The following is a 66,310-nucleotide window of genomic DNA, read 5'->3' on the forward strand; positions in this document are numbered from 1 at the left end:
AGCCTTGCTCTAGGAATTCTCTGAACTTCCAAACAGCCAAAAGATGCCCTTTGCTAAACACCCTTATGGATGCAGTGACCACGGGCAAGTTGTTCAACCAGTTTTGGAGATAGTAATACTGGCTCATGGTTTGTTGTGACCTTTAAGTGATAAGTGCCTATCTGGAGTTCAAAACAGTGCCTGGCAGGTAGGAAGTGCTCAATACATTTTAGTTACAATTTCTTTGTTTCGAGGTAAGGGAGGAGGGAATTTAGAGCCTTGAGCGCTTCTGACCTCAACAGCCTCAGTGAAAACGAAGCCTAGTTTCTCTGCTGTGTTGGGGATTAGGTCTTGGAGAAAATGGGCAGGATCTTGAGAAGCCCCTGTCGGGCACGGAGGAGATACACTGGGCAGAGGAGGACCTGTGATCAGGGCTGGATGGCCCAATAGGAGGACTGAGCACCTGCCCAGGCTCCGGGCACTGACAAGGCATGGGCAAAATAAAAGGCAGAAAATCTAAAGAACCCCCTTCAACTTCAGCAGATAGGAATGTTTTGCATCATTTCACAGAAGTAAAATTGTATTTCAGAGTTGAGTGTTGTTTTATTTTGAATTCCACTGGGAGCGCTGTAAACTTCTTGGTGTTTAACGTCACTAAAGGTGTTCGTGAGGACTTGCTTGCTGTGTGACGGAGCTGACCAGGATGAGGAAATTTGGGGGTGCTATCCAGCAGTGTGATGAACACACCAGGCATGCAATTTGGTCCAAGACTGAGCAACTTATCATGTGTCCTTGACGTGTCATGCAACATCTACAAGGCTCAGTATTGAAATGATACATCATAGGAGAGGGGTTACAAGTCTATATTCTGGAGTTAGTCTCCTGGCTGTGTTAACTTATAAAAGTTACTTAAAGCTGGGCGCAGTGGCTCACGCCTGTAATCCCAGCAATTTGAAAGGTTGAGGTAGGCGGATCATTTGAGGCCAGCTGTTTGAGACCAACCTGGCCAACATGGCGAAACCCAATCTCTACTAAAAAATACAAAAATTATCCAGGTGTGGTGGGACATGCTTGTAATCCCAGCTATTCAGGAAGCTGAGGCAGGAGAGTTGCTTAAATTCTGAAGGCAGAAGTTGTAGTGAGCAGAGATCACACCACTGCACTCCAGCCTGGACAAAAGTGTGAGACTCTATCTCAAAACAAACAAAAAAAAAGTTAGTTAACCTCTCTGAACCTCAGTTTCTTCTGCTATAAAATGGGGATAATAATATTTCATAGGGTTGATGTCAGGATTAAATGAGTGTAATCACATAAGGCACTTCAAACAATACCTGATATTTGACTTCAATATAGATATCTGGTGTTATTATTGTACTAGAACAAAGTTCCCAACCTGGAGGTTCCAGGCATTTCCTCACTATAGCTCTTTTCAATATTTCATAAGCCTTCTTAGGAATCCCTGTTTGCAAAGGACTGCCCAGGGAGTACTGTGATGACTCAGAAAAATGGCCTTGACCAACATAAGGAGAAATTGAAAAAGATGATTTAATTGCTATAGAACATTTACATTTCAGTAGCTGCGTTTATATTTGTGTTGTATTTTGTTTATGTGTACTTACATGTATATGTGTAGATTTGTAATTTTATGTATTTTCTGCATATTCTATGTATGTTTATATGTATTTTGTGTGAGTACTTGAATGTGTATGTGTACATACATTGATTCTTGCATTAGTTTGCATGTAGACATGTAGAACATGTGTTTCTGTGTTGTTTAGTATCTGTGTACATGTGCATCTGTTCTCAGATCTCCAAATGCCATAGCCTGAGCTCCAGTCAGCTCAGTCCCTTTGTTCCTCTCAGGTCTCTACATCCTGTGACTCTGGAACATGACAGTTGTTTGGTGATTCTTCTATTCAGCTGGGAGATCTGGGCCAAGGCTAAGGGAAGTGCAGGGAGCATCGTGGCCAAGAAGCAGAGGCCACTAGGGGAAAAGAGGCCAGGAGATAAGAGATGAGGGGAATCTTAGTCAGAGAGCCAACTTGGCCCATAATTGCTGCCTGATATCTCCTGGGGCCCACCAAGACTAGAACAGACTGTAGCCTCACCCTTTGTAATGCCTCCCACATGGGTACAGCCTGGCCTGGCCAGTTCTGAAGACTGGACACCACCCACTCCCTCGAATCTGTGCAGTTGCCTTTGTAAGTCCTTGAAAAGCCACCCACTCCCTGCAGCCTAAATTCCACAGTAGAGAGAGTGGGGAACTATTCATACTAGTTATCAAGTTCCCAGGAAGGAATTCACACAGGCCAGGTATTTTTACCTTATCTCGTTTACTCCTCCCACTAACCTATTAGGTTAATAATATGACAAAAAGGTGAAAGAAATAAGAGTCATAATGTCACAGCCTTTAATGGACGTCTTTCACTTCCATGCATTTACACCATCTCCTTCCTTTCCCAGTGAGGCAGAAAAAGTGTCCAGGCAAGGGTAGGTGGCTCAGAGGAAGATAATATGAGGACCAAGTTTGCACAAAAGTGTGATGCAGCTTTTTTAGAATGGCCGGATTCCAGAGAAATCCTCTATGCCAGCATATCCCCAACTGTGTCCTGTTTCAAGCAGTGTTCCATGGAAAAAATAAATGCTAGTGAGAATATTTATCCTACAATTTATTCGAATATTAACAGTCACACACTAGCTATGAATGCCCCACACACTCAAGCCTCAGGAAATGCTGTAATTACTTGTTTATTTTAAGTGCAGCTTCAAGACACTACTTGCCAAAGTTAGTGAGATGTCCAGTGTCAGTTATTATTGGGATTTCATGCCGTCCTCCACTTGATCCCACTAGGACCCCATGGTTCTGGGAAATGGGGAAGGATCTGGTCCTTATTCGATGATGATGATCTTTATTTCCTTGCTCTTCATGGTTGGGATATTGCTGATGGACTCCATTGGCTGTTCATTGGATAGCTGTTTGTGTGTGTGTGTGTGTGTGTGTGTGTGTGTGTGTGTGTGTGTGTGTGTGTGTGTATGTGTGTTTCTTGAGACAGAGTTTCACTCTTGTTGCCCAAGCTGCAGTCCAATGGCACGATCTCAGCTCACTGCAACTTTCACCTCCTGGGTTCAAGCAATTCTCCTGCCTCAGCCTCCCGAGTAGCTGAGATTACAGGCGCATGTCACCAGGCCCAGCTAATATTTTGTATTTTTAGTAGAAATGGGATTTCACCATGTTAGCCAGGCTGGTCTCGAACTCCTGACCTCAGGTGATCTGCCCTCCTCAGCCTCCCAAAGTGCTGGGATTACAGGTATGAGCCACCACACCTGGCCCTTCAGATAGTTCTGGGCAGCTGGAAAATTGCTTTTCACCATGGCTATCTCCACCAACCACCAACACAGCCATCGAGACCTTTGCTGCTCCTCTCAGGACTATGGCCACAGTGGCTGTCTCCACAGTGACTGCCTTCCATGCAGGCAACCCCATCCAGCACCTGCTACCTTGGGGTGCTTCATCAAACTCCCTTGGAGCCAAACCCCCGTCTCCTCTCCCGGTTCTGAGGAAATTCAACACCCTTAGATGCTATGACACTCCTCTCTCTTGCCCTCGAAGCTAAAATTCTTCATCTCACTTCTCCTGAAACGATACAATTTTTTTTCTTCCAAAAGTTTTATACAAATTTTATTTTACTTTAAGTTCTGGGATACATGTGCAGAACATGCAGGTTTGTTACATAGGTATACATGTGCTATGGTGGTTTCCTGCACCCATCAACCTGTCATCTAGGTTTTAAGCCCCGCATGCATTAGGTATTTGTCCTAATACTCTCCCTCCCCTTGCCCCCCACTCCCCAACAAGCCCGGGTGTGTGATGTTCCCCTCGCTGTGTCCATGTGTTCCCATTGTTCAACTCCCACTTATGAGTGAGAACATGCAGTGTTTGGAAACCACGCAATTTAATTGCTCTCTTTGTGCCTAGTCCTCCCAAATAAAAAATGGTAAAGGTTATCTTCAGGGCAACCGATGACCTACACACACACACACACACACACACACAGTTTCAATTCCTCAGTAGAAAAGGAAGGCCAGGATTTAGAACACAAAGTCCTGACTTCCTTTCCAAAAACAGGATAGAAAAATATCTTTTCATTCTTTTTGCTGATGTCTGTTCAAACAAAATGAGGAAAAATTATGAGGTAATTGCTACACTAAATTCTTGATACATCACCCTGCCAAAATGTTTGTTTTAAAAAAACATTAAATATGTGTATATAGTTGATCTGATTAATACACAAGACTGAGCAACTTACCATGTGTCCTTGCTTTTTTTTTTTTTTTTTTTTTGAGATGCAGTCTCTCTCTGTTGCCCAGGCTGGAGTGCAGTGGTGTGATTTCCGCTCACTGAAACCTCCGCCTCCTGGGCTCAAGTGATTCTCCTGCTTCAGCCTCCTGAGTAGCTGGGATTAGAGGCGCTTGCCACCATGCCTAATTTTTTTGTATTTTTAGTAGAGATGGAGTTTCACCACGTTCACCAGGCTGGTCTCGAACTCTTGACCTCAAGTGATCTGCCCGCCTCAGCCTCCCAAAGTACTAGGATTACAGGTGTGAGCCACCATGCCCAACCGTGTCATTGCTTTTAAATGAGGATACTAGACAGGGAAGGAAAATGTTGCCTAATTTATGAAAGCACAACTTTCTCTCTCTCTCTCTCTCTTTTTTTTTTTTTTTTTTTTTTTTTTTTTTTTTTTTTTGAGATGAAGTCTCATTCTCTCACCCAGGCTAGAGTGCAGTGGCATGATCTCAGCTCACTGCAACCTCCGCCTCCTGGGTTCAAGCAATTCTCCTGCCTCAGCCTCTCAAGTAGCTGGGACTACAAGCACATGTCACCATGCCTGGCTAAGTTTCGTTTTTTGTTTTTGTTTTTATTTTAAGAGGAAGTCTCACTCTGTTGCCCAGGCTGGAGTGCAGTGGCATGATCTTGGCTCACTGCAAACTCCACCTCCCAGGTTCAAGTGATTCTCCTGCCTCAGCCTCCTGAGTAGCTGGGGTTACAGATGCGCACCACCATATTCAGCTAATTTTTGTATTTTTAGTAGAGACAGGGTTTCACCATGTTGGTCAGGCTGGTCCCGAACTCCTGACCTTGTGATCTGCCCGCCTCAGCCTCCCAAAGTGCTGGGATTACAGGGGTTAGCCACTGCGCCTGGCCTAATTTTTGTATTGTTTCAATAGAGACAGTATTTCACCATGTTGGCCAGGCTGGTCTCGGACTCCTGACCTCAAGTGATCTGCCCACTTCGGTCTCCCAAAATGCTGGGATTACGGACACGAGTTACCACGCCTGGCACAACTCTCAATCTACTCATTGATAATGAAATCATTGACTGGTGACCATCACAGTGATGGACGTGACCACCACGTATTTCTGTTGTGTCTCATCTTATATTTTTAATATATATTTTAGTATCATTCTGTGCTCACTTAATATTAAACACTCTTCTAATGTGAATAAACCTGAAAGAAAGAATTTTCTTGTGAGGCCATTTCTGCTGTCTATTTTAAGCTACTTATATATCTCATTTAGCCCATCAATTGCTCAACTCGTGGTCTGCGTCTTCATGGAGATTACAGTCTATCATGAAGATGAACACTAAGCAAAGATTAAGTACAGGTGTGGTGGGTGCTGCAAAGGTGATGTGCAGGATGCAGTTGGCAGGGCTGGGTCCAGGGTGAAGTGAGAAGTGCAACAGGTACCTAAAGGGTAACATTTAAGGAGGCATTTGCATGACCCTGAGAGTGAGTGCCTCCTTATGTGTCACACCCTAGGAACCTCCCTCTCCTCACCCTAGTCCTGGCCCTGGCTATCAGAAAAGCGAAGGTGGGGTGGGAAATATTCTGATGCAATATTCGGGGTAACATTCTCTGACAGTTGTCATTTACTGCATCTTTGGACACTCAGTATCTGAGTTCCTTTCCATTAGGGAAGCTAGTCTCTATTTTTGTGGTCTTGGTGGAAAGGAAGGCTGACCTTCAACTACAGAATGCCCTAAAGGCAAATATTCTCTTATGCCACCTTGAAAGTTAGCAGACAGGTGCATGACGCAGGCTCAGCCAAGTGGGCGCTCCAACAAAGGACTTGAATCTTAAAGGACTAAATCCAAACCACAGGGAAGGTGGAGGAAATACACAGTGGCAGCAGCAATGACAAGAGTCCAGGTGTGATACTGATGCCCAGTGCTCTGGCAGCAATGCTCGTGGTAAGATCTTGGCAGGCTATTTCTGCTGCCCACTCTGTCTCGGTCTTTTCAAGCCCGATTGTATAGACTTCTGGTCAGTTCTATGAGCTACATGATATCCTTCCAAGAAATTATCCTTTTTGCTTAAATTCCTCTCTAATGAACTCTTACATTACATCCAATAATAAATGTAAGGTGTTTCATCTTCAAATACGTTGAGGGAATGTTGCTATATTCAGTAAGGAACTCTTGTGAGATTGGGTGCCAGAACGTGGGACAATCTGACCTGGCACAGAGACTAGAGGAACAGCAGCAAAACTCAGGATAGAAGGCCTCAAATATGGGAAAGAGGAGGGAGACTGCTAATGAGGGACTGAGCTGAGATAGCAGTTCCAAAAAGAGTGAAGAGAGTAAGGTTTGCATCAAAACATTACAGGGGAAGAATCAGGGGGCCTCGATGGCTGACTTGATGTGAGAAGTCAAGAAATGAACATACAAAATCAGTCTCAAGACAGCATAGAGCTGCCATCAGATTCTCTCTCTTTCTGTTTTCTTTTTTCTTTTCTTTTCTTTTCTTTCTTTCTTTCTTTTTGAGACGGAGTCTCGCTCTGTTGTCCAGGCTAGAGTCCAGGAGCGACCTCAGCTCACTGCAACCTCCGCCTCCTGGGTTCACATGATTCTCCTGCCTCAGCCTCCCGAGTAGCTGGAACTACAAGTGACCACCACCACGCCCTGCTAATTTTTTGTATTTTTACTAGAGATGGGGTTTCACCATGTTGGCCAGGCTGGTGAACTTGAGAACTCCTGACCTCAAGTGATCCACGTGCCTCGGCCTCCTAAAGTGCAGGGATTACAGGTGTCAGCCACCACACCCACGCTGGCTTCAGATTCTTGAATGACTGTCCATACACAGACAGGTCTTTGTGTACTCAAAATATAGAACAAAGGCTTCATGTAAATGTAACCAGAATTTAGATAACTCCAGTTTGGGCGCAAACAGTATTTTCCACCCCTCCCTTCCCACCCACTCCCATTGCTAGATATGTTCTATAATGTACTCAAACCCCTGAATGTCCAGATTGAAGAAAGTCCTTTCTTCTTCAATCTAATGTTCATCATAACCTCAAAAAGAAGTGCTTGGATATCTTAGACTGCCCCCTTCCGTAAGGTCCCTTAAACTCACGCTGCACCACTCCTCAGACCATCCACATCAAGGAAAGAGGAGTTTTACTAAATCATGGAGAGTAAAACGTGGGTGGAAAAAGAAGGCTTGAGTTTCAGGTAATGGTAAAACACAAGAACTTGAAAAGGAAAACGTGTTTGAGTGGGAAAGCGATCATCCTTGGAGTGTAACTATTCATATAGGTAGCAAACACTGATTGTGTTCTGACAGTGTGCCAGGCACCATGGAATGGTGAGCAAAACCAACAAGGTCCCTGCAATCATAAAACCCAAATTCTCCTGGAAGAGAGACAGGAAACAAGTACATGAACAAAATAATTACTGATTTTTGAGAAGTGCTAGGACATACATTTGCATAGTGACATAAAGGACTTCATTAGATACAAAAACAGCCATATAAACATCAGAGTCTTCTTGGGAAGAGGGAACAGCATGTAGCAAGGCCCTGAGACAAGAAAAGAGCTTGTTGACATCAAGGAACAGAAAGGAAACCTGGGTGACCTAAGTATAAGGAGGAGGCCGGAGAAGTGAACAAGGCCTGGTAGGGCAGGGCCTCCCAGTCCATGGCAAGGAGTCTGGATTTTATTCTTAATGAAATGGAAAGCCATGGTTTAGTGCAAAACAGAGTAGTGACAGGATATCATTTACCTTTCTGGATTTAGGACTAGATCTGAAAAAAAATGAAAATAATTTACCATTTGGCTGCTATGTGGAAAATTAATTAGAGAAAACAGGAGACTATTGTAAAAGATCAGGTGAAAATGGCAGTGGCCTGAACTAGATGGAAAGAAATGGATAATTTTGATATGCATTTTGAAGGCAGAGCCACAGGACTTGCTGAGAAATTGAATGTAGGGAGGTGAAGTGAGGAATCACACATGACTTGTAGGTTTGGTGCATCTGGGCACATGTTGTTGCCATTTACTAAGAAGGGAAATAGCAGGGTACCAGCAAGGCCTGGTGAGGTGAGGTCCCCACTGGGAGTTCCATTCTGATATATTAGGTAACCAGATGGAGATGTCATTTAAGGGAGAATATATACCGGTTTAGACGTTAGAGAAAGTTTAGGGTAGGAGCTATGAATTTGAAAGTGATCAGCATATAGAGGATATTCAAAGTACCTAGTGAAAAAGAACAGAGAGAAAAGACAAAAGGAGCCTAGAAACAAGTCCTGACCTTTGGAAAGGGAAGGAGGAGCCAGGACAGAAGACTGAAAATGAACGGCCCAGGTGATCAGACGAAAACCAGGAGAGTCTGCTGTCTTAGAAGGCAAGAGAAGAAAGCATTTCAATGAGGATGTCATGGCCTCTATGTCAAACACCTCTTCAGGGGTCGACAAGAGGAAAACAGGGGTGCCTCTGTTGGATTTGGCAACACTGGAGATAGTTGGTAATCTTTACTAGAAAAGGTTCAGTGACACAGTCAAAACCAAATTGAACTGAGTTGAAAGGTGAATGAGAAAAAATTGATAAAGTGAAGGCAGGCGACATTCTGAGAAGTATTTTTTTTAAGCACTGCAAATAAATGAGGCATTGTCCAGAGAGGAATGTGGGACTCAGGGATTTTTTTTTTTAATCTGGGAGATACTTGAGCATCTTTGTATGATAGAAATGATCTGGAAGAGAAGGGTAGAATAAGGAGAATAAATGAATGTGAAATTCTTGAGTAGGGGAGAGGAGACAAATGTGGACAAGTAAAGGGGCTGGTTCCTCAGGAGTAGATATCATTCTTCCACTGTAAACAAAAGGAAGACAGGAGCTGTAGGACCCAATACCAGAGTGTGTAGACTTAGTAGAGAGAAGATGAAGGAGTTGCTTCTGATGGTTTCTATTTTCTTGAAATATGAGGCAAGGAGTGATATTTTAGTGGGGACAGGGAATGGTAGAAGATTGAGGAGAGAGGAAAAATCATGGGCTAGTTATTTCAAAGAATGAGAAATCAAGCTTCTTAGGGAAAAACAGGAGATTAGCTGGGCCGTGTTGAGTGACCTTTGAGGTTGAAGGCCCTGAATTTCCAGTGAAATCAGTGAGACTAGTTGGATTATTTTTTCTAAGAATAATCAGCTGCTGACCTATAGGTCAGGCACAGTGACTCATACCTGTAATCCCAACCTTTAAGGAGACCAAGGCAGGAGGATGATCACTTAAGGCCAGGAGTTCGAGACCAGCCTGGGCGACATAGCAAGACCCCCATCTCTACAAAAAAAAAAAAATTAACAACCAAGAGTGGTAGCACACACCTGTAGTCCCAGCTACTTGGGAAGCTGAGGCAGGAGAATCCCTTGAGTCCAGGAGGTTAAGGCTGTAATGAGCTATGATCATACCACTGCACTCCAGTCTGGGTAACAGAGTAAAATCTTGTCTCGAAAAATAAAGTTTACCTATAGAGAAGGCAAGTAGATGGTTATATTCTACCATGGTTGGGAGTTTGGCATTGATACCATGCAGAGTAGAGCAAGGGAGCTGAGTCTGCAAGAGAAACATTACAGGGCTAGGCTGGACAGAAATTGAGTCAGGAGGGTAAGACGATTAGTGAAAAAATGGCAGGGTACAGGGTTTTACTTCAACTTTAAGAGTCATTAACTCTGAGAAGTAGGAGTTGGTGGCAACGTAGTGAAGGAGGATTTAACTTTTTCCAGGCAAAGAATTGCTATGCAGAGCCAGAAGTAGAAAATTACAAAATGAGATCAACCTAGATTCTACTTACACTTATCAAGAACTGAATGTGCGCTAGATTCTGTGCTGGGCACTTTCCTGTCTGTTATCTCATTTAATTCTCATGACATCCCTATGCCTTGAGTAGGAAAGTTCTCCATTTTAGAGACGAGAAAATAGAGCACAGAGGGTTAAATGGCTTGCCTAGGGTCATGTAGCTGACCTGTGATTAAACAAGGATTTGACCCCAGATCTTCTGATCCTACATCAAACGCTCTTCCCTAGACAGCTTTGGTGACACTTAGACACTGACACTGAGGCTGAAGTTTGTCATCAGGAAGATGAACTGGGGATATGAGGCTGAAGCCAGGTCAGGGCTCCAATATGAAAGGGCTGAAGAGGAGGCGGGTGACTCCAAGTAGAACTTTTCAACTCAGGATAAAGAATCAAGTTCTTTTAGATTAGTCAGATAAGTAGCAAGAGTTGGGGATACTTGGGATCATGGGGCTGCATGTTGTAAAATTCCTGTTGTCTCAGTTCAGGATCAGTCCTGGAAAACGATTAGCCAGTTTAATGTCCCATGGCCACAACTAGGGGGAATGCAAAGAGATGGAGCAAGGATCCACAGATGGCCTGATACCAGCACTCTCCACCATGAGGAAGACTCACAAGAGGCATTGCCCTAGAGCCCCTGAGGGGCAGAACTGCAGGCGTGATCAAGGGAAAGTTACAGCCTTTGGCGTGGGAGTAGAGAGAATCCATGGGCCAAGAATGGGTTCTTGTGTTCATCATAGACTCTTGCTTGCCTCCTGGACTCTCCTGAAACACGCATAGATTGGGACCCACAGCCTGCCTCAGCCTAGACTCTAAAGCCATTGCTGTACAATACAATCACTACTAGCAACATTTAGCTATATAAATTTAAAGCTAGATTGAATCAAATTAAAACTTCAGGTCCACATTCACACTGGGCACATTTCAAGTGCTCAGTAGCCACATGTGGCTAGTAGCTACCATATTGAACAATACAGATAGGAAATATTTCCATCATGGCAGAATGTTCTATTGGCAGTGCTGGTCTAGAAGAAAACAGGAATCAAGTAGATATAATGAATATTCTTTAATTCATATCCTCTGGGACCAGCTATGGGTCAGCAGACTAGGAGCTAGTTGCAAGGTTTAGATTATTACCACCTACTGGTCCAGTCTGTTCTTCCTAGGATCCCATGATGCAGGATCCCATGATGTTGAGGCTCAAGGTTGGAAGAGAGGTGTCAGACTGCAGAAGTTGATTCCAGGCTTGTATTTGTGTCTGTTAATTTTGATCTTACAGGTACATACTTGGGATCCACACAGCACTTAGCCTCAGTTTTGCATAATATATAGTATACTTCACTTTTTTTACATGTTGTTCTGCACCTGCCTGACTTACCCCAACATTTCGTGACTGAAAACAAAAGGGAAGAAGAGAACAGGGTCAGTTTTGAAAGAAAGCAGAAGGGTGGGAAAGGGAGGGGCTAAAGCCCAGTAGAGGAGTAGGAGGGAAATGAGGAGGTCTGTGAGGGAAGAAGCTCTTACACAGGATCCCCTAAGTTTAAGGGAGATTATAGACCACTACACTTTCTTCCTTCACTCATGCCCCCTGTTAGAACCCCCAGAGTCCCCCCAACTCAGTGGCATGGGACCTACTGGGTAGCTTCCCCCCCTTGGCCAGCTCCTTGGGAGGGGGAAGAGGACCCCTCTCCCAAAGGTTTTATCTCCCCCATATTATAACGTACCCAGGTGCCCAGTAGCAATTAGCCACCTTTTCTTGTTGTTCTTCAGTATCCCCTCTGACCATATCAATGAAAGGTAACAGGAATATTAAATAAACTCATTTGAACATCTGTAAGGTTTCTAGGGCACCTGTAAAACTCCCAAGAACATCATACTGCCTTCTTCACAACATCCTGGGACTTTTCTCTGGCCCCAACCAGTTAAGGGAATTAGAAATAGCTACTCTGGGGAACCTACAACCTAGGGCAACCCAGATAATTTGAGGTTGCATAAAAAAGTGGAATCAGAATCCTCAAACAATCAGAAATTTGAGAACCATTTTCCTAGAGGCAACAAGAGATCAAAATTCAAATCCTTTCAAGAAAGATTTTTGAAAAAGTCCCCATTTTCTCTATACTCCATACCCAAGTCTCTCTCTTTACACTCTATCCCCTCCTCAGGTCATCATGTTCAGATTTTCCAGAGCTAACCAGAGATAAGGTTGGAGTGGTCAAGTACTGGGCACTGGGAAGATCATTTAGTACCAGAGAACTCAAACTTCCCCATGACTAGAGGGACTACCTAAAGGCCTCAGTGAGCTCTACTAGGCCTTTCTCCCAGCCCAACCTGTCAGAGCCCCCAGAGTTCTCTGAACATGCATCGGGTTCCCTGACTCCCATCCCCTTCTGGAGATCCTGTTTACCTGGGGTGACCTGGGCCAGGAGCAGGGTAACAGTCAAAAGCAGAAGAAGGAGCTTCATGAATGACGAGTGATCAGGGAGGGATAGGAGGCTTCTCAACTGGTAAAACAGAGGACTCCATTCTGGGCAGTCCAGACTGGTATTTATTGCCCTGAGGAGCATGGGCAGAGCCAAGATCAGCGAAGCAGAACGGGAACAGTCATTGAGATCAGACAGGTAGGCAAGGAAAATATCAACCACACTGACTGAGGAGGCTGGGAGAGCGGAAGGGAGGTTAACAAAGAGAAGACACAGCCTTGCCTTTGAAGAATTGTATAGTACAGCTGGAGAAGCAAGAAGGGGGAAAATAGTTTCATCACTAATTTGTTTTTCATTAATGAGAAAAAAAGAGAGAAAAAAAGAGGTAAGACAAAAAAGGAGTGATACTTCTGTGCGCCTTGGCTTCTTCCCAGCAGCAAGGGCATCTTAGGATGTCCCATATGATGATGATTCCTTATAATACCAAATAAAGGGCAGAGCAGGGGAAAATACCTTAATAGCTGCATGGCCATTACCACTGGAAACCAGAATGTCAGAATTAATGGAGTGGAATGAGCAGGAAAGCCATAGCCCTTACTTTTAACAGTACATGTTTAATAGGAACAAGTAACACCCTCATAGGTAGCAAAAGAAAAGCCATTTATTATTGTTGTGGTCTTTTTTATTTTTTATTTTTTATTTTTTTTTTTGAGACAGAGTCTTGTTCTGTCACCCAGGCTGGAGTGCAGTGGCACAATCATAGCTCACTGGAACCTCGAACTCCTTGTCTCAAGCAATTCTCCTGCCCCGGCCTCACAAAGTGCTAGGATTAAAGGCATGAACCATCATGCCCAACTTGGTCTTTCTTTAAAAAAATGGTAGATTGCCCCAGCATTTTGGGAGGCCGAGGTGGACGGATCACAAGGTCAGAAGATCGAGACCATCCTGGCTCTCTACAAAAAAATACAAAAAATTAGCCAGGCGTGGTGGCAGGCCACTGTAGTCCCAGCTACTCGGGAGGCTGAGGCAGGAGAATAGCTTGAATCCGGGAGGCGGAGGTCGCAGTGAACCAAGATTGTGCCACTGCACTCCAGCCTAGGCGATAGAGCGAGACTCTGTCTCAAAAAAGAAAGAAAGAAATGGTGGATTGCAATCTTGGCCCTTCTTCACCCCTACTTGAATTCACACATTTGTCAAGGTCTCATCCTAGAAGAACTCTATTTCGTTGTCTCTTCACTTTGGCCTTGGCATGTGCTTTTCTTTTGCTAGTGATATGTGAGCAGAAGTGACAGTGTGCCAGTTGTGAGCCTATGTTTTAAGAGATGATGAATGTTTTCATTTTCCCTTCTGTGCCTCTGCCATCACTATGAGAACATGGCCCAGTGGTCCAAGGAGGATGAGAGATATGTGGGGCGGAGCTACTCCAGGTGACTCACAGATCTACAGTGAGAAATATAGCTGCCCCAGTCACTCCAGCCTCAGCAAGGCAATCTAGCCAAATATAAAGGAGTGCTGTTTTAAGCCACTGAGGTTGGGAGTGGAATGTTACACAGTAATGGCTAACTTATACATAAAGCCAGCAGATAGATCAGGGAAGAGTCAAGTGCTTTTTAGGACAATAATGGTAAGGTCTATCTTTCTTCTTTTTTTTTTAAGACAGAGTCTCGCTGTGTTGCCCAGGCTGGAGTGCTGTGGCACCATCTCAGCTCATTGCAACCTCTGCCCCCCGGGTTCAAGCAATCCTCCTGCCTCAGCCCCCCGAGTAGCTAGGACTACAGACACGCGCCACCACACCCAGCTCATTTTTGTATTTTTAGTAGAGACGAGGTTTCACCATGTTGGCCATGGCTGGTGTCGAACTCCTGACCTCAGGTGATCCACCCACCTCGGCCTCCCAAAGTGCTGGGATTACAGGCATGAGCCACCGTACCTGGCCTAAGTCTATCATTTCAAAATGGACAGAAGCAAAGACAAACCAACAAGAGGAATATCTTCTTTCTAACATGGAAGAAAACAACAAGCCAGGAGCAGAGGCTCCTGCCTGTAATCTCCACAATTCGGGAGGCTAAGGTAGGAGGATTGCTTGAAGCCAAGAGTCTGAAACCAGCCTCAGCAACATAATGAGACTCCATCTCTACCAAAAAAAAAAAAAGTTTTGAATAGCCGGGCACGGTGGGGCAAAGCTGTAGTCCTACCTACTAGGGAGGCTGAGGCAAGAAAATCACTTGAGCCCAAGAGGTCGAAGCTACAATGAGCTAAAATTGCACCACCACATTCCAGCCAGGGCAACAGAGACTCTGTCTCCAAAAACAAAAAAAAAAAAAGACAAGATAATTTTTCTTGTTGTCTGAAGAAAAATTAATGCTCTGGACCAGAGGTCACCAGACTTTTTCTGTAAAGCCCAGATGGTAAATACTTTAGGATTTGCGGGCCACAGCTATCACAACTACTCAACCCTACAGTTATAGAACAAAAGTACCCACAGACAATATATAAGCAAATGAGTGTGGCTGTATTCCAATAAAACTTATTTATAGACACTCAAGTTTAAATTCTGTATGATTTTCACATCTCTAAATGAAATTTGATTGTTTTCAACTATATAAAAATGTACTGGCTGGGCATGGTGGCTCATGCCTGTAATTCCAGCACTTTGGGAGGCTGAGACAGGTGAATTACCTGAGGTCAGGAATTCGAGACCAGCCTGGCCAACATGGTGAAACGTCATCTCTACTAATTAGCCAGGTGTGGTGGTGAGCCACTGTAATCCCAGCAACTCAGGAGACTGAGGCGGGAGAATCGCTTGAACCTGGGAGACGGAGGTTGCAGTGAGCTGAGATCGTGCCACTGCACTCCAGCCTGGACAACAGGAGTGAAACTCTGTCTCAAAAAAAAAAAAAAAAAATTGTACCAAGGCAAACAGATCACTTGAGGCCAGGAGTTTGAGACCAGCCTGGATGACACAGCAAGGTCCCTCCTTTATTTAAAAAAAAAAAAATTGTTAAAAAAAAATTAAACAAAATTATTGCTGATTTTGTTGGTATCTCCACTTTGGAAAACTAGTTTAACAGTTTCTTTTAAAGTTAAACATACACTTATCACACAACCAAACAACTCTACTCCTACATATTTATCAAAGATAAATGTCCACTCCAAAACTTGAATTGTCATAGTAACTTTGTTGACCATCAGTGAAGACAACCCAAAAGTCCATTAATTAGTAAACAGACAAATTCTGGTATCTTCATGTAATAGAATACTATTCAGCAACAAAGAATTAACCACTGCTATGCAACATATGCATGAACCTAAAGAGCAGGCTGGGTGCGGTGGCACACGCCTATAATCCCAGCACTTTGAGAGGCCGAGGTGGGTGGATCACCTGAGGTCAGGAGTTCGAGACCAGCCTGGTCAACATGGTGAAACCCTGTCTCTACTAAAAATACAAAAATTGGCCGGGAGTGGTGGTGGGCACCTGTAATCCCAGCTACTCGGTATGCTGAGGCAGGAGAATTGCTTGAACCCAAGAGGCAGAGGTTGCAGTGAGCCTGAGCCAAGATCGTGCCACTGCACTCCAGCTTGGACAACAAGAGTGAAACTCTGTCTCAAAAAAATAATAATAAAAATAATAATAAACATTTTTTAAAAAGCATTAGCCTGAGTGAAAAAAAGCCAGACCAAAAAAGAACATACTGAACAAGCTTATTCACATGAAACTCTAGAAAACACAAATGTAATCTACAGTGACAAAAAAACAGATCAGTAGTTGTCTGGGGCTGGTGGGAGGAAGTGGGCATTGACTGAGATGGGGCATGAGGGAACTTTCAGGGTGATGAAAATGTTCTATAAGCAGATGTCAAAACTCATCAAAATTGACACATTATATTTTATATAAATTATACCTCAAAAAAGTTGACTTTAAAAAAAAAACCTGTGCTAGTTTTTAAAATAAGTAACAGAATCAGATAAATAACATAAAACCACTTAAAATATATACACATTTAATGTGGTACACATATACCACGGAATACTATGCAGCCATCAAAAAGAATGAAATCATGTCCTTTGCAGCAACATGGATGCAGCTGGAGGTCATTATCCTAAGACAACTGATGCAGAAACAGAAAACCAAATACCACATGCTCTCACTTACAAGTGGGAGACAAACCTTGGGTACATGTGAACATAAAGATGGGAACAATAGACACTGGGGACTACTAGAATCAGGAGAGAGGGAGGGAGGCAAGGGCTGAAAAACTACCTATTATATGCTATACTCACCACCTGGGTGACAAGACACATCATAGGAGTTAAATTAAACATCGTAGGAGTTGCCTATATGAGAGATGGATAGGAGTTGATTATGGGGATAAAAGTTAATAAATCAGTAAAATAAAATAAGACAAGGGCTTTGTATAAGGCCGACTATGATTAATCTGCCATAAAGGCATAGCCCTCTATAACAGAGGACTAAAATAAAGTGCTATATTGACAAAGGGCTTGCTTATAAATATCATTACTAAGGAATCAGCCCCCTGGACTGGAACCCATTTCCTCTCCTTCCAGAAGGGGCTGCAGAGAGGAAACCTGAGATGCCATTCAAGCAAACGGCACAACTTCCTCTACTCTTGAGAAAGGGGATTGTTTCTGGTTTGAAGGGTAGGATACTGGGCTGAGAGCCTTGAAAAACGAGAGAGAGAGAAGAGAGCAAATCATGGGAGCACCATCTTTACAGAAGTCTTAGTCTAGAAGGTACTTTCTTTATATATCTAAGGAATCCCCAGTGGCACAGAGTTTCACCTACACTGAATGGTTTTGAGATCTACTTCCCTTTCTTTAAAGAACTCCATCATAGCCCTCAAGTTTGTTCTTGCGAACACTGATAAGCAGAATAAGGCTGCCTAATAAAAGGATGACCTGAATCCATTATGTGCATGATTTATCAGAATTAATAGTAGTTTTCAGCAGTAGAGAAGACTCTCATAAAAGACCCTTTTCCTATCTGTCATAAAAGACTATGAGACAAAATGCCTTGATTGCTTTGCGAGCTAAAGAGGACTCCCCCACAGTTGAACTATACACATCTACAGTTCTGGAGTGTCCACCATTCTTAGATTCTGCTTAAGATTCCACATCTTCACTTCTACTGATATCCAACCATGTTGTCAAGACTACCATTCCAAGCTCTCCAAGGAAATAATCTGATTGGCTAAACATCATCTTATTCATTATCTAATAGAGATAAACCATTTTAAAAGGATAGAAAACTGTGGAACAACCTCCCTTACTGATATCTGCAAATTTCAGCTTTTCTTTGTTGCCACACATGAAGTCATATCATATGCTCTCAACAGATGGGGTGAATGCCTTTCAGTAAAAAAAGAAAAGGAAAAAAAATGTATGAAAGCAGAGCAAAAAAATAAGAAAGCGATAAAGATCTGAGGAGAGAATACGTGTTTTCCAAAGATTACAGAACTACAAATGAATCTGCAAATGGTCCATTAGGAAAATTATCTGAGGATGAAGAAAGGTAGAAGGCACTCATCAGAGAAAGGTTGATACTGATGAGTGGATTCTGCTGTGAAGTGTCCGGGAGCCTGCAGTCCACATACTAAAGGTGTATGCAGTAACCTGGACCTGAGTCCAATTCAGTGTACTCAACCCCTTTAATTAGGTTTCTGCAGTGCTGTGGTCCTTAATTCAACATCATTCCCCTCTTCTTGAGCCTCAAGTGGGTACCACTGCCATCTCTGGCTTAGTAGAAGATAGGGTGGTATCTGAAATTCAGAAAACTCTGAACCTGTTCCCTGCCTGGCCATTGACTCTTGCTTTGACCCATAAGTCATAAGTGACCCAAACTGAAGAATTTGCCCAGCATCCTTCTACTCCCTTATCAGATTTCTTCCATCCACTTCTGGTTAGTTCCTTGCTCCCAGCACTACAGCAGGGAAAGGAAATATATCTACATATCACTTCTTTGTAATCTTTAGGGGTAGGAAGCATTGGAGGGTAGTGGGCAAAGAAGATGAAACTTCAGGCCCAAATAAGGCTTGGAGATTTTCTGGGGTTCTATTATATTCCAACTCTCTGGCTCCTGGTGCTATGTGTAACTAGCAATGGTAATGGATATGTTGGGCTTTTTTCTTTGACTTATTCGAAATGATGTTTGACAATCTCTCACTAGGAGTAATGTGGGGAAGTGGAAAGAACACAAGCTTTGGAGCCAGACAAATCTGGGTTCAAATCCTCACTTTGCCACATATTAGCCACGTGACTTTGAACAAGTTAGTTAATGTCTCTGAACTTCAGTTTAATTATCTCTAGTATAGAGATGATACTACTGACAGCAGAGGTTTGCTGTGAAGATTAAATTAGGCGATACTTGTAAAGCTCACGGAATAGTGCCTGGCATAGACAAAAGCCTCTGATAACTGGTGGTTATTGTTATTTACTATGAATTCTCACCTTCCTTGACTTCTTGAAACATTTGGCTATTGACCTCTTTCCTCCTTGAAGCTCTACTGGCTTTTCATTGTCAACATAGTCAATGTTCAATACAAGGGACATTAGGATTGGCAGAGCACCAGAGATCTCTCTGCTCACCGTGATTTTCAAGTTTGAAAATTTCAAAACTTTGCATCTCAAGTCTAAGACCCAGAGGGCTCACCCAGAGTCGAGGCTCAAGAACAGCCCTCCTTTGTGTCCAGAGTGTATAAGATGTAACTCTGTTCAGGCACTGGTGAAAGATAACAGAGGAAACGCCTGGCTTTTTATCAGAACATGTTTCCAAGCTTATCCCTTTTCCCAGCTCTCCATGTCCCTCCAAGGATCTCTTCACTGGCCTCTTATCTTTACTGTTGCCAAACCTTTCCAGAAGCTGCTGTTTCCCTCAATCGTTCATTTGTCTTCTTGTCCAGTAACCAACCACTGCTGTTTTCATGTCAGATCAGCTTCTCATCTCTCCTCAGGGGCCTTCAACTACTCCACATCCAAAGCTACCCAGGCCATTTTAAGTCTCCTGTGGACTAAGGACTAAGGTGCTGGGAGGTGAGGCCAGAAATGTTCAAGAGGGTTTCTGTCCCTAACATGCTTACCACTTATTGAGGAAAATGGAAAACAAGTATTTTTAAATGAGCTTCATATCCCTCAAAAGCATACACAAGAAGTGTTTTCTAAATCAATCAAATCTTGATTAAGAACCGATTACATGCAGAGCACTCTCCTGAGCACCAGGAATTCAAAGCAGTAAGGATCCTGACCTCTTAACAGCCAGCTCTGTTAGGATAAACTAGTGTATGCCGCAGTAACGAAAAAAAGAAGAATCTTGGTAGCTTCCAAGAACAAAGGTCTGTTTGTCCATTCCCCATACATGCTGCATATCCACTGAAGGCTAGCTGGAGACACTGCCCCATATCTGAGTGTGGAGCCCAGGCTGACTGAGTAGCCACTCATTTGGTGCTGATCACTATGGCAGAGGAAAAGAGAGCTCTAGAGAGTCTTCAACTGGCCAGTATATGCCCTAGCCTTGGAAGTAAAATGTAACCACTTCATGACTCGCTGGCTACAACAGTGACATGGCTCCATCCAACCACAAGGGGGCCAAAAGTACAATCCTACAATGGGCTTAGAATGCAGAAAGCCAGAATTATCGAAACAATAAAAGACAATTGTGGGCAAGGCTGTGGAGAAAATGGAACCCTTGCACACGTTGTGTGGGAGTGTAAAATGGTGTGGCCACTATGGAAAATGGTATGGAGGATCTTCAAAAAATGAAAGATAGGCCAGGTGTGGTGGCTCACACCTGTAATTCCAACACTTTGGGAGGCTGAGGCAGGCAGATCACCTGAGGTCAGGAGTTCGAGACCAGCCTGACCAACATGGAGAAACTCCACCTCTACTAAAAATACAAAATTAGCCGGCCATGGTGGCACACACCTGTAATCCCAGCAACTCATGAGGCTGAGGCAGGAGAATTGCTTGAACCTGGGAGACGGAGGTTGCAGTGAGCTGAGATCACCCACTGCCCTCCAGCCTGGGCAACAAGAACGAAACTCCATCTCAAAGAAAAGAAAAAAAAGAAAGAAAGATAGAACTACTATATGACCCAGCCATTCCATTTCTGGACATATATCCAAATAAACTGAATCAGTATCTCAAAGAGATATCTGCATACCCACATTCATTGGCATTATTGACCATAGCCAAGATATGAAAGCAAGCTAAATATCCATTAAAAAATGAATGGATTAAAAAAAATGTGGTGTATACACACAGCAGAATACTATTCGGCCTTTAAAAATAAGGGAATTCTGCAATATGTGATGACATGAATGAGCCTTGAGGGCATTATGCTAAGTGAAATAAACCAGTCACCGAAAGACAAATGCCGCATTATTCCAGTTACATGAGGTGTCTAAAACAGTCAAACTTATATCAACAAAGAGTGGCATGATGATTGTTAGGAGCTGGGAAGTGAGGGAAATTAGGAATTACTAATCAATGAGCAGAAAGTTTCTGTTAAACAAGATGAATAAGTTCTAGATCCCAGGTGCAGTAGCTCATACCTGTAATCCCAGCACTTTGGGAGGCTGAGACAGGAGGATCCCTTGAGGCCAGGAGTTCAAACCAGCTTAAGCAACATAGCAAGACCTTGTTTCTATTAAAAATAAAAAATTAGCTGGGCATAGTGGCATGCATTTGTAGTCCCAGCTACTCAGGGAAAGTGGGGAGGTGGTGCTGAGATGGGAGAGGATCTCTTGAGTCTAAAACTTGGAGGCTGCAGTGAGCCGTGATTGTGCCACTGCACTCCAGCCTGGGTGACAGAGTGAGACCCTGTCTCGAAAAATTTTTTTAAATGTTTAAAGTTTTAGAAATCTGCTGTATTACATTGTACCTAGAGTCAATAATAATGAACACAAAAAAAATTGTTAAAACAGATCTCAACACGTTAAGTGTTCTTACTACAATAAAACAAAATCTTTGAAAAACTCAGAAAGCCAGAATATTTGAAGAACAGTTTTTTTGTTGTTGTTGTTGTTTTCTTGGAAACAGAGTCTCGCTCTATCCCCCAGGCTGGAGTGCAGTGGTACGATCTCAGCCCACTGTAACCTCCACCTCCCAGGTTCAAGCGATTCTCATGCCTCAGCCTCCTGAGTAGGTGGGATCACAGGCACCAGCCACCATGCCTGGCTAATTTTTTTTTTTTATTAGAGACAGAGTTTCACAATGAACAGTTTCACGATGAACAGTCTTAATGACTACCAAATATATCATCACAGTGGTCAGGCAGAATGGCCATATACATAAAAATACTGCAAAGTGGGCTATGTCTAATCAAAATAAATATATATATATATATTACAGTAGAACAGAGCATGGGAACAACCACCCAAGGGCCAGGGCATTCAGGGAGGGGTTCATGGAGGACCTTCCCCTTCCCCAAGGCTTGAAGGAGAATAGGTTTCAGAGAAATGGTGGAGAAGGAGAGGGTGTAAAAGAGTACTCCAGGCAAGGGAGCAGTGTGAACTGAGGAGTGGTGGCAGGAACACTTGCAAACCATCTGGAAATAACGAAGATACTGCCTTCCTGCAGCTGCCAGCTCCTGTACCATATAATGTGGGAAATTGCATAGAAATAAGATTTTTATAGTCTTTGAATGCAAATGTAAAATACTTAGACTTGGTTCTCAGGTCAAAATCAGGGAACTGAGGGAAGTTGAAAAGGCAGAGATCTGAGCCCTTCTTCCCACTTTTTTTTGTTTGTTTGTTTGTTTTTAGACAGAGTCTAAAGAGTGGCATGATGATTGTTAGGAGCTGGGGAGTGAGGGAAATTAGGAATTACTAACCAATGAGCAGAAAGTTTCTGTTAAACAAGATGAATAAGTTCTGGAGGCCAGGTGCAGTAGCTCACACCTGTAATCCCAGCACTTTGGGAGCACGATCTCGGCTCACTGCAACCTCCACCTCCAGGGTTCAAGCAATTCTCCTGCCTCAGCATCCCAAGTATCTGGGACTACAGGTGTGCGCCACCATGCCCAGTTAATTTTTGTGTTTTTAGTAGAGACGGGGTTCCACCGTGTTAGCCAGGCTGGTCTCGAACACCTGACCTCAAGTGATTCACCCACTTCGGCCTCCCAAAGGCCTATTATAGGCATGAGCCACTGCGCCCAGCATTCTTCCCACTTTAAACTGAGCAGCTCCATTTTTATCTGTTTGATACATTGAGTTTCATGTAAGTTTTTGGTTTTAAAAAGTTTTCTCCTTTAAAAATTTATTTGAAAAACCTTGGTTTTGGAAATACAGAGCCATTTTTTCTTTAAGATTTTGAGCATAGAGTCTCAGAATTCAGACCTTAGAAGTTGTTGCATCTGATATGTATGAAAAGCAAGAATGCCCTCTAAACAACCCTTGCCTTCTCTCTTAAAGCTCTTCCAGCAATGGAAAAATCAATACATGTCAAGATAATGCATTCCATCACTGGACCCCTCTAATTTTTAGGAGATTATGTCAATTAAGCCAGAATTTACCTTTCTGTAACATCTACCTATTATTCCTAATTCTGACCTTTAACAGTTCCAGAGAATAAGTCCAAAAACAATTCCATGTCAAATGCTTGAAGACAGCTATCATGGTCCTATTTGGTCTTTTTTTTTTCTAGGCTCATTATCCAAGTTTCCTCTCCCTACAAAGTAGAGCAGCATATTCTCTTATACTGGTGAGGCCTCTCAGTATACGCTGTTTATCTGAATCCTCTCCCTTTCTTAAAGCAGGGAGACTGATCTCAAGCAAAAACCTGAAAGGGGGTGTTTTAAGAAGGATAAGGCCAGTAGCTTGTGTATATAGGCCTCCCTTCACATTAGAAAAGAAAGAAGAAGGCCGGGTGCAGTGGCTCACACCTGTAATCCTAGCACTTTGGGAGACCGAAGCAGGCAGATCACTTGAGGTCAGGAGTTCAAGACCAGCCTGGGCAACATGGTGAAACACCGTCTGTACTAACAATATAAAAATTAGCCAGGCGTGGTGGTGCGTGCCTGTAATCTCAGGTACTCGGGATGCTGAGGCAGAAGAATTGCTTGAACCCGGGAGGTAGAGGTTGCAGTGAGCCAAGGTCACACCCTTGTACTCCAGCCTGGACAACACAGCCAGACTCTGTCTCAAAAAGAAAGAAAGAAGAAAAATGAGTAATGATAAAAACTTAGAAATTAAAAGTACAAAGATGAAATTTCCAGAAATTATAATAAAATGACAGAGATAAAATAAAAGCAGTAGAGAAAATATAAGAAAACCAGTGAATCAATCAAGGAGTCCAACATTTGAAAAATAAGCAGACCACAAATAGGGAACAGGAAAAACAAAGACCAGGAAATTATCAAAGAAATAAGTAAAGGAAGATTGTCCTAAAATTGAAAGACATGAGTTTGCAGGTTGGCAGGGCTCACCGAGTGCTCAGAAAAATTGATTTCAGTAATCCTACATGAAATTTAGGCACAACAGCCAGGGGCGGTGACTCATGCCTGTAATCCCAGCACTTTGGGAGGCTGAGGCGGGCCGATCACCTGAGGTCAGGAGTTCAAGACCAACCTGGCCAACATGGTGAGACCCCGTCTCTACTAAAAATACAAAAATTAGCCAGACTTGGTGGCAGATGTCTGTAATCCCAGCTACTCGGGAGGCTGAGGCAGGAGAATTGCTTAAATCCCAAAGAAGGAGGTTGCAGTGAGCCGAGATCATGCCATTGCACTACAGCCTGGGCGACAAGAGCAAAACTCCGTCTCAAAAAAAGGATAAGAATAAATTTAGGCACATCAATATGAAACGTCAAAACCCTAGAGAGAAGACCTTAAGAGCTTTCAGAGAGAAATAACAGGCCACAGACAAAGAGAAGAACCCTAATGGCTTCGGATTCTCCACAGTAAAGAGGTAGGAGGCAGGACTCAACTCTAGATAGAAGACTGGCTGAAACACCAAAAGCACCTTTTCATAAGACTCACCCACCAATGTCATGACAGTTTACCATTGCCATGGCAACACCCGGAAGTTACCACCCCTTTTCTAAAAATTCCTAGATAACCCATCCCTTAATTTGCATGGAATTAAAAATGGATATAAATATGACTGCAGAGGTGCCCCTGAGCTGCTACTCTCAACACACTGCCTGTGGGGTAGCCCTGTTCTGCAGGAGCCCACACCGAGCTGTAACGCTGCCACCACCTCCATAAAACTGGTTTCTTCTACCACCGCTCACTCTTGAATTCCTTCCTAAGAATTTGCCCAACATGGGTAACACTAGATATTGGAAAAGACAATGAGGCAATGCCTTCGAAAGTCTAAAGTAAAATAATTTCCAATTTGGAGTGACCAACCAAACCACTAACCAAGTATAAGGATAGTACATTGAAGTCAGACATTTTCAGGAAGCTCTCAGGAGGTGCTCTGTCCAAATAAGAGTAAATCAAGAAAGATCTAGGATCCAAAAAGCAAGGCATTGATCTCAGGAGAAAGTCGAAAAGAATCCACAGGATGACACAAATAGAGATCTAGGATAACATCAGGTCACCAGGTGTAACATCAACCAGTTCAGAGTGAAGCAGGTCTGAATGCCCAAGGAGAAAAGTCTCCAGGAAGACAAAATTGATAAAATACCTAAAGGTTCTGAACATATTCAGAGCAGATGGCAGACAGCTAAATCTTCATTTTCCATAGCAGAAATCCAATGGAAAGTGCTTAAAACTAAAACATTAAGAAGTAACCATATAAGCATATTGGTAAATAATGACGGAAGACATGGAAGTGAAATCCAAAGGAAAAAAACAAAAGATGTGAAAGTAGTTTTTTGAAAAGCAAGAAATGAGGAAAGGGAGACAGATGACTCCTATATTTTATTATAGTCTTATGTGATACTATTATATACTATTATAGTCTCTTATTCAAAGTCAATTTTTAAAACTATGTGGATGTATGGTTTTGATAAACATTTAAACTAAATATGAAAATTAAAATAACAAATACAGAGAGAAAGCAATGGAGTAAAAATTAGACCTGTGGATAAAGTTAATTTTCCTGCTTAACTGCTCAACTTCTGTAACAATCCCAGAAATTAAGACCCCTTTGTTTTTGTTTTTGTTTTGAGACGGAGTCTCGCTCTGTCACCCAGGCTGGAGTGCAGTGGCACAATCTTGGCTCACTGCAACCTCTGCCTTCCAGGTTTGCACCATTCTCCTGCCTCAGCCTCCCAAGTAGCTGGGACTACAGACGCCCGCCACCACGCCTGGCTAATTTTTTTTTTTTTTTTTTTTTTTTTTTTTTTTTAGTAGAGACGGGGTTTCACTGTGTTAGCCAGGATGGTCTCAATCTCCTGACCTCATGATCTGCCCACCTCAGCCTCCCAAAGTGCTGGGATTACAGACGTGAGCCACCGTGCCCAACCTAAGACCCCTTTGTAACACTATCCACTCCCAGATTTTCATTTAAGAAATTCAAATAAATACAATAGACATTTCCATTTATATCAGCAATGGTCTAGGAGCAAGGAGTTATTTGCAAGCTTATATCTTCTACCGTCTCCTTTGGGTCGTGTATACTAGTATTTAATTCCAGTACCTCCTCTTGTTAGTTATATGAGTATCATAGCATTAGGTAAATTACTTCACCAATCTGACCCTTGGTTTCCCCATTCATAAATAAAAGTGATGACAATAACTACTTATTGGATTGATTGAAAGGATTCAATGAGTAATGAACTATCTTAAAAAGATATTTAAAAACAGGCCAGGCATGGTGGCTCACGCCTGTAATCCCAGCACTTTGGATCACCTGAGGTCAGGAGTTTGAGACCAGCCTGAACAACATGGTGAAACCCTGTCTCTACTAAAAAAAAAAAGCAAAATAATTAGCGGGGCATGGTGGCGGGAGCCTGTAATCCCAGCTACTTGGGAGGCTGAGGCAGGAGAACCACTTGAACTTGGGAGGTGGAGGTTGCAGTGAGCCAAGATCATGCCATTGCATTCCAGCCTGGGTGATGAGCGAAACTCCGTCTCAAAAAAAAAAACAAAAAGATATTTAAAAGCAATCCCACTTACAATAGCATCAAAAAATAAGGAATTTAGTAAAGTTGCAGGATAGTAATAAAAACAGCATGGTACTGGCATAAAAACAGACACACAGACCAATGGGACTGAATAGAGAGTCCAGAGATAAATCCATGCATTTACAGTCAATTGATTTTCAACAATGGTGCCAAGAACACACAAAAGGGAAAGGATATCTCTTCAATAAATGATGTTGCAACAACTGGATATCCACATGCAGAAGAATGAAGTTAGACCCTTATCTCACACCATATACAAAAATCAACTCAAAATGGATATAAGACTTAAACATAAGACCTGAAACAGTGAAACTACTAGAAGAAAACAAGGAGAAAAATCTCCATGACATTCGTCTGAGCAATGATATTTTGGATATGATCCCAACAGCACAAGCAACAAAGGAAAAAATAGACAAATGGGATTACATCAAACTAAAAAGCTTCTGCACAGTCAAGGAAATCAACAGAGTGAGGAGACAACCTACAGAATGGAAGAAAATATTTGCAATTCAAACATCTGATAAGACGTTAATATCCAAAATATATAAGGAAACTCATATAACTCAACAATTAGAAAATAAATAACTTGATTTTAAAATAGGCAAAGGACCTGAATAGACATTTCTTAAAAGAAGACATATGAATGTCCCACCAGTATATGAAAAAAAATCATCAACATCACAAATCATCAGGGAAATGCAAATTAAAGCCACAGGATATCATTTTACACCTGTTAGAATGGCTATTATCAAAAAGATGATAGATAACAAGTGTTGGCGAGGATATGAAGAAAAAAGAACACTGGCATACTATTGGTAGGAATGTAAATTAGTGCAGCCATTAAGGAAAACCGTATGAAAGTTCCTCAAAAAAATAAAAATATAATTACTATATGAATCCTGGGTTGATATAGTTTGACTCTGTGTCGCCACCCAAATCTCATCTTGAATTGTAATCCCCACATGTCAAGGGAAGGACTTGGTGGGAGGTGACTGGATTGTGGGGGCAGTTTCCCCCATGCTGTTCTCGTGATAATGAGTGAGTTCGCACACGATCTGATGGTTTTTGAAAGTGTTTGGCAGTCCCCCGGTGACCTCTCTCTTAACTGCTGCCATGGAAGATGTGCCTTGCTTCCCCTTCACCTTCTGCCGTGATTGTAAGCTTCCTGAGGCCTCTCCAGCCATGCAGAACTGTGAGTCAATTAAACCTCTTTTGTTTATAAATTACCGAGTCTCAGGTATTTCTTTATAGCACAGTGAGAACAGACAAATACATGGGTAGATATCCAAAGGAAATGAATTCAGTATGTTGAAGGAATACCTGCACTCCCACGCTCATTGCAGTATTATTCATACTAGCCAAGATACGGAATCAACCTAAATGCCTGTTTATGGATGGATGGATAAAGAAAATATAGTATATTATACAATGAAGTATTATTCAGCCATAAAAAAAGAAAATCCTGCCATTTATGATAACACAGATGAACCTAGAGGACATTATCTTAAGGGAAATAAGCCAATTACCAAATGACAAATAATGCATGATCTCACTTATATGTAGAATCTAAAAACGTTGAATTTGCAGACACAGATAATAAAATGATGGTTTCCAGGGGCTGAGAGATGTGGGAAATGAGGAGATGTTAGTCAAAGGATACAAACTTTCCGTTATAAGATGAGTAAGTGCTGGAGATCAACTGTTACGCATGGTGATTGTCTGGGATCATTTGTGCTGCTGTAGCAAAATACCTGAGGCTGAATGACTTATAAAGAAGAGAAATTTATCTCTCACAATTCTGGAAACTGGGAAGCCCAAGATCACGGCTCGTGAGGGCCCAGTTTCTCTGGTTCCAAGATGGTTCCTTGTTGCATTATCTCCCAGAAGGTAGGAACGCTGCGTCCTCACATGGGGGAAAGGGACACACGGGGTGAAAAGGGGCAAACTCCTTCTGTCAAGCCCTTTTAAAAGCTCACCGAATTCCTTTCATGAGGGTGGAGCCCTCCTGACCCAATCACCTCCTAAAGATCATACCTCTTAATACTGTTGCATTGGGCATTGTGTTTCAACATGAATTTTGGAGGGAATAAAAATGTCCAAACCACACTAGTGACTACAGTTAACAATACTATACAGTATACTTGAGAGTTACTAAGACAGTAGATCTTAAGTGTTTCAACACACTGTAAAAAAAAAAAAAATTGGTAACCATGTGAGGTGATGGATGCATTAATTAACTTGACTGTGATAATCATTTCACAATGTATTTGCATATCAAATCATCATGTTGCATACCTTAAATATACATAATTTGTATTTATCAGTTATACCTCAATAAAACCACTTAAAAAATTAAGGAATAGATGAGATTTCCTTTTTCATAAAAAAGGAAAAGCTCTGCGTGTGGTGGCTCCCGCCTATAATCCCAGCACTTCGAGAGACGGAGGCAGGAGGAAAGGTTGAGGCCAGAAGTTTGAGACCAGTGTGGGCAACAAAGCAAGACTTCATCTCTACAAAGAAAACAAAATTAGCCAGGCATTAGTCCCAGCTATTCCGGAGGCTGAGTCAGGAGGACTGCTTGAGCCCAGGAGTTCAAGACTGCTGTGATTCATGATCATGCTACTACACTCCAGCCTGGGTGACAGACTGAGACTCCATCACTAAAACAAAAATAAATAAATAAAAAGGAAAGTAACCAAAATACCTAGCACATAGTAGGTCCAGTTTCCTCTCATGTATATACAACTTTACCCACACATTTTCTGCTTGAGCTTGATTAGGTATACTAAGAGACAAACACAGAAGTCAGCCAAAGATGTTTTAATAAAGCTCAGGAATCTACTGACATCAGAGTCAGGGCAAGTTTATCTTCATTTTCGTGGCCTCAGACTTTAAAGCACTAATTCTTTGTACGCTGTGGTAAATGTGGTTGGTCCTTGGGCTTCAAACAGCACAATTTACCACTCATGCAGAAAACATAGACCTTTTCGTTCTTCAGGCATTCGTCACGGCAGGAGCCACGAAAATTCCAACATTTTTCAATGCTGCCTACTGCAAAAAGAAAAAAGAAAGGACCTGATATCAGTTATGAGCAGAAATGGGTCCTGGATTGAAAAGACTAACAGAGGGCCAGACAGAAGAAGGGGGGCTGTAGAAGAAGGAGGCATTCCCTCTAGATATCTAGGGTGGTGTTATAGTCTATCACCATATTGAAACTCAGGAAATATCCAGTGAAACCCATGAGCCCTTTCTAAAGAATCTACTAGAAAAAGAGCTGTAGACAAGCAAATGAGAGGAGCATTGATACAGAACTAAATATTAAATATAAAGATACTTGTAGAACCAAAATGAGGATTTTAAAAGAGGGAGTGAAGTACGTAATGGCTATATGTTCTGACAATATAAATACAGTACAACATAAAAATAAGAGAATAATGGTGACAGCATATGCAGACATCTTAACTAGTTTGGGTAATCATGACATTATGGTAGGATTGATATTATTTTACTACGACTATTGTATATGTAATGAGAGATCAATCAAATGAGTAATCATGGGATATTCTAATTCTATCATCCTCTGTGACCTTGAGAACCAGAATTCTCAGTATAGAAAAGAAAATACTGATGTATATAAAAGTTGATTCTGAATTTGAGTTCTGAATTTGAATTGAAAATGCCAATATGAACTCACAAGTATTTTATATTTAAATAGATAAAATAAATAGATGATTGACAGATGGATAAATAGACTGAAATTTTTCCAGCTCTGGTCACTAAGAAAGTTTAGAAACAATGACTAACTAGTAGAAATTAGTATCCCTAGTACCCATGTTGTAATCTTAAAATACTATCTCCCCGTAAACTTTTTTTTAAAAAACAGGACTTCTTGGAGATATGGTGGATTCCAGTTATTGGGCAGTAAATTACAAGATGATCTTGAAACATTCTGTAGTACCAGATACCAAGAAAGCCATCAAAGACTGATAGGGATATATCTAAAAGACTAATGAGCCAAATTAAAGAGACTCTTATTGGCCAAGATTAGGACAATTTGTACTTCTATAGCGATAATAATTGTAATAGATTGAACTCATTGCTTAGAATCATCAGTTCAAAATAAATAATATTTAAGAAAACCTAATGGCTCAACCTCAGAGGCTGATAGAAAGCTAATTCATTATCTCTCAAACTGATTAAGCAAAGATAAACTCAAGCATTTATCCTGCCTTCCTCTCTGAACTCTCTAAACCCCGAGGTAACCAAATAGATGAGGGAAAATGCCTCTTTGATAAGGAATTCAGCTTATAAATGAAGGTTCTTCCCAACATATCTGTATGGTTCACCCCTCACTTCCTTCGAGTCTTCATTTGAATGTCACCTTCTCAGTGAGGCATTTCCTTAATACCCCTTTTTAAGCTCCAAACTCACATCCCCTGATACTTGCTATCCCCTGCTTACCCTGCTCATTCCCTCCTCCAATAGAATCATAAGCTCCAAGAAGATGGAGATTTTGTTTGTTTGTTTGGTTGGTTGGTTGGTTGGTTGATTCATTGCTCTATCTCCAGCACCTGTGCCTGGCACACGGAATCCACTCAACAATATTTACTGAACGAACGAGTTATTTAACTAAGCAATGACATGTCCACTATCCCCTAAATCCAGCTGCCATCCTGAGAAGAAGAAGGGGGCAGGATGAAAGCAGAAATGCTGAAAGACTGAACATTTTAAAGCAGAATGAGCTAATCTGAGAGGCTCTTTTAAATCAAAAAAGATGAATACAATTGTCTTCTGAAGTTACGTACATCCCTGTGCCCTAACTCTCACTTTTCCTACCAGCAGGATGGGAAACATTCAAACGAATTACAGAAAATTTAAAAAGCTACGTTTGTTTTACATCAAAATTTCAGGGTCTCCAATGTTGATCCCTCGACCTAATTTATTATTTTAAATTGAGAAAGGAATAAACTGAAACTCATAGGCACCAAGTAGATTGCTGGGGGCATTACAGAACTTGAAAATGGTGAGTCATGTTCTAAACCAGGATCTGGAGACTCTTTCCTCTTCCTCCAGACAATTAATATTTCACATTGCTCCCTGTCAGCCCATCCTCCCAGGCTCTGGTGTGCCCTGACCAAGACTCACTGTCTACTCCCAGACCCTCCCCTGAAGAGGTTTAGGTTACCTGCAGTGACTTGGAAGAAGAGCAGCAGCACAGCCAAAGTTACCAAAAAAGGCTTCATGACTTCAAGTAGCCCACAGAGTAGTCTCAGCTCTGGTGAAGTGGCAGGAAATGGAGGCGAGCTCAGGACTCTCTGCTGCCTCTAATCAGTTGGGAATTGTGTCACTCACACGTGCCATTAGCTGCCCACGGGTACAGTTCGCTCTAGGACAGCCTGTCTTTTTCATGCTCAGCCACCATCCCAACACCCCCGCACCCAGTGTGGCCCCCACACCCCGAGCTCACACACCTCCCTTTGTCCACCATCATCTTTTAGGGACCAGCAAGAATAAATCATACAACACCCAGAAGGATACTTTTTAAAATATATGTCAGCCCTTGTTATAACTCAGGTTAAAAATCCTCCAAGACTCCACATCACAACTAGAAAAAAAAAATCCAGTCTTTACTATGCCCTACAAAGTCCCATATTCTCCGGTTTAGAAATCCACCATTATCATGGTTCTCATGTAAATTAAGCAAGCTCCTTTTTTCAAATGCAATTCCCAGTTTGAGAGCTGAGGAGTAAAGAAGAAAGGACGATCATTCGTATCTTAGGAGAATGTGTCTATTGGATTATTTCCTATCTAAGAGAGGAAGCCCCAGTGCCTAAAATCCTCAGTTTCAGGAAGCATTTTGGCATGGAAGGTGAGAGAAGACAAGCTGAAATATTCAGCTCCTTGTCCTGGCTGTGCCAGTTAGTGGCTGTGTGACCTTGGGAGAGTCGCTTCCCCTCTCTGGGCTTTAATCTCACCAATGAGCAGATTGGGGCAGATGGGCTGTAGGGATCAACTCAATCCTCATATACTATGGTTCTTTAGGTGCTGAAAAGGCACAAAAAATGGAATGCCTAGAACACTAGGTTTTCATCCCCCACCTAGGCAACACTCATTGGGTTTACAACTTAAGATTCTCAGGGCTGCCCTCATCAGACTCCAATTCTCTTTACACACTGGGATCAGAGGCCTCTTTCCCCTGATACCTACACCCAATATGCTATATGGTCCTTGCAAAACACAGCCCTTCTTTGGGCCTGCTTCTTGTGTAGTCAAAGCACTAAACTTTGCTCTGGTTATCATAAAAGCTTATTATTCTCCCTAGAGCCCTTCAAGGGCATCACACCAGGCTGTTTTAGACATGAGAACCATTAGATACTGATGAAAGAGCAGGGAAGACCTTGTTCTGTCTGTGTACCTCTGGCACATCTCAGACATCACAACCTGTTCATGGTGGACCAAAACTCCTTAGGCATCAAAGGGCCAAATCTCATCAGGAATTAAAAACAATAACAACAAATTAAAGTGACATCAAGCTATCATTCTTCACCTATCAGATTGACAAGAAGCTCTTTTTTTATAATGATAATCCCAGAGTTTCATAGGATCAAGGACTTAGTTTCTCAACAAATGGCTATCCTTGTCTTTTCACTTTTGCCCAGAATACAATGTCCAGAACAAACGGTAGGGTTCATCTGTGGGATCCTGAATAGGAAGCCTCAGGATACCACAGGAAGAGTCTCAGGAGCTGGCTCTCCCATGTCTGTGGCAAAGGCCAGCCTACCTATCAGTGAGTCCTTTGGGTTTATTGTCATCTTAGGTGCTACAGGGGCTGTCACGCCTTCCCCCAGTTCATGTGTGGCCCCTGGCAGATCCTACCTTTGACAACACCAGCACTTTCAACTAGGATGTGGTGGAGACCCAGATAAAGGTACCCCAGCCTGGATATGCTTCTGGACAAAGTGTAGATGGTCCCTCAGTGCCATTCCCATCGGTAGCCCAGAATCTCTCCTTCCAGTTGGTTTCATAGAATCTTGACGCTGTCCAGACCACAAAGATATTCAGCCTTAGGGGTTCCTATGTTGTCCAGAGTATGATAGGGGCCTGCTTTGTTGCATCAGTCAACATTAACTCTTAATGTATCTTTTTCCAATATTTATTCAAGACTTAAAGATGCAACAGAAATGCCTTTTTCCCAATGACTTATTTGACTGTAGTTGGAGATGAGGTTAGATGGGATGGGACACCCAATACATTTTGTTTCTTTTTCACTGCTCAGAGGTAAACTCAGTGTCCAAAAAGAGGCAAGAGAATGCATTAAGAATCTGCCTGCCTAAATAGCCTATGGTAGATTTTTCTTTCCTCAGAAATAGGGAAAGAGCAAGGGTATAGGTGTTTCTATTTGAACAGAAACAACAACACTCTTGTTCATTGCATCGTGAGCATCTAAAGATATACTAATGCCTTTGTCATAATAAATTTGTTACCATGAAGTGTTAGTTTCCTAACACTGCCATAACAAAAGTATACTTGCCATAACAAATTTAATGGCTTAAAGTAATAAAAAAAAAATTATCTCACAGTTCTGGAGGTCAGAAGTCCAAAATCAAAGTGTTGGCAGTGTTGCTTCCTCTTTAGGGCACAGAGGGAAAAACTGTTCCATGCTTCTCTCCTAGTCCATGGTGATTGCTAATGATCATGGTGATTGCTAATGATCATTGGCTTGTAGCGGCGTAACTCCAGTCTCTGCTTCTGTGGTCATACAGCATTCTCCCTGTGTGTCTCTGTCCAAATTTCTCTTTTTTTTCCTTTTTTTTTGAGACAGGGTCTCACTCTGTTGCCCAGGCTGTAGTGCAGTGGTGAGATCTCAGCTCACTGCAACCTCCACCTCCAGAGTTCAAACAATTCTGTCTCAGCCTCCCAAGTAGCTGGGATTACAGGCACCTGCCACCACACCCGGCTAATTTTTGTATTTTTAGTAGAGACGGGGTTTCACGCTGTTGACCAGGCTGGTCTCAGACTCCTGACCTCAAATGATCCACCCGCCTCGGCCTCCCAAAGTGTTGGGATTACAGGCGTGAGCCACTACGCTCGGCTGAAATTTCTTTTTTCTTATAAGGACACCAGCCACTGGATTAGAGCTTCACCCTTATCCAGCATGACTTCATCTTAACTTCACTACATCTGCAAATATCCTATTTCCAGATAAGTCACATTCATAGGCACTTGGTGTTAGGACTAGAACATATATTTTGGGAAAGACACAATTCAACCCACAACAGATTTTTTTTTATTCTTATTATGAGTGAAACTGAACATGTTTTCATATGTTTAACGCCCTTTTTTACCTTTTTTTGTGGACTGTCTATTCGTATTTTTGTCTGTGTTTAAATAATTTTTAGTAATATCTTCTTCTTCATTTTATTTTTTGTTCCCTGTTTCTAGAATTCTTATTTTTCAGATATTGGGCTCTCTGGACTGATTCTCTAATTTTATATATTTTCTCTCCTGATTTCCATCCATTTGGCTTTTTTCCTTTAGCTTCTCAAAAATTTTTATCAAATTTGTCTTCCAGCTTTTCTATTAATCTTTATTTTCCATTTTCTGCTATTATATTTTTATTTCTAAGAGTTCTTATTTATTCCCTTACTTTTCCTTTTTATAGTATCCTATTCTTGTTTCATGGTGGTAGCATCATCTCTAAGTTCTCTTGAGGCTTTTAATAATGTTTTCCTCTCTGCATAATCTATTTCCTGTAACTTTTTGTTGATTGGATGGTTGATCTGTTTTACATAAGACGTTTGCCTCTCATCAATGATCATATGGCTAATGATCCTTAATTATGTACTTATATATAAAAGTGGGCCACTGCAAAGCTTATTAGAAACTCAATGAATGATTTTGTTCTGTTTGGTTTTGGTATCTAATTTTCATAATAGATACTTTAGTAGCAATATTTGTGGTTCCTTTGTTTGTTTGTTTTGTTTTGCTTTGCTTTTTGAGACAGAGTCTCACTGTCACCCAGGCTGGAGTACAGTGGTACAATCTTGGCTCACTGCAACCTCCATCTCCCAGGTTCAAGTGATTCTCCTGCCTCAGCCTCTTGAGTAGCTGAAATTATAGTTGTCCGCCATTATGCCCGGCTAATTTTTGTATTTTTAGTAGCGACAGAGTTTTGCCATTGTGGCCAGGCTGGTCTCAAACTCCTTGCCTCAAGTAATCTGCTGGCCTCGGCCTCCCAAAATGCTGGAATTACAGGCATAAGTCACTGCACCTGGCAGATATTTTAATTTTTAAGAATGAGAGATTAAAATGCTGATTAAGCACATGAATGGGGCTTACCAATTGTGACATTGACAGTAGGGTGATTTGACTGGGTCATTTAGTGGAGAAATGCCGGTGTCAGTTTTTTTAGACTCTTTTCTACTTCTCTACTAATCTCCTGCTGGGAATTCTGAGAGTTAAGTGGAGAATGAAGCCTGGGGGCTAAATAGTTTCTCAGCAACCAATATACATGCTTCAGCTAATCCTCCCATTTTCTGCTTACTAAGTTTATCTTCAGTTATGCTTGGAATCCGCAAGTTCAGAGGGCCTGTTTCACCCTTGCTATAGAAAAGCTTGAAGTCTTTTTTTCAGGATTGGGGTAGTATAGTATTAAGTACAGAGTGATGGCTGGCTGCATGAAAAGGAGAAGGAATAGAGTATCTAAGGATTTGATTCTTAAATACTATTTCAACCAAACCTCCTTATTTTAACTCCTCCACATTTCCCCCTATTTCCAGATGTTTATGGTGCCACTAGATTCTGAGCTCTTATTTATTTTGTGGTTTAAATTGGGTTGGTCCTTTGTTTTCCCCACTTCCAGCTTTAATTCAGTTTTCTTTAGACTGCTTACTCATTTCCAGCTCATCCAGCTGCCTTCTAGCTTCTAAATTGTTGTGTCCTCTATTATCTCCTCATATTTATTGGTTTATGACTTTTAAAAAAATGTTGCTATAGTTGCTGTCGCTTAAGTGAGGTTTGGGGAGTGAATAACTAAAAATATTTGTATTCAATCCACTGTTTTTACCCAAAAGTCAATGATGTGCTTTTATAAATTGTATTTTATTTTAATTTCTGATGTTTAAAAATGCTATTGGCCGGGCACGGTGGCTCACGCCTGTAATCCCAGCACTTTGGGAGGCCGAGGTGGGTGGATCACCAGGTCAGGAGATCGAGACCATCCTGGCTAACACGACGAAACCCCGACGAAACCCCGTCTCTACTAAAAATACAAAAAAAAAAAAAATTAGCCGGGCGTGGTGGCAGGCGCCTGTAGTCCCAGCTACTCAGGAGGCTGAGGCAGGAGAATGGCATGAACCCAGGAGGCAGAGCTTGCAGTGAACCGAGATCAGGCCACTGCACTCCAGCCTGGGAGACAGAGCAAGACTCCATCTCAAATAAATAAATAAATAAATAAATAAATAAATAAATAAATAAAGCTATTAACGACTGAACTCAGTGGCTCATGCCTGTAATCCCAGCACTTTGGGAGGCCGAGAAAAATTAGCCGGGCGTGGTGGTGGTGGGCACCTGTAATCCCAGCTATTCAGGAGGCTGAGGCAGGAGAATCACTTGAACCTGGGAGGCAAAGGTTGCAGTGAGCCAAGATCACAGCACTGCACTCCAGCCTAGGCGACAGAGTGGAACTCTGTCTCAAGAAAAATTAAATTAAATTAAATTAAAATTTTAAATGCTATTAACATTGTTTTTTATTTTTAACCAGAAAGTATTAATTTGGCAAATTATATTAACTGATTTTCTAATTTTTTTCTTTTTTTTAATTTATTTTTTATTATTATTATACTTTAAGTTCTAGGGTACATGTGCATAACGTGCAGGTTTGTTACATATGTATACTTGTGCCATGTTGCTGTGCTGCACCCATCAACTCGTCAGCACTCATCAACTCGTCATTTACATCAGGTATAACTCCCAATGCAATCCCTCCCCCCTCCTCCCTCCCCATGATAGGCCCCGGTGTGTGATGTTCCCCTTCCCGAGTCCAAGTGATCTCATTGTTCAGTTCCCACCTATGAGTGAGAACATGTGGTGTTTGGTTTTCTGTTCTTGTGATAGTTTGCTAAGAATGATGGTTTCCAGCTGCATCCATGTCCCTACAAAGGACACAAACTCATCCTTTTTTATGGCTGCATAGTATTCCATGGTGTATATGTGCCACATTTTCTTAATCCAGTCTGTCACTGATGGACATTTGGGTTGATTCCAAGTCTTTGCTATTGTGAATAGTGCCACAATAAACATACGTGTGCATGTGTCTTTATAGCAGCATGATTTATAATCCTTTGGGTATATATTTTCAACTGAGGTACTGGGTTCATCTCACTAGGCAGTGCCGGACAATCGGTGCTGGTCAGCTGCTGCAGCCCGACCAGCGAGAGCTGAAGCAGGGCGAGGCATCGCCTCACCTGGGAAGTGCAAGGGGAAAGGGAATCCCTTTTCCTAGCCAGGGGAACTGAGACACAGAACTGATTTTCTAATTTTAAATCCAACTTGCATTCCTAGGATAAACCCAACTTAGTCACAAAGTATTGACATTTTACATATTTCTGGACTTGCTGTGCCAGTGTTCCATCTAAGATTTCCACATCTATGTTTCTAAGAGAGATTGGCTTTCCTAATTCTGTACTATCCAGGTTTTAGTCAGGTTATGCTGGCCTCATAAAATGAGTGGGGAAATACTCCTTTTCTTTTTTTTTTTTTAAGCATTATTTATACAAATGTATGTTATTGTTTTAAACAGAACAAAATAAGAGGCAGAAAATATTTGCATATAACAAATCCTAGCTTATAAATGTAGTTTTTTAGCAGTGATGTCTCTAATCATCATTCGGGGATTTTTTTTTTTTTTTCCCTTCACTCTGTCTTGAGCACTGATATTGGAGAAGAGCATATCTGGCAAAAAGTGTATACCAGTGTCTCAAACCACTGGAAGGACCGGGAGAGCAAATATGATTTTTCTTAGGGGAAATACTCCTTTTCATCTTCTCTGGGAAAATTTGTGTGAACTGGAATTTTTGTTATTATTATTTATTATTTGTCCCACGAACGTTTGGTAGAACTTGTGGGTAAGCTATCTGGGACTGGGACTTTCACTCTTGACCAAGATGGAGTGACAGGGACTATATTGATCTTTCCACCTGAAACAACTAAACAATCAGGCAGAAAATATAAATTGATACTTTCTAAAACATTAGACATTGAGGAATGGAGGACAGTGTTTCTTGAGATATGATAAATAAACAATGCAAGCCCTGTGAGTGCCCCACCTTATTGCCTTGAGAGAAACTTCAGACCATAAAACAGGAAGACAGAAAAAGTAACGTTTTTGTGTTTCTTTTTTTCTCCTTTCTTAATCTTATATTTGAAATTTTTTTCTCATTCCACTTTTCCCTTCTGCTATTTTAAAAGTTATGCCTTCTATTTATATACCTAATGGTGTGTTTTTCAAATCTTTTTGACCATGACACAATATATTTTACATAGTGATCAAGATATGTATGATGATATATATATGACATAGAAATCATAATATATTAGATATACATATATTGAATTATTATTATTGAATTCAATTATCAATTGATTGAATCAAAACTTCTTTTTTTTTTTTTTTTTTTTTTGAGACGGAGTCTGGCTCTGTTGCCCAGGCTGGAGTGCAGTGGCCGGATCTCAGCTCACTGCAAGCCCCGCCTCCCGGGTTCACGCCATTCTCCTGCCTCAGCCTCCCGAGTAGCTGGGAGTACAGGCACCCGCCACCTCGCCCGGCTAATTTTTTTTTGTATTTTAGTAGAGACGGGGTTTCACCGTGCTAGCCAGGATGGTCTCGATCTCCTGAACTCGTGATCCGCCCGTCTCGGCCTCCCAAAGTGCTGGGATTACAGGCTTGAGCCACCGCGCCCGGCTTGAATCAAAACTTCTATGAGACAGTAGTTGCTTTTACTGAAAGCAATATCCTCTTGTCTATTTTATCCTACTCTATCCTGTTTATCACTTTCTAAAATGATTTCATAACTGCCATGAAAAGACTCTAGGAGTCTTTCCCCTTATCCCTGCCTCCTGTTACTTACACATTTGAGATCTCCTTCCCTTGAGTGTAGGTAGGACCTGTGACTTGCTGTTAACCAACAGAATACAGGTGGTAAAGGGGATGGAATGTAATATCTGTGATTACATTGCATAAGATTATAATCTATCTTGCTAGAAGTCCCTCTCCCTTGCTGACATTGATGAAGCAAGTGACCATGTTAGGGAGGCACACATGACAAGAAACAGAGGACACTCCCAGCCAATATCTGGCAAGAAACTGAGACCCTGGGTCTTACAACCTATAATGACTTGCAGGCTGCCAACAACCACATGAGCATAGAAACATATCCTTCCCCAGTTGAGTCTCAGATGAGATTGCAGCCCTCAACAACACCTTGACTGCAGTCTTGTGAGACCCTAAAATAGAAGACTTGGCTAACTGGGTGACTTCTGACCCACAGAAACTGTGAAATAATAAATATATGTTATTTTAAGTGGCTACACTTATGAAAATTTGGAATAATACAATGATTCTTTAATTGGTTGTCACTCCTCATTTGTTTAAAAAAAAAAAAAGCTCTCTTTATGGGTATGTTAAATACTTTAGCACACATAATTAACTTGCCATTGTTTAAAGTTAATGACTTGAAATGGGCTGAGTAATATGTCTGAGTAAGTTTCTAATGTACCTAACCTCCCACAGATAACAACTATAAACTCTCAATAAAATACAAAACAAATTACTTGAAGGAACTGTTCACAGAACAAAAGCAGACAGATTCAAAAAGGGAGCTGACACTTGAAAGGAGGTAGCATGGGGTAAGTCTGCCACTTTTTTCAGCTTTTAGTCTCAGAGCAGGCCACAGTTGGCACCATATAAGACAGCTAAAACTCACAGAAAACCTTCAGTCTTTATGGCCTAAAAAACAGAGGACAGAGTTTGAAACCACCACAGACATTGCAAAGTAAGGGGGGAATCCCAAAAAGAGTCAGAAAAAGGGAACCACAATTTCTGTGTATAAACTTTGACCAAATCTCTGGCTGACCCCTGAATCTCATAAACACAGAGCAGACCTCATGCAGTCCAGCTAAGAATAAAAGACCCGAACTAAAGTTTGAGCTGCTACCCAAGAGACAGAGTTTGCAGTTGCAGTCCAACCAAATTAACTGAATGCCAAAAATGTAAGCATTCTTTGAGGAAATATGAGAGAATTCAAAGTTTCCATAACATGGCTTTCATAATATCTAAGTTACAATCCAAAATTACTCAGTATACAAAGAAAGAGAAAAAGGTGACCCATTCTCAAGAGAAAAACAACCAAGATCAACCTCAAGATGACTCAAAGGTTAGAATTAGCAGACCAGGATTTTAAAATAGCTATTATAACCTTGCTGTTTGACATAAATAAAAACGTGTTCACAGTGAATCTCAGCAGAGAAACAAACTATTTTAAAAACAGGCCAGAGCAGTGGTTCATGCCTGTGATCCCAGCACTTTGGGAGGCTGAGGTCAAGAGTTCGAGACCAGCCTCCCAACATAGCAAAACCGCATCTCTACTAAAAATACAAAAATTAGCTGGGCATGGTGGCTTACTCCTATAATCCCAGCTGCTCAGGAGGCTGAGGCAGGAGAATCACTTGAACCTAGGAGGCAGAGGTTGCAGAGAGCCCAGATGGTGCCACTGCACTCCAGCCTGGGCAACAAGAGCGAAACTCCATCGAGAGAGAGAGAAGAAAGAAAAGAAAAAAAGAGAAGAGAAAAGAAGAGAAAAAAGAAAAGAAAACTTTGTAGCCTGAGTTGAAAATGGTTCTTTTCAAGGTCTCTGTGTTTTTTCTACCAGGCACATCAAGTAATTTAAATTAAGTCCTTAACTAAGGATTTGGGGCCGAGTGCAGTGGCTCACACCTGTAATCCCAGCACCTTGGGAGGCTGAGGCGGGTGGATCACTTGAGGTCAGGAGTTTGAGACCAGCCTGGCAAACATGATGAAATCCCATATCTACTAAAAATACAAAAATTAGCCGGGTGTGGTGGCGCATGCCTTTAGTCCCAGCTACTCAGGAGACTGAGGCAGGAGAATCACTTGAACCTGGGAGGTGGAGGTCACAGTGAGCCAAGGCCTCACCATTGGACACCAGCCTGGGTGACAGAGTAAGACTCCGTCACAAAAAAAAGAAAAAAAAAAAAAAAAAAGGAGTGCCGTTCCAGCTGAGCTGCTGCCACAAGGAAGGTATCTGTGGCCATAAAGGAAGAAAAGGAGCATAGGCCTAAGGAGAAGTGAGTAACCCTGCTAACCATTAACCCCCTGTACCACACCCCCCAAGACCATAGGCAGTGGAGGTGGGACTTCAGGGGACAGTTCCAAGGGAACTGGATAAGCAGGATCACAACAAAGAGAAGAAAGAGGCACTGAGCAAGGTGGTAATTCGAAGATCACCTCCCACATTGACCAAGGAGCAGCTTCAGGAATGCTGCGGGAAGTCAGGGACCCTGAATGGAGGGACCGGCTGAAGCTGCAGCAAAAAAACATAAATTGTGAAGATTTCATGGACATTTATTAATTAATACTTTTATAATTTCTTAGTAATTAATACTTTTATAATTTCTTACACCAGTCTTTACTGCAATCTCTGAACATAAATTGTGAAGATTTCATGGACATTTATCAATTCCCCAATCAATACTCCTGTGATTTCCTATGCCTGTCTTTAATCTCTTAATCCCGTCATCTTCATAAGCTGAGGATGAAGGTCACTTCAGGACCCTGTCATGATTGTGTTAACTGCACAAGTTGTTTGTAGAGCATGTGTATTTGAACAATATGAAACCTGGGCACCTTAAGAACAGGATAACAGCGATTTTCAGGGAACAAGGGAGATAACTTTAAAGTGTGACTGCCTGTGGGCCGGGCAGAACAGAGCCATATTTCTCTTATTAACAAAAACGGGTAAGATAAATATCCCTGAATTCTTTCCCCAGTAAGGAATATTAATAATTAACAGCCCTGGGAAAAGAATGCATTCCCAGAGGAGGCCTCTGAGTGGCCGCTCTGGGGGTGCCTGCCTTATGCAGATGTAAATAGGGATGAAACACGCCCTAGTCTCCTGCAGCAACCCCAGGCTTGCTAGGATTAGGAAATTCCAGCCTGGCAAATTCCAGTCAGACTGGTTCTCTGCTCTTGAACCTTGTTTATCAATGACAATGTGTGCACAGCTGGACATGGAAGTTCATTAGTGATTCTAGTTTCGCCCTGACCTTGTGATCTCACCATGACCTCCTGCCTTGTGATCTTTTGCTGCCCTTGAAGCATGTGATCTCTGTGACCCACACCCTATTCGTACACTCCCTCCCTTTTGAAAATTGCTAATAAAAACTTGCTGGTTTTACAGCTCAGGGGGCATCACGGAACCTGCCAACATGTGATGTCTCCCTCGGACACCCAGCTTTAAAATTTCTCTCTTTTGTACTCTTCTCATACCAGCCAACACTTGCGAAAATAGAAAAGAACCCATGTGAAATATCAGGGGTCGAATTTCCCCCAATACAGGAACATCTTCAACCTGTGCCTGAGCATGATTATTTTGAGTTTTTTTCAAATGATACTAGCTCATATCCTATGCCAGAGCATACATCAACTTTAAAAACCAAGAGGACATTATTTTTTTCAGGGATTGCTTTGATGGTTATGTATTCCTTGACAATAAAGATCAGGAATATCCTGCTATTGTAGAATTTGCACCTTTTCAAAAACCTACAAAAAAGAAGACTAAGAAAAGAGATACCAAAGATGGGACTATTGATGATGATCCAGAATATAGAAAGTTTTTGAAAGTTGTGCCGCAGATAATGAGAAAATAACATCTACTCCAGAGACACTGCTAGAGGAAATAGAAGCAAAACATAGAGAATTAATAGCTAAAAAGACAACCCCACTTCTGAGCTTCCTGAAAAACAAGCAGAGAATGAGAGAAGAAAAGAGAAAAGAAGAAGGCAAGAAATAGAAAGAAAAAGACAACGAGAAGAGAGGAGGAAATGGAAAGAAGAGAACTGAAAAAGAAAAGATATAGAAAAGCTAAAGAAGATAGACAGAATTTAAGAAAGGGACAAGTTAAAAGATGAACCAAAGATTAAGCTACTCAAGAAGCCAGAAAAAGGAGGTGGAAAAGAATTGGACAAAAGAGACAAAGCCAAGAAACTGGACAAAGAGAATCTGAATGATGAAAGAACCAGAGGACAAAGTTGTACATTGCCCAAGCGTTCTGATAGCGAATTTAAAGATGAAATGCCAGGGCTGGGCGAGGTGGCTCCTGCCTGTAATCCCAGAACTTTGGGAGGCCAGTGTGGGCGGATCACTTAAGGTCAGAAGTTCGAGACCAGCCTGGCCAACATGGTAAAACCCTGTCTCTACTAAAAATACAAAAATTAGCCAGGCATGGTGGCGGGCACCTGTAATCCCAGCTACTTGGGAGGCTGAGGCAAGAAAATTACTTGAACCCAGGAGGCAGAGGTTGCAGAGTGAGCCGAGATTGCACCACTGCACCACAGAGCAAGACTCTGTCACAAATAAATAAATAAATAGATAGATAAGAAAAGCCAAAGAGACCTGAAGATGAGAGCAGCAGAGACTACAGGGAGGGGGGACGGGATTATGAATGAGATCAGGGCGCATACTTTGAGAGAGAGAGGCTGAAGCGGTAAGAGGAAGAGTGCCGTAGGCAGAAGGAGCGCTATGAGAAAGAGAAGACTTTTAAGAGAAAAGAAGAAATGAAAAAAGAGAAAGAAGTACTTCGGGATAAAGGAAAGAAGGCTGAAAGTGCAGAATCAATAGGCAGTTCAGAAAAAAACTGAAAAGAAAGAAGTGGTCAAGAGAGATTGCATAAGAAACAAGGATCCAGCGATGTAGCTTTACCAACCAGGAGCTTGAAGCTGAAATCAACTCTCTGCCCTGATGACAGCACCGAGTCTGGAAATTCAGCAATAGAAAAAAAGCAGGAAGGTGATATTAGCCATAGAAAAGAAGGAGGAGAGGAGTGATAAGTCCAGATGGCCTTAGGTGTCCTGACTGTCTAGGCAGCCAAAGAGCGCATGTTAAGCAATCGGGAAGTTCCTTCAGGGCAAAGGAATAGAGAGAAAGGGGATCGCTGTACTGGTGGGGTACACTGCAGAGGAGTAACTTTTATATCAAAGCAGGAACCTGATTGGAGGTTCAGAATTGAAAGTATAATTTCATTGTTTCTGCAGTTTCTACAAATTAACTTTAAAGTGTCAGAAAAAGGTGATGGCGAGGACATGCACTGCAATTCGCAGAGGAAAATGTCAAGTGAGGACTCCGTTACGTATCACATGAGAGGAAAATAAGAGCTGGTTCTAAAATCAAAAGCCGTTGTTCATCCTGAATTGAATTTTCTTAATTTGGGTGGAACAGAGTCGTTTTGAAGTCTTATTCTGATCTAGTTCTATTGCATTGTTGATGATAACTGTTGACTTTATGTAGTGTAGAAGCAACAAGCATGTCCTTTTAGTACAAGTACAGTGAAGGGTAGAACAAACTTTCATTGATGCAAAAATTTAAATAGTCATGTTACTTCTGTATCCAGTGTCCTAAAGTTTTAAGATTAGTTCTAGTTTTGTGTTTGCTTACATGAGCTTAGCATAAAGAATATTTTAACCATCTCATTTTGTCTTCAGCATTTTTTCTATTAAGAGGTAAAATGCAGGCCTTGTCAGCATTTTTTCTATTAAGAGGTAAAATGTAGGCCTTGTTTGACTCTTGACAATCCAGTGCATGTTTGATCTTAGATCTCATGATCTGAGTGCATCTCTTCTCCAGGAAGGAAAGTGCACCAATGTCTGTTCCTGTTAAATAGCAACTTTTAGGGCTGGGCACGGTGGCTCACGCCTGTAATCCCAGCACTTTGTGAGGCCTAGGTGGGAGGATCACCTGAAGTCGGAGTTCGAGACCAGCCTGACCAATATGAAGAAAACCTGTCTCTATTTTTAGTAGCTGGGTAAAATTAAAATTAGCTGGGTATGGTGGCACATGCCTGTAATCCTAGCTACTCAGGAGGCTGAGGCAGGAGAATCACTTGAACCTGGGAGGCAGAGGTTGCGGTGAGCCGAGATGGTGCCATTGCCCTCCAGCCTGGGCAACAAGAGCAAAACTCCATCTAAAATAAATAAATAAATAAATAAATAAATAAATAAATAGCAACTTTTAGTTTTAGCTTGTTTTGTTTTGATGTCAATAAATAGTAACAGCATTCAAAAATAAATAAATAAATAAAAGGGCAGGTGCGGTGACTCACACCTATAATCCTAGCACTTTGGGAGGCCAAAGCAGGCAGATCACCTGAGGTCAGAAGTTCAACACCAGCCTGGCCAACATGGCAAAACCCCGTCTCTACAAAAAAAATACACAAATTAGCCAGGCATGGTGGCGCATGCCTATGATCACAGCTACTCAGAAGGCTGAGGCAGGAGAATCGCTTGAACCCAGGAGGCAGAGGTTTCAGTGAGCCGAGATGGCACCACTGCACTCCAGACTGGGCGACAGAGCGACACTCCGTCTCAAAAAAAAAAGATTTGGGCATCATCTAGGTAGTGTGAATTTTGTCCGCAAGCCCATGTGAGGGTTTAATTATATTTACAAGTACTTTCCCCATCTCCATTCAGTGTTGAGACTCAAGATAGGCCATTTTCTCTATGATTCTCTCAGTGGGGCATGTATCCTTATTTCTAATTCACCTTCACACTGATGTCATAGCCCTTTGAAGTCAAAGATTTACACAGAGGGGACTCCACTAAAGATTCCCCAATTTAGCTTTCTTTTCTACTAGTTGCATCACTTAATATTATAAAAACCAAGTAGAGCATGGGTTAAGTTGCTATAATTTAAAAAAAAATCAAAATACAATGAGAAGAGAAGTCTCACTCTGTCGCCCAGTCTGGAGTGCAGTGGAGTGATCTCGGCTCACTGCAGCCTTCCCAGGTTCAAGCGATTCTCCTTTGTCAGCCTCCCGAGTAGCTGGGATTAGGCGTGCACCACCACGCCTGGCTAATTTTTGTATTTTTAGTAGAGACGGGGTTTCACCATGTTGGCCAGGCTGGTCTCGAACTCCTGACCTCAAGTGATCCGCCCACCTTGGCCTCCCAAACTGCTGGGATTACAGGCATGAGCCACCGTGCCCCACCAAGAATGAGTTTTCAAAACCCGAGTTCAGAAGAGGGATTCTGAGAGGTTGGTTCTTAGATCTCTGAGGAAGGGGAAGGATGGCCCTAGGGCAGGTCCACCGCATGTTAGAACCCAGCAGGGGGCTGTGACAGACAGGCTGGTGCTGGGAACTTCATCTCCCTCTTCCCGGACCTTCTGGAGCTGGTGTTTGTGGCGCCTCCTGCTGGTCACTGGGTTCAGGCAGTTTGGAGCTGGCTGGAAGGATGGGAGGTATTAAAGTCTTGGGCCCTGGACCTTGTTGGCTGATCTCTCCCTGCTGACCTAAATGACAAGGGGAGGCGTGTCCAGTCAGAGTGTGAGGGCTGTACCCGTGGGCAGCTGAGGGAGCGTGAGCCACAGGCCAGGCACTCCCCCTCTCCCATTAGCTCAGCCGTGGCATCGGACTTGCAGCTTCACTTTGGGCTGCCTTAGCCATGAAGCTCCTTTTGCTGACTTTGACTGTGCTGCTGCTCTTATCCCAGCTGACTCCAGGTAACCTGGACCTCCTCGAGGAAGGGGCAGGGCTTGCAGACTAAGGCCTGGTCAGGGAATCCCAAGGGTTAGAAGGATGGGCTGCAGCTTGCCATCTGGCACCACGTATAGGAGGCAGGAGGCGCCTCACCAGCAGCAGGTGCCAGCTGATAGATGCCAACTACGACATCCAGAACTGCTCTCTCAGCCGCTCCATCCCTCCTCTTCCTGCCCAGCTCCAGGGAGCATGTGGGGGTGGCCTAGTGTGTGAGGAGGAGTGGGAGGGGTGAGCAAGAGAAGCAGGAAAGAGGAGAGGCAGGTCTGACCCTTTTGCAAAATATTGCCCAGAATGAATGAAGCTTTGTGAAGATCACAGCCACCTTAATGGCAGAGAAAACTCATTTATACTGTAGCTGTCTCTGTGCCAGACTGCACTGGAAGCTAGGACCATGGAGAAAAATGACATGGCGCCAGGGGAGCTAACTGGGGGAGACAGTTAAATAGCATTTACAACCCAGGGTGACATGGCTGTGACAGTGGGAAACCAGGGGGCTGGGCACACATGGTCCAGCCCAGGCTGAGGGAAAGGAGAGTCCTCCTGGAGGGATATCCTGAGTCCTAAAAAGTGAGTCAAAAATAGAAAAGGAAGAAGAGGAGAAAGCAGAAGGGGGTCCCAGGCAGAGAGGTCAGCCTACGCAAAGGTCTGGATGCGGGAGAGAGCATGGGAGCTTCAGGGACCTACATAACATGGAGGGGTGGGTTAGGAGAGAGGCGGGGGTAAAGCTGAGGAAGCATTCAAGCTCCAGGTCTCGGTGGGCCTCGAATGCCAGGTGAGGGACCCATAGGAAGGTTTAAACAGAGAAGGACCCTGGTCAGACCTACCACCCACCAATTCCAGCATGAGCCACCTACCCCTTCCTGCTCATCTGGCAGAAGTTTCCACCCACCCTGAGGCTGTCGGCTAACCTTTCTAGAGTCAGAAACATGTGACTTTCCTAAACAAGCTGACCTCAGTCCTTGTGTCTTCCTGAGGCCCTAAAACACCACTCACCTGGAGTAGAGAGGCAAGCCCAGACCCCGGGTTAAAACCTGCCCCATCATTTTCTGACTCTGTGACCCCCAACAAGAAGCTCAGCTGCTCAGAGTATCAATTTCCTCAGTTCTCAAACTGCAATAACATCAAGTGTGTAATAATGTCAGGTTGAGGGAACAACACTGAACACACTGAAATTTTAGTCTGCAAAAGAAATATGTCTTCTTTATTTTCCATAACTCACCAAACTTTCCCAGGAACTTCCATCCTGACTGTGGGTGTTTGTGGTGGGAGGAGCAGGACTACAGAGATAAATGACATGGCACCAGGGGAGCAAACTAGGGGAGACAGTTAAATAGCACTTACAACCCAGGGTGACAAGGCACCTAAGGGCTGGGCCTGAACTCAGCGGTTCAATATTTATCTTTTCTGCTTTAAAATGATTTCTAAGCTAATTCAATCTCTTTTGAATAAGTGTTGAGTCTTTCAGCATGTATCTTTCTTCCATCACCCCTTCTCTTTCCTGGGATAGTATCTGGTTATAGGGAAAACTAACTTGATATGTCATCAAATAATTAATTGCTTCATTCAGTAAATATAGTTGAATGGATTTCTTGTTCCAAGCACTGTGATGGGTGCTAGAGGTAGAGCAGTGAATAAAGCAAAACAAGATAAGCAAAATCTCTGTCCTCTTGGAGCTTACCTTCTACTAGAGGACCCAAAGAATTTGAAAAATAAATGAAACATATGGTATGTCAGATGATGAGTACAGTGAGCAGAATAGGCAGGAAAGGAAATAGTGAACACCAGGGGAAGGGGAAGGTGATTTGCGTTTTGTTTTGTTTTGTTTTGTTTTGTTTTTTTAGAGACAGAGTCCCGCTGTGTCACCCAGGCTGGAGTATAGTGGCATGATCTTAGCTCACTGCAACCTTCACCTCCTGGATTCCAGCAATTTTCATGTCTCAGCCTCCTGAGTAACTGGGATTACAGGCGCATGCAACCATGCCTAGCAAATTTTTGTATTTTTAGTAGAGATAGGGTTTGGCCATGTTGCCCAGGCTGGTCTTAAACCCCTGACCTCAAGCAATCTGCTTGCCTCAGCCTCCCAAAGTGCTGGGATTATAGGCTTGAGCCACCATGCCCGGTCATTGCCATTTTTAAGAGGATGCTCATGGAATGTCTTACTGTGAGCTGAGGGAACAACTGGGGTGAGCCATGTGGATATGTAGGGAAGGAAATTCAAGTTGGGGAAAACAGCAAATGCAAGGGCCCTGGGACAGGAACATAAGGAGGTGGTGTCGGGTCCTGTGCTGGACCCTTACTGACTTCTGGGATCACGTCCCTCATTGGATGTGGTCAGTGAGTGTCCCGCTAGCACTTACTACTGGATTTCATGACTGATGAAATCTCTTAGCCCTTTTGGGGACCCCACTGACTCGACCCTTCATCTCAGCCAGATCTTCCATCTGGTCCTCAAGTTAAGGCTGTTCACACCCTCCCTTACTGCCTTCTGCACTAGGGGTGTACTCTTGGCAGGTCCCTTACTGGTTTTCCTATCTCAACCAGAGATAAGGAAACTTGGGGACCTTCTGGGTCTATTTTATTCAACAGAGAGCTGAGAGCGATGTTCAGTCACTTCCCTCAGCCATTTCTAGTCCCCCTTCAAGTAGCACCATGCGGTGCTGTATCCATGCTAAAGACAAGAATTTCTCTAAAGAGCTACCAGTTTCCCTGAGATATGCTCTAAGAGGCAAAGAATAAGTGTCCTCTGCATTGGCAATTTTTTCCAACCAATCTGGGCATTCATAGCAAGAGACTCTCTTGCCCCTACCTTTCTCACATTAATTATCTCTACTTCCTGAGTGTTCAGGTCAACCAGTAGATGGCTAGCGGGAGACACATGAAAGGGCTTTGTCCCTAGCTTGTTGGTGCGTCCACCATCCGGCTGGCAGAATGAGGCATGGGTTCTAGCAGGGCTCTCAGGCCCAGTGCTGCTGCTGCAGGAGCTGGATTTAAACTTCCAGCTTCCCTGGAAATTATGGGTAGAGTATTTCCCCTCTACTTCCCGTTGGGTATGGTAGTGGTGACAGAGGTTAAATGGGAGCTACTTTAGCCTGACCCTCAGCTTTAGCCTCCTATAGCTTATGGTGAAGTGGTATTGCCTGAATCCGCCAGGTTCACCTAATAATGTATAAAGGAGCTCTTTGAAATTTGGAAATCCCTGAACTTCCTTGATAAATGTTGGTCCTTAAAATTGTCTTTCTATGCACAACCCTTATCTCATGTAAGCTGAGCAATGAGTTTGTTGTTCTGTTGTTCACCATTCCCCCAAAACCCAGAAACTCTGCCCAATTCTGCTTTATGACAATCAATGGATCTTATGATTAAAGGGGATTGAAATATGCATCACTTTAATATTTTCAAAATATTGTCATACTCACCATTAGGTTAATTGTGGGAATTCAGGAGACATATGTAAAGCCCAGAAACCCAGCAGAGATGAGATTTAGGTGGCACACCTGCCCTTCCATTATACATCCTCACAGCACCCTGAGTTCTTTCTTTATAATTTTCACCAGATTCTAGTTAATCAAATATCTGGGTATCTATTTTTTAATGGCTCTTTCTCCCCTGATTTGACTGGAAGTTCTCTGAGGGTAGGTGTCTCACTCATGTATAGTTTTATCTCCAATGTATAGGCCTTTCAGTCTATACATGTGAGTATTTCCCTGGTGTAGATATCTGGAAAGGAATTGCTAGGTAAAGACTGTGTATAGCTTTAAAATGTGTAAGTTATTGCTCAGTAGCCTCCACAGATGCTAAAAAAAGTGTATGAATGTCATTCCCCTCACTCACCAATAGTTCCTCTTGATACTCTTAAATTAAAAATTGAGATTTTGTTGTTAAATGGTCGCTTTTTCCTTATCTTTTTGTAAACTAAAACACAGAATCACAGGTACTGCACACCACATAATACAAGTGTGCAGCTTAATGGAGGTTATAAGTGCACATCCTTGTAACCACCATGCAGGTCAATGAACAGAGTATTGACAGTCAGCCCAAAAATGTCTCCACCTATTGCATCCATCACAATTGTCTTCATCCTCCAAATTAAGCACTCTCCTGACTTTTATAGCAATCAGTTCTCTGCATTCCTTTACAGTCTCATTGCTAGGGGTGCATCCCTAGACACCCTATTTATACTGTTAAAATCTGATATCTCTTTAGATTCCTTGAATTTTTTAATTTACTGGTTCCATATTCATCCCTTTCTTATCTTTACAAGTTATCAGTGGAAACATACATAAGTCATTTGATCTATAACTTTCCACAATATAAATTTTGCTGATTGCATACTCAAGGTAAAATTCAACGTGTTCCTCTGACCTCTGCATTTTCTGCAAATTGGCATCTGTATCCAGAGGTTTGTGAGGAGGAGTGGGAGGGGTGAACAAGAGAAGCAGGAAAGAGGAGAGCTTTCAGTGATCAATTTTCTCCATTTTCAAATACCTGAAAACGTCTTTATTTCTCCACTTTTAGAATATTTTTACTCTGTAAAGAATTCTGGGCTAACTTTTTCCTTTTATTACTTTAAAGATCTCTCTCTACCATCTTCTAGTGTGCAGTTTCTGACAATAATTCTTCTGGGTTGTTGTTTTTTTTCTTGAGACGGTGTCACTGTGTCACCTAGGCTAGAGTGCAATGGCGTGACCACAGCTCACTTCAGCCTCGACCTCCCAGGCTCAAGTGATCCTCCCACCTCAGCCTCCCTAGTAGCCTGGACTACAGGTGCACACCAACACACCTGGCTAATTTTTCTATTTTTTTGGAGAGACAGGGTCTCACCTAGGTGGTCTCAAACTCTTGGGCTCAAGCGATCCTCCCACCTCAGCCTCCCTAGTAGCCTGGACTACAGGTGCACACCAACACACCTGGCTAATTTTTCTATTTTTTTGGAGAGACAGGGTCTCACCTAGGCTGGTCTCAAACTCTTGGGCTCAAGCGATCCTCCCACCTCAGCCTCCCAAAGTGCCAGGATTTCAAGTGTGAGCCACCACACCCAGCCTCTTCTAGCATTTTTATATTTTCTCCTGTGTACAAAATGTGTCTTTTCTTCTGGCTTAAGATTTCTTTCTTTCATATGATTTTGCAATTTGATTATTTGCATGCTTCTCTTTTGGTTTTATTCAGCTCGTAGTTCACCGAGGGTTATGGTTCTAATGGGCTTAGAGTTTTCATCAAACTTGAAATTTTTCAGCCATTATTTCTTCAAATACTTTTTATGCCTCTCCCCTCTCCTCTCCTTTTGGTATCCCAATTATATGCATGTTACACTACTTGTTATTGTCCCATGGGTCACTGACACTCTGCTCTTTTATCCCCCCCATCTTTTTTCTCTCCGTGTTTCATTTTGGATGATTTCTGTTGCTGCTATGTCTTCAAGTTCGTTTATCTTTTCTTCTTCAGTCTAACCTGCTATTAATCTTACTAAGTATGTTTTTCATTTAATATTTAATGTTTCATCTCAAGTATTCCTTGTGAATATATACATATACATGTTTTTTGTTTGTTTGTTTGTTGAGACAGAGTTTCACTCTTGTTGCCCAGGCTGAAGTGCAATGGCACGATCTCGGCTCACTGCAACCTCTGCCTCCCGAGTTCAAGCTATTCTCCTGCCTCAGCCTCCTGAGTAGCTGGGATTACAGGCATGTGCCACCACGCCCAGCTAATTTTTTTGTATTTTTAGTAGAGACAGGGTTTCTCCATGTTGGTCAGGCTGGTCTCAAACTCCTGACCTCAGGTGATTCACCGGCCTCAGCCTCCCAAAGTTCTGGGATTACAGGCTTAATCCACTGAGCCCAGCCATGAACATTTTTTACATCTTTATTTCTTCTCATCATGCTCATGGCTTCCTCTACCTTTTTTACTACTTGGAGCATATTTATCATAGCTGTTTTATCATCCTTGTCTGCTAGTTTCATCATCATTGTCATTTCTGTGTTGGTTGATTTGGTTTTTTCCTGATTATGGCTCATATTTTCTTGCTTTTTTTTTTTTTTTTTTTTGGTATGCCTGAAAAATATTTTTACACTTTCGGTTTCTGTATTTTGTTATACTCCTTTAAAGAGTGTTAGATATTTTTCTGGCATGCAGTTAAGTTACTGGGAATCAGATGAATATTTTCGAGACTGACTTTTAAGCTTCGTTAGGATAGATACAGGGTATTCTTTAGTCTAGGGTTAATTTAGCCCCCTCTACTAAGGCAATAGCCTTCCGAGTACCAAATGCTGCAAATTTTACAGGGTCTTTCCACTCAGGCAGGTGGAAGCACAAGCTATTCCCAGACCTGTGCAATCATTGGGAATTGTTTTGCTTACTTCCTTTTGTTGTTTGCTATTTTTCCCCCAGGCCTTTGGTAGTTTCCTCTTGCACATGCACAGAAAGGTACTTAAAGACTAGAGGGTGAGCCAAGCATGGTGGCACATGTCTGTGGTCCTAGCTTATCAGGGAAACCGAGGTGGGAGAGTCCCTTGAACCTGGGACGAGGAGGTTGCAATGAGCCAAAATCATTCCACTGTACTCCAGCCTGGGTGACAGAGCAAGACTCGTCAAAAAAAACAAAAAACAAACAAACAACAACAAAAAAAACACCACTCACATAAAGGCTTTATTCAGCTGATGTACACCAAGGTCACTCTGTCAGCCAAAGGTGGGGAGCAAAAAAAGAGAGTAAAAGAAAAACAGTGATAGGTGAAAAGGGTCAAAAGCAAGGGAAACAAGGGACCTTCTATCACATCTGCTTCCATCCATTTACAGACCTTTCAAACCCAGAGCCTACTTCTTAGGACTGACACTGTCTCCCTTCTTTTTTCTGCTTTGTGTCAGGTGGCACCCAAAGATGCTGGAATCTTTATGGCAAATGCCGTCACAGATGCTCCAAGAAGGAAAGAGTCTATGTTTACTGCCTAAATAATAAAATGTGCTGCGTGAAGCCCAAGTACCAGCCAAAAGAAAAGTGGTGGCCATTTTAAGTGCCTTGAAGCCTGAAGCCGTGAAAATGCAGATGAAGTTACCCAGTGGATTCCCACACTCTATCAATAAACACCTCTGGCTGATCCCTGCGTTTGCCTGTTAGTGAAGCCCAGCAGCTCTCAGGAGTGCCTTTCGGGTGGTTTGGAATGTCAAAACTGTTTTCACAATAAATAAGACATTTTTTACTTTTTTTTTTTTTTTTTTTTTTTTTTTTGAGATGGAGTCTCGCTCCATCTCAAAGTCTCGCCCAGGCTGGAGTGCAGTGGCGTGATTTCGGCTCACTGCAAGCTCCGCCTCCCGGGTTCACGCCATTCTCCTGCCTCAGCCCCCCGAGTAGCTGGGACTACAGGCGCCCGCCACCACGCCCGGCTAGTTTTTTTTGGTTTTTTTTTTTTTTTTTTTTTTGCATTTTTAGTAGAGACGGAGTTTCATTGTGTTAGCCAGGATGTTTCTGATCTCCTGACCTTGTGATCCGCCCACCTCGGCCTCCCGACATTTTTTACTTTTTTAAGCTCTCTCTTTCACAAGTGTATAGTGGAATTTTCTGGAATCTCCATGACATATAATGACATAATTGTTCTGGCAGCTAACGAAAGATGTGCTTATGTGCTCTTGTGTAGAATTTTTTAAGGTAGAAGGCTTAAAATATAAGTATGCTCATTTTCAGAGATTCATGCAATTTGTTCTCAGTAATTCTACTGTCCCCTTACAAACTATCTTTGGTTATATTATTAACTGTAATAATTACTCTCTATACCTTCATTATCATCTAATAAGTCATTACTTTGAAATCCCACAACTTACCTTGCACCACAAGAAATAAGAATACTTTGTCGTCTTGGTTTGCAGAGGTATTTTGTTCTTATTTTTTTTTATAGAGATAAGGTCTCGCTTTTTTACCCAGCCTGGTTTTGAACTCCTGGCCCGCCTCAGTCTCCCAAAGTGCTAGGAATACAGGAATGAGCCACCATTCCCATGGGGCCTTGCAGAGATATATTAACAACAGTCCTAACTGTCTAACAGAAGAAAGGACATGCTCTCCCTTAGGGAAAAAATAACACCTATTCTAGTCTCTATAGTTCTGTTGAATACAATTTCTGACAAATATACAATTTTAAAATTATAAGACATGCACAGAAGCAGGAAAATATGGCCCATAATCAAGAATAAAAATAATCAATTAGAAGCAGACCCAAAGATGGTGATACGGCTTGGATCTGTGTCCCCGCCCAAATTTCATGTTGAATTGTAATCCCCAGTGTTGAAGGTGGGGCCTCGTGAGAGGTGATTGGATCATGGAGGTGGATCCTTCATGAATGGTTTAGCACCATCCCTTTGGTATTGTTCTTGTGATAAGAGTTCTCACAAGATCTGGTTGTTTAAAAGTATGTGGCACCACCTCGCTCTTCACTTCCCCCTGCTCTGACCATGTAAGACAGGCTTGCTTCTCCTTCACCTTCTGCCATGCTCAAAAGTTTCCTGAGGCCTCCTCAGAAGCCTTCATGCTCCTTGTGCCATGAGTCAATTAAACCTCTTTTCTTTTCTTTTTTTTTTGAGATGAAGTCTCACTCCTGTTACCCAGGCTGGAGTACAGTGGAGTGATCTCGGCTCACTGCAATCTCCACCTCCCGGGTTCAAGCGATTCTCCTTCCTCAGCCTCCCATGTAGCTGGGATTACAGGCGTGCACCACCACACCTGACTAATTTTCATATTTTTAGTATAGACAGGGTTTCATCACGTTGGCCAGACTGGTCTTGAACTCCTTACCTCAGGTGATCCACCCTCCTCGACTTCCCAAAGTGCTAGAATTACAGGCGTGAGCCACCATGCCTGGCCTAAACCTCTTTTCTTTATAAATTACCTGGTCTCAGGGTTTTTCTTTAATACCAGTATGAGAACGAACTAATACAGATGGAGTAGTTGTTGGAATTAACAGACAACCTTAAAATAACTGTTATAAATATGTTAAAGAAATTAGAAGAAAATATTGATAAAATGAATGAAAGGATGAAGAATCTAAATACACAGACAGTGTATTATTTTCCCCTACTGCATTACAAAACCACTCCAGAACTTAGTAGACTAAAATAACAACTATTCGTCATTTTTCACAATTCAGCGCATTGATTAAGTGGTTCTTCTGATATTCTCAAGAGGTCATTCATGTTACTACATCTGTCTTCACATAGCCTCTCCACCTCAAAGAAGTTAACCTTGGCTTCTTCCATGATAGCTGGGGCCAAGAGCCTCCCAAAGTGCTAGGAATACAGGAATGAGCCACCACTCCTGGCCTTGCAGAGGTATATTAACAACAGTCCTAACTGCCTAACAGAAGAAAAGATATGCTCTCCCTTAGGGAAAAAATAACACCTATTTTCATCTCTAGAGTTCTCTTAAATACGTTTTCTGACATATATGGATAAACCTCAACATCTGGCATTTCTCAAATTTCTGTTTGTATTACATTTGCTGAAGTCCCACTGGCAAGTCATATGCTAGTCACTGTGAAAGAGGACTACATAAGGGCATAAATACTAAGAGCATGATGGAAACTCTAAGAATAAATTGGGCCTTCTAAACTGAGACATACTAAAATTAAGAATGTATTGGATGGTAAGCCAGGCATGGTGGCACATGCCTGTAGTCCCAGCTACTTGGTAGGCTGAGGCAGAAGGATCACTTATGCCCAGGAGTTTAAGTCTGTAGTATGCTGTGATCATGGCTGTGAATAGCCACATGTGCACTCCAGCCTGAGTAACATAGCGAGACCCCACCTCTTTAAAAAAAGGAATCTATTGGATGGGTTTAACAGCAGAAGACAGGGCATTGTAGAAGAATGAATCAGTGAACTCAGAGACAGATTAGAAAATATACAAACCAAAGCATAGAGAGAAAAAATGCAAAAGAAGCATAATAGAGCATGAGAGACTTATGGGACAATATCAAATGATCTAACATGTATATAATTAAATCCCAGAAGAAGAGATGGGAGACCAGGCACAATGGCTCACACATGTAATCTCAGCACTTTGGGAGACTGAGGCAGGAGGATCACATGAGTCCAAGAGTTCAAGACCAGCTTGGACATCATAATGAGACTCCCCTTCTCTATTATTTTTTTCTTTTCGAGATGGGGTCTCAACATGTCGGTCGTGAACTCCTGGGCTCAAGTAATTTGGCCTGCCTCAGCCTCCTAAAATGCTGGGATTATAGGAATGAGCTGCCATGACCAACCCCCACCCGTCTCTATCAAAAAAAAAAAAAAAAAAAAAAAAAAAAAAAAAAAAAAAATTTAAAGAGGTGAATGAGGAAGAAGAAATATTTTTAAAAGATAATAGCTGAAATTTTTCCAAAATTGTTAAAAGACATCAATCCACAAGAAGTTCAGTGAACTCCAAAGCAGCATAGACACAAAGAAAATCAAACCTGCCGGGCATGGTGGCTCAAGTCTGTAATTCCAGCACTTTGGGAGGCCGAGTCAGGCGGATCACCTGAGGTTAGGAGTCTGATATCAGCCTGGCCAACATGATGAAACCTCGTCTCTACTAATAATACAAAAATTAGCTGGCCATGGTGGCACAGACCTGTAAACCCAGCTACTAAGGAGGCTGTGGCAGGAGAATAAAAAAGGAGTACAGACAGTATAATTCCATTCCTTAAACATTCTAGAAAATGTAAACTAATCTACAGTAGAGTTCATCAGTGCAGTGAGAGTTCATCAGTGCTTGGGACAGTATGTGGAGGGAAAACAGAAAGCAGTATTATGAAAGGATTACAGGTTGGGTGCAGTGGCTCATACCTGAGGATCCAGTTTCCCAAATAAATTTGGGGTTCCTTGTGTAAAATTCCCTCCATTGAAATACCTAGTATGGTTTTTGTTTTCTAGCTAGATGATGACTGATACAGTACATGGGACATGATTTATTCATTTATATTGAATAAATATATATTGCCTTCCCAGATGAATATATATATATGAATATATATGTATTCATTTGTTTATTCAACTAGAAATTTACTGAGTACCTATGTGCCAGTTTAGTGCTTGGGGAGGGGGGTACCTTATGATCGGAGCTGGTGCCTCTGAAGGACATTGCAGTACTGGCAATGAACCCATAACTACCTAAGCTGCTGGGAGGATACAGATGGAATCCAAAGCAGAGAGTGAATGCCTTCTCTCCTCACCTCCCACTTTCCAGACTCCCATCATTGTCTCCAATTAGCAAACTCTTAGCAGGAAGCCACCTGGTGAAGGAGTCTGGGAAATTGTAATATCGGACTCCCAGCCCCAGCAACACAGAGCTGAATATAGGCTGGGTTTGAGGCCGCACTGGCACACCATTTAACTTCTGAGATGTAAGTATAAATCTGAAGTAACATCCCAAAAAAGTAATCATCAGTATTAATTATTACAAATTCTAGAAGTCACGTTTTAAAGGTTTAATATTAGAATGCAGGAACAATTATCCCTGCAGTCACTGTCCTGCTCATCTTAGTTCATTGTGGCCTCAACCTCTTGGGCTCAAGCAGTCCTCCTACTTCAGCCTCCAAAGTAGCTGGGACCACAGGCATGTGCCACCATGCCTGGCTAATTTTTTTTTTTAATAGAGATGAGGTCTCTTTATGTTGCCCAGGCTGGTCTTGAAGCGAAGGAGTTGCTGTACTAAATAGATGCTGTACTAAATAGATGTTATTTGCTGTACTAAATAAATGCTGTTTCAACATCCACTAACTTTTTCAGTCATGGAAGAATGTTAACTCAAAAAAATGAATTTGGCCACATGTGGTGGCTCATGCCTGTAATTGCAGCACTTTGGGGGGCTGAGGCAGGAGAGTCTCCTGAGCCCAGGAGTTCCAGACCAGCCTAGGCAACATAGGGAGACCTCATCTCTACCAAAAAAAAAAAAAAAAATTAAAAATTTTCCTGGGCATGGTGGCATGTGTCTGTGGTCCCAGCTACTTGGGAGGCTGAAGCAGGAGGATTGTTTGAGCCCAGTAGGTTGAGGCTGCAGTGAACAGAAATCACATCACTGCACTCCAGCTGCCTGGATGACAGAATAAGGCCCTGTCTCAGAAAAAGAAAAAAAAGGAAACAACAAAGGAATTTCATATTCCCAATACAAAGAAATAATAAAGGTGATGAATATGCTAAATCCCCTTATTTGACCATAACACATTATATGTATGTATCAAGATATCACATGTACCCCATAAATATGTATAAATATTTTTTTTTCATTTTTAATAAAAATTTTAAAATTGCCAGGCATGGTGGTGTGCACCTATAATTCAAGCTGCTTGGGAGGCTGAGGCAGGAGGATCACTTGAGCCCAGGAGTTCAAGTCCAGCCTGAGCAACATCTCAAGATCCCATCTCTAAAACTGAATAAATTAATTAAATTCAAAATTAAAAGATAAAAATAAATAACTAAAAATTTAAAAATAAAAATAATTTAAAAGAAAATGAATTTCAGAAACATACTTCCTAAAAAGAACTTTCAAATTTAAAAATTTAGAATTTGCACCTTGAAAAAATGTCAAAAATATTCTATCTTCAACTAGTGAAACTAGTTGTGGTTTATAGAAAAAATATCTGGCAAACTTCATTGTTTAATTTTTTAGCCTTCATAAAATTTGTGATTTTGAAAATTAGTGAGAATAAAATATGCCTAGGGTGCCTCACTTTTCCCTAACACTTTCCTCTGTTCTTCATTGACTTTATACCCAACAGTGTGTATAAATTGAAGGTGACTTATCATCGATGTCATGGTACATGGTTTTGGAGTCTTTCCTACCTGTGAAATTCTGAGGTGACAAAATTCACACTTAGCTTTTTATTCATCCTTACAAGGTGTGAGAAATTCTCAACCATAATTTTTTCCTAAAAGGCTTATGTCCTAAATGGAATTAAATAACTAAAGAATAACTAAAGGCAAGTACTTTTTTTTTTTGAAACAGGGTCTTGCTTTGTCACACAAGCTGGAGTGCAGTGGCGCCATCTCAGTTCACAGCAGCCTCAACCTTCAGGGCTCAAACGATCTTCCCACTTCAGCCTCCCAAGTAGCTGGTACTACAGGAACACAACACCTTGCCTGGCTAAGTTTAGTATTTTTTGTAGACAGGGTTTCACCATGTTGCCCAGACTGGTCTTGAACTCCTGAGCACAAGCCATCCACCCACCTTGGCCTCCCAAAGTGCTGAGATTACAGGTGTGAGCCACCACGTGTGGCCTCTTAATAGTTGTTGTTGTTTTTTTAATTCGATGAATGGTATTTTAACAAAGATTTGAACTGTAATATAATCTCCATTATTTTGCCTAGTGTTAATATTCACAATATTTAAAATATTGATTGGATATAACATTCTGAAGGTTATCAAGCTAACAAATTTTAGGTCTCAATATTTAAATTAACTCATATTTTCTCCTAAGTTGAATTGTTGAAAGTTCTTAATTATTTTTCTAACACTGATAGCTTTCACAATCGTCTTTAACTGTTGCAACATTTTATTACTACAGTAATAAATATATACTTCTATCTCAAATGACTAATGAATTTAAACATGTAAAGTGCATGAGATTTCATTCCAAGTTACATCTAAAGTGTTTACTACATGTGAAAATGAATATTCATATGTAAATGATAAATCCAAATGCTGTGTTCCAAAGGTGTTATGCTTATTGGACATGCTGGTTTACCGTGCAATTACAAAATCATTGAACACACACAAGTTCACGGTGCCACAAGTGACTCTGAAGTAGGTATCTGGCAATTCATCCTTCCAAAGGGTGAAGCTAAGGCTGGATGCTGAGACCAAAGTCAAAATTGGGCTTATTCTTAGAATGTAAGCTCCATACAGGTAGGGATTTATCTGTTTTGCCCCCTGCTGAGTCCTCCATATTTAGAATAATGCCTGGCACATCAAAGGTATTCAATAAATATAAGTTGAATTAATGAAAAACAGAAAAATAGAGTGCCGATGCTAGTGGTGCATAGGTGAAAATCATCAACAGTTGCTTTTCAGCTGGGACAAGGATGGAAATCATGAGGCGTGCCCAAATCAGAGAGACCTTAGTTTCGGCCAAGAGCTCACTGCACTTAAGCCAGTCTACCGTGAGTTCAAATTAGGAGGAAAGGAGCGAAATTAATGAACACGTACAAAATGTTGGAGATATATCATTAAAAATTGTGCCTTGGCTGGGCGCGGTGGCTGAGGCCTGTAATCCCAGCACTTTGGGAGGCTGAGGGGGGGCGAATCACTTGACCCCAGGAGCTCGAGACCAGCATGACCAACACGGTGAAACCCCGTCTCTACTAAAAAAAAAAAAAAAAAAATAGCCGGGCGTGGTGGGTCACGCCTTTACTCGGGAGGCTGAGGCAGGAGGATGGCGTGAACCCAGGAGGCGGAGCTTGCAGTCAGCCGAGATCGTGCCACTGCATTCCAGCCCGGGCGACTGAGCGAGACTCCGTCTCCAAAAAGAAAAAGCAAATTCCCAAAATAACCGCTAGAGGGGAGTATCTCCCCTTGAGAGTCATTGATCTAGCCATTAAGAGAGTCCTGAAAACATTACTCCAGTCTCCTGGATCATCCAGCTCTTTACGACACGAATGGAGCTGCATCCTAAGCACAGATAGTTTACCCAGACTCAACTACATGTGCTCAGAAAAAAAAGATAAATTTAAAGAAAATAAGACTTGGGGTGGGTTTTTTCTTTTTTTTTTCTTACTTTTTAAATCAACTTTGTTTTGCCTGTCTGAAAAATCATATAAATGGAATTACTCAGCGTGTATTTCTTTGTGTCTGACTTATTTCACTTAACATAGTGTTTTTGAAATTAATTTATGTTGTGTGTATTGGTAAATTATCATTATTTATTGAGTAGCCTATTGTATGGATATAACTCAACTTATCCATTTACCTGTTGAACATTTGGGCTGTTTCCATTTATGGGTTATTACAAATAAAGCTGCAACAAACAGCTCTACCCCAAACACCGTTGGGGTCACAGGGAAGGACAGAGAAGTCTTTGTATAGATATATGTCTATTTAATTTTGTTTGTTTGTTTGTTTGAAACGGAGTCTCACTCTGTCGCCCAGGCTAGAGTGCACTGGCGCCATCTTGACTCATTGCAACCTCCGCCTCCCGGGTTCAAGCAAATTCCCCAGCCTCGGCCTCCCAAGTAGCTGGAATTAGAGGCACGCGCCACCACGCCCAGCTAATTTTTGTATTGTTTTAGTAGAGACGAGGTTTCGCCATGTTGGCCAGGCTGGTCTTAAACGCCTAACCTCGAGTGATCTGCCCGTCTCTGCCCCCAGAGTGCTGGGATTACAGGCATGAGCCACCCTGCCCAGCCAACATATGTCTATTTAATTTTATAAGTAATTATGCACCTGTTTTTCCAGTTGCAGAGTGGTTGTCCATGTTACAGTCCCACCAGCAATGTATCAGCATTCCAGTTGCCCCATATCCTTACTAACCTTGCTATGGTCAGTCTTTTTTACTTTAATTATTCTAGTGAGTGTGTATGGTAGTATCTCATTGTGATTTTAATTTGCATTCTCCTGATATACTAATGATATTGAACATCTTTTCACAAACTTATTGGCCGCTTAAGTATTTTCATTTGTAAAATGTCATTTAAATATTTGCCCATTCTGTTATTGAGTTGTTTTTTCTCTTTTCTTATTGATTTGTAAGAGTTATTTATATATTGTGGATATGAGTCTTTTGTCAGATATATGTTTTGCAAATATGCACAATAACAGTCCAAATAAGCCAGAAAAATCCCTCCTTGAGCCAGTGTCTGAATGAGTGGGAGATGGGAAATGGATTATTTCCTGTGCAGGGAAAGCTTCTGGCAGTGAAGACATCACATTGCACTGCGTGATTCCACTATGGAAAGATATTTATTTTTCACCAAAAAAAAATGGTGCCTACACATAACCAACCACTTCCTTTAATGCACAGTCGGAGAAATGTGATATGTTCCATCAATGGAGGAAAACTTGCTGTGTATGTCTGTCTCCAAAAAGGTGCCTTCTTGAGCAGTTTTCAAGGATAATTTAAGTCATGTGCGATTGTCACTTGGCTCTCAGACTTAAACCTAGCCCTAGCAGAATAATAAACAATTCCACTGAACACTGTGCAATTGAAAGAAGGGAGTGGGGATAGAAGTCAGACACCCAGGTCTACCCTGAACTACCTACAGTATCCATCCATTGTTGTAACTTCCTTGTTATTTTCCTTCCCTGTGACCCCAAAGGTGTCCACCTGATCAGCAGAAGCCCCTCTCGTAGAAGAGTCTCTGATGTGTGTGAAAATGCCTTCAAATATATATATATTTTATATATTTATATATACGTATTTACATATATATTTATATGTATTTACATATATATTTACATATATTTGTATGTATTTACATATATTTTTATATATTTACATATATATTTTTTATATATATACACCAAAATACTAACAGGAATTATAAAAGACAGGTGAATATTTTGAGGCTTATCTATACTATACTTTCTTAGTTTTTGACACTGTATTTTATTTTATTTTGTTTTGTTTTTATTTTTTGAGATGGAGTCTCCCTCTGTCACCCAGGCTGGAGTGCAGTGGCACAATCTCAGCTTACTGCAACCTCCACCTCCCAGGTTCAAGAGATTCTCCTGCCTCAGCCTCCCGAGTAGCTGGGATTACAGGCGCACACTACCATGCCCGGCTATTTTTTGTGTTTTTAGTAGAGACGGGGTTTCACCATGTTAGCCAGGTTTTGTCTTGAACTCCGAACCTCAGACGATCCACCTGCCTCAGCCTCCTAAAGTGCTGGGATTACAGGTGTGAGCCACCGCGCCTGGCCTCCATACTTATTTTAAACGTACTACTCAAGTTATAAAAACTAGAAGTGACTTAAAATTTTTCAGGAGGAATTTCAGTGCTAAAAATATTGTTTTGGAAGACTAAGCACATACATAAATTTTTATGATATATTGATCAGTGAAAAAAACCAGGATACAAAATACCTACAGCTTGATTCCATTTTATTTTTGTCACATTTTACATTTTTCTTTATTTCTGGGTATTTCTTTTCTTTTCTTTTTTTTTTTTTTTGAGACAGAGTCTTGCTCTGTTGTCCAGGCTAGAGTGCAGTGGTGTGATCTTGGCTCACTGCAACCTCCATCTCCCAGGTTCAAGTGATTCTCCTGCCTCAGCCTCCCGAGTAGCTAGGATTATAGGCGTGCACCACCATGCCAGCTAATTTTTGTATTTTTAGTAGAGGCAGGGTTTCATCATGTTGGCTAGGCTGGTCTTGAACTCCTGACCTCAAGTGATCCGCCTGCCTCGGCCTCCCAAAGTGCTGGGATTATAGAAGTGAGCCACAACAGCCGGCCTATTGCTGGGTATTTCTGTACAGTGAAAATACTAATTATTTTAGTTTTCCTATTTGTGCTTCTCTGTTTACATGTTTTCCAATGAACATGTATTATTTTTACAATTAGAAAAAAAATATTATTTTTAAAGTACAAGTAAGAATGACTCTGGAGTCTGGCACAGTGGCTCATGCCTGTAATCCCAACACGTTGGGAGGCCGAGGCAGGAGGATTGCTTGAGGCCAGGAGTTCAAGACCAGCCTGGGCAACATAGCAAGACTTTGTGTCTACAAAAAATACAAAAATTAGCCAGGCATGGTGGTACATGCCTACTGTCCCAGCTACTCGGAAGGCTGAGGTGGGAGGACTCCTTGAGCCGGGGAGTTCAAAGCTGCAGTGAGCCATGATTGCACCACTGCATTCCAGCCTGGGCAACAGAGCAAGACTGTCTCCAAAAAAAGACTGACTCTGGGAGACAAAATCAGGTGACAGAGGATCAGGGTAGAGTTCCATCTCCACCACTTCCTAGGTGTATGACCTGGGCAACTTTCTTAGTTGCCTTATAGAGTCTTAGTTACCTTATAGAAAAGGCAAAGATAGGCTGGCTGCGGCGGCTCACACCTGTGATCCCAGCACCTTGGGAGGCCAAGGCAGGAGGATCACTTGAGCCCAGAAGTTCAAGACCAGCCTGGGAAACATAGAAAGACCCCATGTTTTTTTTGTTGTTTTTTGTTTTCGGTGTTTTGTTTTTTTTGTTTTTTGTTTTTTTTTTTTTAGCAAGACTCCATCTCTACAAAACAAACAAACCAAAAACACATTAGCCAGGTATGGTGGCATACACTTATAGTCCTAGCTCCTTGGAGGCTGAGGCAGATTGCTTGAGCCCAGAAGTGTGAGGCTGCAGTGAGCTATGTGATCTCCACTGTACTCCAGCCTGGGCAACAGAGTGAGGACCTGTGTTAAAAAAGAAATGAGAGAGAGAGAGAAAGAGAGAGAGGAAGGAAGGAAGGAAGGAAGGAAGGAAGGAAGGAAGGAAGGAAGGAAGGAAGGAAGGAAGGAAGGCAGGCAGGCAGGCGGGCATAATATAAAACTGAGGTGATATGAATAAAGCAATTGGCACTTTCTAAAGGATACTTACATATCATCATCTCAACCATTCAATGATTGGTTTGGCTTAAGTAGAACCTGTCCTCCAAAAAAACACTTCTGAGCACCTATCCAGGTAACTTCCTTCTCTAGCATCCCAGAGCCACCAGGCTCACCTTGCACATCTCCAGTGTCAAGGGACTCCCTTCCCCCCAAAATTTCCCCATCACACTGTCCTGTCCTACTGGGGTATGGCTCCATTCCTTGACACATCACTCGGGAACTGTACGGTCTTCGACAAGTCACTTTTCCTCTCTGGGCTTGTGGGCCTGATCTGTGAGGTATTTTGGGGAATCTTCCACCCTAGAATTGGCTGGTCTCTTTGGCTTTTTGGGTGTATCCTAATG

General features: G+C 42.0%; 3 protein-coding genes and 1 pseudogene across 4 annotated transcripts; 2 read left to right on the forward strand and 2 right to left on the reverse strand.

Moving 5' to 3' along the window:
* Positions 1-11,278: 11,278 nt before the first annotated feature.
* DEFB121 (defensin beta 121) lies at positions 11,279-19,213 on the reverse strand. Of its 2 annotated transcripts, none has more exons than XM_015149225.3 (2): positions 18,988-19,213; positions 11,279-11,495 (listed from the first exon to the last, which is right to left on the reverse strand). In XM_015149225.3, the coding sequence occupies exons 1-2, from the start codon at positions 19,007-19,009 to the stop codon at positions 11,323-11,325; spliced, it is 195 nt and encodes a 64-aa protein (XP_015004711.3). In that variant the 5' UTR covers positions 19,010-19,213; the 3' UTR covers positions 11,279-11,322. The 2 variants fall into 2 exon arrangements, with proteins under 2 accessions (XP_015004711.3, NP_001029369.1); NM_001034197.1 differs by lacking the exon at positions 18,988-19,213 and adding an exon at positions 12,507-12,578 and having other exon boundaries at positions 11,323-11,495.
* Positions 19,214-29,506: 10,293 nt separating this feature from the next.
* On the reverse strand, positions 29,507-31,861 carry DEFB122 (beta defensin 122). The gene is made up of 2 exons (NM_001034196.1): positions 31,793-31,861; positions 29,507-29,658 (listed from the first exon to the last, which is right to left on the reverse strand). Exons 1-2 carry the CDS (start codon positions 31,848-31,850, stop codon positions 29,507-29,509), a joined length of 210 nt encoding a protein of 69 aa, NP_001029368.1. The 5' UTR covers positions 31,851-31,861.
* A 9,061-nt stretch (positions 31,862-40,922) lies between these two features.
* Positions 40,923-44,820, forward strand: LOC100423520 (regulator of nonsense transcripts 3B-like; annotated as a pseudogene).
* Positions 44,821-47,325: 2,505 nt separating this feature from the next.
* Positions 47,326-54,439, forward strand: DEFB123 (defensin beta 123). Its single transcript, NM_001034195.1, has 2 exons — positions 47,326-47,395; positions 54,294-54,439. Exons 1-2 carry the CDS (start codon positions 47,338-47,340, stop codon positions 54,437-54,439), a joined length of 204 nt encoding a protein of 67 aa, NP_001029367.1. The 5' UTR covers positions 47,326-47,337.
* Positions 54,440-66,310: the final 11,871 nt, after the last annotated feature.

The sequence above is a fragment of the Macaca mulatta genome, chromosome 10 (genome assembly GCF_049350105.2).
Source record: "Macaca mulatta isolate MMU2019108-1 chromosome 10, T2T-MMU8v2.0, whole genome shotgun sequence".
Classification (NCBI taxonomy): domain Eukaryota; kingdom Metazoa; phylum Chordata; class Mammalia; order Primates; family Cercopithecidae; genus Macaca; species Macaca mulatta.

What these genes read in the sequence shown, in the direction of transcription:
- DEFB121 (NM_001034197.1), bottom strand. Translation starts at nt 12,564, where the DNA reads ATGAAGCTCCTTCTTCTGCTTTTGACTGTTACCCTGCTCCTGGCCCAG. An exon ending in CCTGGCCCAGGTCACCCCAG is followed by an intron (nt 11,496 to 12,506) that starts GTAAACAGGATC and finishes TTTTGTTTTCAG; the next exon opens with TCACGAAATGTTGGGGTAAG.
- DEFB122 (NM_001034196.1), bottom strand. Translation starts at nt 31,850, where the DNA reads ATGAAGCCTTTTTTGGTAACTTTGGCTGTGCTGCTGCTCTTCTTCCAA. An exon ending in CTTCTTCCAAGTCACTGCAG is followed by an intron (nt 29,659 to 31,792) that starts GTAACCTAAACC and finishes TTCTTTTTGCAG; the next exon opens with TAGGCAGCATTGAAAAATGT.
- DEFB123 (NM_001034195.1), top strand. Translation starts at nt 47,338, where the DNA reads ATGAAGCTCCTTTTGCTGACTTTGACTGTGCTGCTGCTCTTATCCCAG. An exon ending in CTTATCCCAGCTGACTCCAG is followed by an intron (nt 47,396 to 54,293) that starts GTAACCTGGACC and finishes GCTTTGTGTCAG; the next exon opens with GTGGCACCCAAAGATGCTGG.